The 72,089-nt window shown below is 38.8% G+C and overlaps 2 pseudogenes; both read left to right on the forward strand.

Moving 5' to 3' along the window:
- The first annotated feature begins 19,709 nt into the window (after positions 1-19,709).
- On the forward strand, positions 19,710-20,051 carry LOC143671345 (RING-box protein 2 pseudogene; annotated as a pseudogene).
- Positions 20,052-25,741: 5,690 nt separating this feature from the next.
- LOC143671944 (ATM interactor pseudogene) lies at positions 25,742-31,256 on the forward strand (annotated as a pseudogene).
- Positions 31,257-72,089: the final 40,833 nt, after the last annotated feature.

The raw sequence follows: 72,089 nt of genomic DNA on the forward strand, positions 1-72,089 counted from the left end.
ACCACACCCCAAGCAGGGAGAGTCTTCCAAAGTAAAAAGTGCCACAACATCTTTTACTGGTGCAACCCGCAGGCAGACATGCCACACACTGGACAGGATAAGAAAAACAGAACCCAGAGACTTCACAGGAAAGTCCTTTAACCTGCTGGGTTTCACTCTCAGGGAAAACTGACGCAGGTGACTCCTTCCCCCTGATAGGAGGCCAGTTTAGTCCGGGAAAACCCAGCTGGAGTCTATAATACCTATGTAGACTCTCCTAAGGGTGGGGAGGGAAAAGGCACCATACAAGCAGGGCAAGAAACAAGAAAACAAGAACTTAAAAATAATCCTCTGTTAAACAAAACCTAAGCTAGAGGTCTGGAAAAAGCCGAACTGAAGGTCAAAAAACAGATAGACAACAAATTCATATAGCAAGAAAACCCTAGGTAAGAGAAATGAAAGCAATCTCCAGAATAAACTAATTAAGGTAATTAAATGGCTAGACGCCAGCAAAAAATAACAAATCACACCAGGAAAATTGTAGATATGGCCCAGACAAAGGAACAAACCAATAGTTCAAATGAGATACAAGAGCTGAAACAACTAATTCAGAATGTACGAACAGACATGGAAAACCTCATCAAAAACCAAATCAATGAATTGAGGGAGGATATGAAGAAGGCAAGGAATGAACAAAAAGAAGAAATGGAAGTCTGAAAAAACAAATCACAGAACTTATGGGGATGAAAGGTACAGTAGAAGAGATGAAAAAACAATGGAAACCTACAATGGTAGATTTCAAGAGACAGAGGTTAGGATTAGTGAACTGGAGGACAGAACATCTGAAATCCAACAAGATACAGAAACTATAGGGAAAAAATGGAAAAATATGAGCAAGGACTCAGGGAACAGAATGATAATATGAAGCATACAAATATACGTGTTGTGGGTGTCCTGGAAGGAAAAGAGAAAGGAAAAGGAGGAGAAAAACTAATGGAAGAAATTATCACTGAAAATTTCCCAACTCTTCTTGAAGACCTAAAATTACAGATCCAAGCAGTGCAGCATACTCCAAAGACAACAGATCCAAACAGACGTTCTCCAAGACACTTACTAGTCAGAATGTCAGAGGTCAAAGAGAAAGAGAGGATCTTGAAAGCAGCAAGAGAAAATCAATCCATCACATACAAGGGAAACCCAATAAGACTATGTGAAGACTTCTCAGCAGAAACCACAGAGGCAAGAAGATAGTGGGATGATATATATAAATAATTAAAAGAGAAAAACTGTCAACCAAGAATTCTATACCCAGAAAAATTGTCCTTCAAAAATGAGGGAGAAATTAAAACATTTTCAGACAAAAAAATCACTGAGAGAATTTGTGACCAAGAGACCAGCTCTGCAAGAAATACTAAAGGGAGCACTAGAGACAGATACGAAAAGACAGAAGACAGAGGTATGGAGAAGACTGTAGAAAGAAGGAAAATTAGGTATGATATATAAAATACAAAAGGCAAAATGGTAGAGGAGAGTACTACCCAAAGAGTAATAACATGAAATGTTAATGGATTGAGCTCCCCAATCAAAAGATATAGACTGGCAGAATGGATTCAAAAACAGGATCCTTCTATATCCTCTCTACAGGAAACACATCTTAGACCCAAAGATAAACATAGGTTGAAAGTGAAAGGTTGGGAAAAGATATTTCATGCAAATAACAACCAGAAAAGAGCAGGAGTAGCTATACTAATATCCAACAAATTAGACTTCAAATGTAAAACAGTTAAAAGAGACAAAGAAGGATACTATGTACTAAAAAAAGAAAAAATCCAAACTTAAGACATAATATTTATGCACCGAACCAGAATGCCCCAAAATACATGAGGCAAACACTGCAAACACTGAAAAGGGAAATAGACATATCTAACATAATAGTTGGAGACTTCAATTACCCACTCTCATCAATGGACGGAACATCTAGACAGAGGATCAATAAAGAAACAGAGAATTTGAATATTACAATAAATGAGCTAGATTTAACAGATATTTGTAGGACATTACACCCCACAACAGCAGGATACACATTTTTCTCAAGTGCTCATGGATCATTCTCAAAGATAGACCATATGCTGGGTCACAAAGCAAATCCCAAAAAATTTTTAGAAGATTGAAATCATGCAAAACACTTTCTCAGATCATAAGGGAATGAAGTTGGAAATCAATAATAGGCAAAGTACCAGAAAATTCACAAATATGTGCAGGCACAACAACACACTCTTAAACAACCAGTGGGTCAAGGAAGAAATTACAAGAGAAATCAGTAAATATCTTGAGGCAAATGAAAATGAAAACACAACATATCAAAACTTATGGGATGCAGCAAAGGCAGTGCTAAGAGGGAAATTTATTGCCCTAAATACCTATATCAAAAAAGAAGAAAGGGCAAAAATACAGGAATTAACTGGAGAAAGAACAGCAAACTAACCCCAAAGTAAGCAAAAGGAAAGAAATAACAAAGATTAGAGCAGAAATAAATGAAATTGAGAACATGAAAACAATTGAGAAAATCAATAAAACCAGAACTTGGTTCTATGAGAAAATCAATAAGATTGATGGGCCCTTAGCAAGATTGAAAAAAAGAAGAAGAGAGAGGATGCAAATAAATAAGATCAGAAATGGAAGAGGAGACATAACCACTGAACCCACAGAAATAAAGGAGGTAATAACAGGATACTATGAACAACTTTATGCCAGTAAATACAACAATGTAGATGAAATGGACAACTTCCTAAAAAGGCATGAACAACCAACTTTGACTCAAGATGAAATAGATGACCTCAACAAACCAATCACAAGAAAAAAAGTTGAATCAGTCATTAAAAAGCTTCCCAAAAAGAAAAGTCCAGGACCAGATGGCTTCACATGTGAATTCTACCAAACATTCCAGAAAGAGTTAGTACCAATCCTGCTCAAACTCTTCAAAAAATTGAAGTGGAGGGAAAACTACCTAATTCATTCTATGAAGCCAACATCACCCTCATACCAAAACCAGGCAAAGATATTACAAAAAAAGAAAACTACAGGCCAATCTCTCTAATGAATATATATCCAAAAATCCTCAACAAAATTCTAGCAAATCGAATCCAGCCACACATTAAAAGAATTATACATCATGACCAAGTAGGATTCATCCCAGATATGCAAGGATGGTTCAACATAAGAAACTCAATTAATGTAATACACCATATCAACAAATCAAAGCAGAAAATCACATGATCATCTCAATTGATGCAGAGAAGGCATTTGACAAAATTCAACATCCTTTCCTGTTGAAAACACTTCAAAGGATAGGAATACAAGGGAATTTCTTTAAAATGATAAAGGGAATATATGAAAAACCCACAGCTAATATCATCCTCAATGGGGAAAAACTGAAAACTTCCCAATAAGATCAGGAACAAGACAAGGATGTCCACTATCACCACTATTATTCAACATTGTGTTGGAGGTTCTAGCCAGAGCAATTAGACAAGAAAAAGAAATACAAGGCATCTAAATTGGAAAGGAAGAAGTAAAACTATCACTGTTTGCAGATGATATGATACTATATGTCGAAAACCCTGAAAAATCCACAGCAAAACTATTAGAGCTAATAAACGAGTACAGCAAAGTGGCAGGTTACAAGATCAACATTCAAAAATCTGTGGTGTTTCTACACTCTAGTAATGAACAATCTGAGGGGGAAATCAAGAAAAGAATTCCATTTACAATTGCAACTAAAAGAATAAAATACTTAGGAATAAATTTAACTAAAGAGACAAAAGACCTATACAAGGAAAACTACATGAAACTGTTAAAAGAAATCACAGAAGACCTAAATAGATGGAAGGGCATACCGTGTTCATGGATTGGAAGACTAAATATAGTTAAGATGTCAATCTTACCTAAATTGATTTACAGATTCAATGCAATAAAAATCAAAATCCCAACAACTTACTTTTCAGAAATAGAAACACCAATAAGCAAATTTTTCTGGAAGGACAGGGTGCCCCGATTTGCTAAAACCATCTTGAGGGAAAAAAACGAAGCTGGAGGTCTCATGCTGCCTGACCTTTAAGGCCTATTATGAAGCCACAGTGGTCAAAACAGCATGTTACTGGCATAAAGATAGATATATTGACCAACGGAATCGAATAGAGTGTTCATACATAGACCCTCTCATCTATGGACATTTGATCTTTGATAAGGCAGTCAAGTCAACTCACCTGGGACAGAACAGTCTCTTCAATAAATGGTGCCTAGAGAACTGGATATCCACATGCAAAAGAATGAAAGAGGACCCGTATCTCACACCCTATACAAAAGTTAACTCAAAATGGATCAAAGGTCTAAACATCAGGTCTAAGACCATAAAAGAGTTAGAGGAAAATGCATGGAAATATCTTATAAATTATATAATTGGAGGTGGTTTTATAGACTTCACACCTAAAGCAAGAGCATTGAAGAAAGAAAGAAAGAAATGGGAGCTCCTCAAAATTAAACACTTTTGTGCATAAAAGAACTTCATCAAGAAAGTAAAAAGAGAGCTTACACAATGGGAGACAGTATTTGGAAACGACATATCAGATAAAGGTCTAATATCCAGAATGTATAAAGGGATTGTTCAACTCAATAACAAAAAGACAGCCAATCCAATTACAAAATGGGAAAAAGACTTGAACAGACACTTCTCAGAAGAGGAAGTCCAAATGGCCAAAAGGCAAATGAAGAGATGCTCAATGTCCCTGGCCATTAGACAAATGCAAATCAAAACCACAATGAGATATCATCTCAAACCCACCAGAATGGCCATTATCAACAAAACAGAAAATGACAAGTGCTGGAGAGGATGTGGAGAAAGAGGCACACTTATTCCCTGTTGGTGGGAATGTCAAATGGTGCAACCACTGTGGAAGGCAATTTGGTGGTTCCTCAAAAAGTTGAATATAGAATTGCCATATGACCCAGCAATACCATTGCTAGGTATCTACTCAGAGGACATATGGGCAAAGACACAAATGGACATTTGCACACCAAAGTTTATAGCAGCATTATTTACAATTGCAAAGAGATGAAAACAGCCAAAATGTAGATCAACACATGAGTGGTTATACAAACTGTGGTATACACATACGACGGAATATTATGCAGCTTTAAGACAGAATAAACTTATGAAGTATGTAATAACATGGATGGACCTAGAGAACATTATGCTGAGTGAGTCTAGCCAAAAACTAAAAGACAAATACTGTATGGTTCCACTGATGTGAACCGACATTCGAGAATAAACTTGGAATATGTCATTGGTAACAGAGACCAGCAGGAGTTAGAAACAGGGTAATATAATGGGTAATTGGAGCTGAAGGGATACAGACTGTGCAACAGGACTAGATAAAAAAAACTAAAAAATGGACAGCACAATACTACCTAATTGTAATGTAATTATGTTAAAACACTGAATGAAGCTGCATCTGAGCTATAGTTTTTTTGTTTGTTTGTTTGTGTTTTTTGTTTTTTTTCTTTTTTATATATTTTTTATTTTTTATTTTTATTATTATTTTTATTTTTTCTCTATATTATCATTCTATATCTTTTTCTGTTGTTTTGCTAGTTCTTTTCCTAAATCGATGCAAATGTACTAAGATATGATGATCATACATCTATGTGATGATATTAAGAATTACTGATTGCATATGTTGAATGGAATGATTTCTAAATATGTTAATTTTTTAATTAATAAAAATAAATAAATAAATAAATAATAAGGAGAACACATGTAAATTTTAATTTAGATTGAAATAGTGATCAATGAAAGAGAGGGGTAAGGGGTACAGTATGCATGAATTTTTTTCTGTTGTCTTCTTATTTCTTTTTCTGAGTTGATGCAAGTGTTCTAAGAAATGATCCTGATGATGAATTTGCAACTATGTGATGATATTGTGAATTACTGATTACACAGGTAGAATGGAATGATCATAATTTTAAAATGTTTGCTTTTGTTTGTTATTGTATTTTTTAAAGAAATTAAAAAATTAATTTAAAAAACATGGCTTTACTAAGGTACATAAATTCTTTCAAACCAGCACACATGGGTTTTATCATTGGAGTCGAGAATGATTCAACATCAGAAAACTTATCACTGTAATTCACCATATTAATAAACTGAAGGAGATAAAAATCACATGTTTATTCCAAAACAGGCAGAAAATCCTTTTGGTAAAATTAAAAATATATTCATAATGAAATCTCTTTCCAAAGAAGGAGAAGGCAACTTCTATAACTTGCAAATCGTTCAAGAACAAAAACCTACAGTAACAATCATACTAGTAATGGAGAAACTTCAGATACATTCCCTATAATATCAGGAACTGGATAAGGATGTCCACTTTTTAAAACTTATTTATTGTATAATATATCTTATACCCAAAGGAAAGAAAAAAGCCTATAGTTTTCAAAACACTCTTCAACAAGTAATTACAGGAAAGATCCCAGAGCCCTGTCATATAATTCTCTCAGATTTTGAAGAGATGCTGTCTGTATTTCGATTGTTCAAATGAGCTATGCAGACATGTTGAATTATATTATTTGCTACAGAAAATTTAGATTCCAGACAAAATAAACTTTTCTTCCTTTGATCTCAAAGAGTAGGTGCAGTTTTAAAATATAGATGATGTCTTCCTTACCCCCGTTCTGAATTACTTTGATCCCAACCTGATCAGCTTCATTTTTATCTCTAAATATCAGTTTATAGATATATAAAACAGCCTCTTAAAATCTAGAAATAATAATTACCCCTTTGGACTAAATGTGTCTGCTATAAGGGCTTACAAACTAAGCTCCTGTTTCTTGTAAGCATTTTCTAAAGGAGACCAGACTATAATCATTCTTTCATTTCTGGCTCATTTTGCCTCAACAAATGTCCCACAGGTTCATTCATATCATTGCATGCCTCACAACTTTGTTCCTTTTTGTAGCAGCACAATATTCTATCATATGTATACACCATTGTTTGCTAATCTACTTCTCAGTCAGTGTATTCTTCACGCACCTGCATCCATTAGGCATCATGCATAATGCCCAGGTCAACAGTCCATCAACACTCTCAATTTTAGATAATTTCATTGTTCCCAAGAGAAAGATAACCAATAAACGCACCCTCACCAAATAGGAAATCTAAACCTCCATTTAAATCTTGTCCCTCCCTCCGTTATTTGCCTTTCCTGTTGCTGTGTTTCCCCCTGTACCCTAGACTAAAATACTCTTTGTACATTAATCAACCTTTGAAGTTGTTCTTCCAAAACTAATTTGTATTTCTAGTGCTAATCAGTGGGACACATAGACCTATGCAACCCCTTTTTATCTTGTTCACCTTCAAGATGGTAATATTAGCTATAGACCCACTAGAGAACTGCCTTCACTTCTATCTATTCCCTTACATTTGAGTATAACATAATTGGCTAACTGTTCATGTACCCCTAGCTTATATGTATCTCTAAGTCCCCTATATTCTGTATTATAAGCCCCTGATTTTACCTTTACCATGGTCATAAAAATGGAGTCATACAATATCTATCCTTTTGTGTCTGGCTTATTTCACTCATCATTATGCCCTCAAGTCTCATTCATTTTCTCATGTGCTTCAGGACATCATTTCATTTTACTTCTGTGTAATATTCCATCGTGTGCATATACCACATTTTGTTAATCCACTCATTTTTTAATGGCCATGTGGATTGTTTCCATCTTTTGGCAATTGTGCATAATGCTGCTATGAACATTGGTGTGCAAATGTCTGTGTTACTGCTTTCAGGTTTCTGGGTAAATACCAAGTAGTACTATGATTAAGTGATAGGGCAGCTCAATGATTAGTTTCCTAAGGAACCACCAAACTGTCCTCCATAGTGGCTGCACCATTATACATTCTGACCAGTAGTGCATAAATGTTCCAATTTCTCCACATCCTCTCCAACATTTGCAGTTTCCTGTTTGTTTAATAACAGCCATTCTTATAAGTGTGAGGTCATATATCATTGAAGTCTTGATCTGCATTTCCCTTATAGCTAATGAAAATGAGGATGTCTTCACGTGTTTTTAAACCATCTGTATTTGCTCTTCAGAAAAATGCCTATTCATATCTTTAGCTCATTTTATAATTGGGTTGTTTGTTCTTTTGTTATTGATTTGTATGATTTCTTTATGTGTACAGGATATCAAATCTTTGTCTGATGTGTGATTTACAAATATATTCTCCTATTGAGTTGGCTACCCTTCAGATTTTTCACAAAATCTTTTGAGGTGTAGAAGCATTTGGTTTTGAGAAGTTCCTATTTATCTTTTTTTCTTCTGTTGCTTGTGCTTTGGGTTTAAAGTTTAGGAAGCTACATCTTATTACTAGGTCTTGAAGAGGCTTCCTTACATTTTCTTCTAGAAGCATTTTGGTGATAGTTCTTACATTTAGGTGTTTGAAGAGATGCTCACTTTTAACTGTTACTATTTAATGCAAGGTTTCAAATTTTGGCTGACACTAGAGGGAAAGAAATAAGCACTATAGAAAAGGATTATAAGTAGAGTATAAATATGTCCATATTTTCAGATTATATGATCTACCTACATAAATCAATAGAATCAATAAAATATTAGAAATGGGAAGGGTTCCACAATGTTGCCAAATAGAAAACAAATTACACAAGTCAAAAGTATTTCTCTATCCTAGCAAAAATCAACTGGAAAATATAATCAGAAATAAGATGCCATAGACAATCTAGTATGATCTAACTGCATGCTGTTTATAAGAGATTCAAATTAAAAGATGTGAATAAGTTGAAAGTGAAAGGATGAAAAAGAATATTCCATGCAAATAGTAACTAGGAGAACTAGGTGATTATATGCATATCAGATAAAATAGTCCTTATGTCACACAGAGTTATAAGAACCAAAGAAAGACATAATATATTGATATAGGGTCAGTCATTGAAGAAAAATAACAAGTATAAACATATACAGACCTAACAACAAGGCATCAAGATATATGAAGTTGGGAACTTCTGAGAAGCTGTTGGTATGAAGAATGCTAGAACTCAGCATAAGGAGAAACTGTCCAAAGCAGCAGTTCTGGAGCTCAGGAGACCAGGGAAGGACCACTGTAAAATACATGGAAGAAATGGATGAAGAAACAGAGACACTAAGACTCAGAAATTGCAGAAAGAGAACTCAACCATGGCTCCTGAAGCCCATCCTCCACCCTGGGTCTGGAAACTGTGGGTCAGCCTGGTTCTCACCCAGCTGGCAAGACTTGGAACAGTCCTGATCCAACTGTTGGCCAGCGACGTTAACCCTTTTGGTCCTACAGCCTTAATTGTCTCCACAAAGGAGCCTTGGCCAGCTGTCACTCCATTATTTCCAGAGACTGCAGTGAGTGAATGATTTCCACTGTGGCTCCCAGCACCCTCTGACCCCACCACACCCTGAAGTCAGCAGCTTTGAGTTGGCCTGGTTCTCACCTGAATAACTGCTGCACTCTGGGAGAGACAAAGAGGCCCTCTCCTTGGAAAAGAATGGGACATAACACATTCGTGATCCAAATGTTGGCCAAAGAGGGTAATCCTCTGGGTCTTACAGATGAGACCCTTTCCATACAACAGCCCAAGATGCTTAAAATTCACTATTTCCACAAATACAGAAGCTGAATTAAGTGACTGAACTCCACCATGGTTCCTGGTGCCAATTGCCCACCCCTGAGGTTGGCAACTTAAGGTCAGCCTGGTTCTTTCCAGGCTATATGATGCACTGGGAGAGAAAGGGAGGCTCTCCACATGGGAAAAGGGAGGAAAATAGCACATTCCTGATCAAACTGACCTTCTGGATCCAACAGTCTTGATCCCTTCCATGCAGGAGCCCGGTGTGCCCACAGCATCATTTCCACACACAGAGAAACTGCAGTGAGGGAGTCAGCTCCTCTTAGGCTCCAGACACATTGACACCAGCAGTTCCTGGTTGGACATAACCCTGCCCAGTTGATTGTTTCAGATTGGGAGAGTTGGGTAAGCCCTTCTACCTTGGAGCAGAGTGGAAAGGAGCACAGTTATGATCCAGCTGTTGGTGGGCAAAATTGGACCCTGAGATCCCACAGACTTGGTCCTTTCTGACCAGGTGCCCACAGCACTGTGGCACCACTATTTTCACCCATCTCAGAAACAGAGGGCTCAGAGGACTAAAAAATAATTTACCTTTGTAAAGCTTGAAGAATACACTGGCAGAGACCCTAATATGCTTGGTAGGCTGTGAAAGTGCAGTCTTGGGAGCCTACTTTCTTGGCCCTCTCTCCTGAGCCTTTGGATCTGGTCTGTACCTCTCTCATGGGACCCTAACCTTGTTTTGGTTGGGAAATACTGACAAACCAAATGCCCAAAATACCTTGAACATGAACCCAAACAACAACAAAATTTTAAACAAGAGAGGGAAAGTAACTTTCAAAATCATCTTATCAAGATAATCAGATCTGCAGATACTACAAAAAATTAGAAGACATACTAAGAAACAAGAAGATATGGCCAGGCCAAACAATCACATTTAAAAAGCTGGAAATATGGAATTTGGAACAGCTAATCAAAGACGTTCAAACAAGTCTCCTAAATAATATCAACCAGAGGGCTAGAGAGATAAAGGGTATTAAGAAGACACTAGGGAGAGGAGAGCAGAGAACAGCTGCTGGAAGGTGGGAAGCAGCAATATTATGGATTGAGGGTCTTGCACCAAAGCTGGACCCAGAGGAAATGAAATGAATGATGCAAGAAGATGTGCTCTCCTCTATATAGGACTTCTTCATCTACATGGCCCTGCTGTGAGCCTCTTCTTTTATCTGGAAGAAATTGGACAGCCTTTCAGTTCATGAGATGAAGATCCCGGTTACCGCTTCTGCTCCCATTTGCAAGTGAATAAGCCCAGAAATATGTAAGAAACTTTTTGATTGAATAGACATAAAAATTCTACTTGTTAAGAGCAAATCTGATTCTGGTAACCAACCTTTGTGGCTAAAGTACAAAACCACTTGGGAAGTATAAAAAGACTTCTTGTCATCATAGTGTTCCCTTATGCCTGTGATATTAAGCCTTCATGAATGTTGGCATAATTGTAAATAATTTTAAACTCCATTTTCTAGCAAGTATTAAACGGGACATATATCAGAAATTGCACAATTTTGGCAGTCACATTTTTTTTACTTTTTTGCTTCTGCCAGGAGGGTATTGTGAAGAGTTCTTGACAGTTATGTTTTGTAGACATCAGCACAATTATATTCAAACACAGCAGCATTAGTCTATATATTGATAAATGTATCAATTAAGAAAAAAGAAGACACTAGGAGAGCATAGATTTCTATGAAAGAATACATAGAAAAATAGCAGATCTTACAGAAAATAAAGACATTGTAGATGAAATTTAAAATATACTAGAGACACATGACAGCAGACCTGAAGATGCAGAAGAAAAGGTCAGTGAACTAGAAGCCAGTGCAACTGAATTTGAACACTCAAAAGAACAAATGGAGGAAAAAATGGAAAATTGTGAGCTGGGTCTCAGGGAAATGATTGAAAACAAGAAGTGCAGAAATATATGCAATAGAATGAGAAGAGAAGGGGAATGGATCAGGAAGAATATTTGAGGAAATAAGAGCTGAAAATATCCCAGCCATTATACAAGACCTAACTACGCAAATCAAGGAATCCCAATGAATTTCAAATAGAAAAAATTAGAATAGACCCACTCCAAGACATACACTAATCTGATTGTCAAATGCAAAGAAAAAGAGAAAATCCTGAAGGCAGGAAGAGAAAATAAATCCACCACATACAAAGTAAGTCACATAAGGCTAAGTGCTGACTTCTCATCAGACACCATGGAGGTAAGAAAGCAGTTGTATGATATATTTAAGGTAATGAAAGAGAAAATTTCCAGCAAAGAATTCTTTTCCAACAAAGCTGTCCTTCAAAGTGAAGGGGAGTTTAAAATATTCACAGATAGATAAAAGCTGAGAGAACTTGTTAACAAGAAACATGCCCTAGTCTAGACTTGGAAAAATTAGTTATCATATTTGTATGGAAGGGAAAAAGACCTCAAATAGTTGCAGCTATCCTAAAAAAGAAGACCAAACTGAGAGGTCTATCACTTCCTGACTTTAAAGCTTACTGTAAAACCAAGTGGTCAAAACAGCATGGTACTGGCACGAAGATAGAAGGACTGACCAGTGGAATAGAATTAAGAGTGCAGAAATTGATCACCAAATTTATGGATATTTAATCTTCAATTAGGCCCCTTAAACCTACTTAATTGGGACAGAATAGGCTTTTCAATAAATGGGCGTGGGAGAACTTGATTTTGGTAGCCAAAAGAATGAAAGAGGACCTACCTTACACTCTATGCAAAAATTAATTCAACATGAATCAAACACCTAAATATAAGAGCCAGCACCATAAAAATTCTAGAATAAAAAAATGTAGGGAAATATCTTCAAGATCTACTAATAGGAGGTAGCTTATTAAACTTTACACCTAAAGATATGAAAGAAAAATAGGCACATGGGAACTCCTTAAGATCAAGAGCTTCTGTGTCTCAAAGGATTTTCTAAAAGGGTGAAGAAGCAGCCAACTCAATGGGTGAAATTACTTGGAAAACATCTATCAGATAAAGGCTTGATATCCTGCTTACATAAAGAAATCGTACAGCCTCAACAACAAAAGAACAAACCCAATTATAAGGTGGGCAGAGGAAATTAATAGGCACTTTTCTGAAGTGCAAATACAAATAGCTAAAAACCACATGAAGAGCTGCTCATTTTCATTGGCTATAAGGAAAATGTAAATTGAGATGACAATGAGATATCACCACACACCTGTGAGAATAGCTGTTATTAAAAAACAAGAAACGGGGCGGGCCGCGGTGGCTCAGCGGGCAAAGTGCTTGCCTGCTATGCCGGAGGACCTCGGTTCGATTCCCGGCCCCAGCCCATGTAGCAAAAAACGGAGAAACAGAATACAATAGAACAAGAGGGTGTTTGAAAATGTTTCCCTTTCTTCCTTCCTTCCTTCCTTCTATCCTTCCTTCCTTCTCTCTGTCTTTCCTTTAAAAAAAAAAAAAAAAAAAACAAGAAACTACAAATGTTGAGGAGGATGTGATGAAACTGGAAGACTTATTCACTGTTGGTGGGAATGTAAAATGGTTCAGCCACTGTGGATATCAGTTGGGCAATTCCTCAGAAAACTAAATATTGAGTTGTCCTATGACCCGGCAGTATCAATGCTCAGTATATACCCAGAAGAGTTGAGGGCCGTGACATAAACAGACATCTGCATACCAGTGTTCATAGCAGCACTATTTACAATTGCCAAGAGATGGAAACAATTCAGTGCCCATCAACAGATGAGTGGATAAACAAAATGTGGTATATATATATACACACACACACACGATGGAATATTATGCAGTATTTAGACAAAATGATGTTCCAAAACATATGACAACATGGATGAATCTTAAGGACATAATGCTGAATGAAATAAGTCAGGCATAAAAGGACAGATATTGCATGATTCTATTATTATGACTCTGATAAAGCCACCAGTGTTTTGAAGAAGCTAGAAGGAAAACTCTGAGTTGAGAACATGGCAACCCATGACAAACTTTGGGAACTGTTCTGTAGCTGCTTGTTGAAATGTGCTGTGAAAATTATTGCCTTTTTTCTTTCTTTTCCTTGTATTTATATTTATGTCATATTTTATAAATGAAAATTTGTTAAAAAAAAGCAGTTATAATAATATTAGATAAAATAAATTCCTGAAATCAAAGATTTGAAAATATTTAGTGACATAGCTCACTGCTTTAGCAAAATTGATATTTGTAATAACTTTTTACTTTATATTTTGATAATGCACACGTTTTGATAGTTAATCAGATGGTAATTAAGATACTGCTTAATAAATGTTAAAACAAATTTAGTTTGAAATGCTAGTGATCAATGAAAGGGAAGAGTAAGGGGTATGGTATGTATAATCTTTTTTTTCTCTTCTCGTTTTGTTTCTTTTTCTGTTGTCTTTTTATTTCTTTTTCTGAATTGATGCAAATGTTCTAAGAAATGATCATGATGATGAATATACAACTATGTGATGATATTGTGAATTACTGATTATATATGTAGAATGGAATGATCATATGTTAAGAGTGTTTTTGTTCATTTGTTGTTAATTTTAATTTAATAAATAAATAAAATTTTAAAAAGATACTGTTTAATATTTAGAATTCAAGTAACTCTGATATCTGCATTCATAGATGTTTTCCTTGCTTGTTTCAATTTTAAATTGGTTTATGAAGCATATTTTACAAGCAGGCTCTATGATAATTACTCAGATTTTTTGTAATATGCTTATGGATAAGCTGACATATATTCATTTGAAATGGTTATGACTTCCATATGTTAATTTTTAAAATATTTGCATCTTCATATTTTCCTGAAATCAGGAAATTATTTAGTAACATGTAATAGGTCATTACTATAGCAATGCAGATATTGGTAAGAACTTTCTACTTGATATTTTGAGAACATTCAGTTTTGACAGCTGATCAAATGGTATCTAAGTTAGTGTTTAATACTTAGAATTTAAGAACTTTGCTATTTGAATATGTAGATTTTTTCCTTATTGCCTCAATTTTAAACTGGTTCATGAAATTTTCTATGCAAACACAGGTTTTATAATGATTATATGGATACTTTATTTAAATATGCCTGTGGTTAAGCTAACTAAGATATCCATTGTTGATGGTTCTAAGTGTATCATTTGTTTACTTAAATAAAAACAATTAACAATGAAAAATAGAAACATGCCCTGCAAAAAACACTAAAGGGAGTTCTGGCATCTGAAAAAAAAAACAAGACAGAGAAGCTTGGAGGAGGGTATATAAATGAAGATTATCAGTAAAGGTAACTAAAAGGATAACAAAAGCAAAAAAAATAGATCTGGTAAATAAAATCAAAAGTATAAAATGGTTGAAGTATTGCTTCTACAGTAATAACAACGAATGTTAATGGATTAAATTCCCCAATCAAAAGACACAAAGTGGCAGAATGCATAAAAATATATGACCCATATATATGCTGTTTAAAATGGACTCATTTTAGACCCAAAGATACCAATAGGTTGAAAGTGAAATGATGGAAAAAGATATTCCATGTGGACAGTAACCAAAAAAATTAAAAAGCTGATGTAGCTATACTAACATCAGACAAAATAGATTTTATATGAAAAATGTTTTAAGATATGAAGAAGAACACTATATAATAACAAAAAGGGCAAGTCACCAAGAAGGAAAAATAATCATAAATATTTATTCACCTAATCAAGGTACCCCAAAGCACATGAGGGAACACTGGATGTGATGGTAGTACATTATTGTAAGTATAGTTAACAGTGCTAAATTGTGTGTCAGTGTGGTTGACAGGGGAAGTTTAGAGTCATATATGTCAATAGAAGGAAAGCCAGAGGTTAAAACATGCAAATCCATAACTCAGTAAATCCTGTGGTTGAGATGACTGTGATTGACAGTACAAATATTTTTAAAATTTCTTCCATGAACTAGAACAAATGTATGAAACTATTATAAGAAATTAATAATAGAGTACTATATGAGGAAAGCACACCTACTGCAAAATATGGACTATAGTTAATGGTGATATCTTAATATTCTTTCATCAACATAGCAAATGCACCATACAAATGCTAGGGATAAATTATAGGTGGGGATAAGGAATACAGAATGTTCTGGGTTTTCTTTTCTGTCTTTCTTGTTTTCATTTTTCTTTTGCTTCCTGGTGTAGTGAAAGTGTTTGAAAATTGATAGCAGGGATGGACGCACAACTATGTGATGATACTGTGAGATTTTGATTGCATATTTTGGATGGAATGTATGGTGCATGAATATATTTCAATAAAATGGCATTTAAAATATAAAACAGTGTGATGCCATCAACATGGCAATGTAAAATATCCCTTGGAAAAGCGTCCCCTCAAGATCAACAAATAAAGTAAAAGACAAGTACAACTTGATTATAACACTGGAGGATGATATAGACTGGAGAAGGACTCCACAAATGCTCAATCAAAGAAAAAGAATCTCCAAAATCATGACTGTCTGGTCCCTACCCTCTCACTCAGACCCCACACAGCTTGGGAGTTGCATAGAGGCAGCATGGCCTGGGTCCCTCCTGCTACAGTTGCAAACTATAGTCACTCACAATAATGAGTAAGAACTCCACACATATTGAGACAATTGGGACCCAAGTATGCAAACACAAGCCATGAAGGAATGTTGCATACAAATGGCCTCCAGGGATATAGGGGAAAGATGGCAGCTCAGTGAGATGTAGAATTTAGTTCATCCTCCAGAGCAGCTAGTAAAAAGCCAGGAACAATACAGAACAACTGCTGGGGTCACATCAGTGACCAGACACACATTGTACTCCAGTCTGGACAAGTTGGACTTGCTGAGAACCCACACAGAACATTAAAATCCCCAAAGCCACGGAGGCCAGGGGTCCTCCCTGACAGACACAGCAGCCTGGTTTCCCAAGGAGAAAGGAAATAGACTTTACTAATGGCAAGAGCTTAGCTCAGCCAAGCTCCAATTGTGGAACTAATTAACAAATTCTGATTACTGAAAATTGGCTCCCAGCTCAGATAAACCTGGAATAAGAGCTAAAGGTACAAGGAATTTTTGCCCCAGCAGAGAGGGGGTGAGGCTGAGGGAAAGAAAAATAAAACAGAGGCTTTTTGAGTCAGACAGCACAAAATATTGAAAAAGGGCTGGACCCTAAAGGGGGGGGCACATAGAGCCAGGAGGTACATAGAGCCATGCACCAACTTAAGTTCTTGATTGACATACCTGAGGATCAGAGGTCCTGCTCTGAAAAGAATATTTTTTACTTTGTTTCTACTACTTAACAGTTTACTACATAGAATTGCAAGGCTTTTCAGGCTTCACCACTGCCCCAGGGAAGGGCAGAATAAAGCTTGTCTGAGAGACAAAGTAACCAGTCAAGTGAAAGGAGTTAATTCCTTAAAGGCTGTACCTTCCCCAAGAGAAAGGTGGGGACTAGATCAAGTGGAATCTTTCCCTCAAGGAATTCAGGCCCCAGGGACTAGAAAACTGAAGCAATTAAAGCCGTCCTACAACTTCACCTCTGTCTCAACCACACCCCCAGCGGGGAGAGTCTGCTGAAGTTAAAGGAACCACAACTTTAAGCTGGTGGGAAGCTGCAGGCAGACAAGTGCCACATACTAGGTAGCATAGGGAAATCACAGAGTCTAGAAGCTTCATAGGAATGTCTGCCAACCTGCAGGGTCTCACCCTCAGAGAAAACAGAGGCAAATAACTCTTTCCTCTTGAGAGGAGGCCAGTCCAGTATGGGAAAATCTGACTGGGGTTTACAATATCTGAGGAGACCCTGCTAAAAAAAGGGGGGGCTCCATATAGGCAAGACAAGAAACAGAAAAACAAGAACTGAAAAATTATGATCAGTAAAAAAGAACCTATGCTAGAGGTCAAGATAAAGTTGAACTGCATGTCAAAGAACAGATAGAGAACAAAGCCATCCAGCAAGAGAATACTAGGTAAAAGAGTGAAAACAACCTTCAAAATAAACTAATTAAGGAAATCAAATGCCTATACAGCAGCAAAAAATGAGTCCTACTAGGAAAATCAAGTATATGGCCCAGTCAAAGGAACAAACCAACAATTCAAAAGAGACACAGGGGTTGAAATAACTAAGTCAGAATGTTCAAACAGATACAGAAAATCTTATAAAAATCAATAAGTTTAGGGAGGCTATAAAGAAAGCATTGAGTGAAAAACAGAAGAAATTGATAGTTTGTGAAAACAAATCACAGAACCTATGGGAATAAAAGTCACAGAAGAAGAGATTTAGAAAAGCAATTGAAACCTACAATGATAGATTTGAAGAGGCAGAAGAAAGAATTAGTGAGCTAGAGGACTGGACATCTGAAATCTGATGCACAAAAGAAAATATAGGAAAACAAATGGGAAAATATGAGCAGGTCCTCAGGAAATTGAATGACAACATGAAGCACATGAGTATACATCTTGTGGTTGTCCCAGAAGAAAAACAGAAGGGAAATGGAGGAAAAGACTAATGGAGGAAATATACACTGAAAATTTCTCATCTCTTATGAGAGGCATAAAATTTAAGATCCAAGAAGTGCAGCATATACCCAAACAGAATAGATTCAAAAACCATACTCCAAGACACTCACTAATCACATTGTCAGATGTCAAAGAGAAAGAGAGAATTTTGAATGAAACAAGAGAAACCAATCCATCACATGCAAAGGAAATCTAATAAGACTATGTGTGGATTAATCAGGAGAAATCATGTAGACAAGAAGGCAGTGGCATAATATATTTAAGATTCTAAAAGCAAAACCTGTCAACCAAGAACTCTATATCCAAGAAAATTGTCCTTCAAAAATGAGGAGATTAAAATGTTTTCAGATAAACAATCACTGTGACCAAGAGACCAGCTCTGCAAGAAATACTAAAGGGAGCACTACAGGCAGATAGGAAAAAGCAGGAGAGAGAGATGTGGAGAAGAGTGTAGAAATGAAGACTATCAGTAACAGTAAAAGGAGAAAAAAAATTATATATGGCATATAAAATCCAAAAGGCAAAATAGTAGAAGAAAGTATTGCCTTTACAGCAATAACACTAAATGTTAATGGAATAAACTTCTCAATCAAAAGATATAAACTGGGAGAATGGTGTAAAAATCAGGATCCACCTTTATAATGTCTACCAGTGTCTCATTTTAGACCCAAGGACAAAAATAGGTTGAAAGTGAAACATTGGGAAAAGATATTTCATGCAAACAGCAATCAGAAAAGAGTAGCTATAGTAATATCTGACAAATTAGACTTAAATGTAAAACAATTAAAAGAGACAAAGAAGGAACAATTAAAAGAGACAAAGAAGGACACTATGTATTAATAAAAGGAACAATTCAAAGAGAAAACATAAAAATCATAAATATTGATGCACTAAGACAGAGTGCTCCAAAGTATATGAAGCAAACACTGACAATACTGAAGGGAGAAATAGACACATCTACCATAATAATTGGAGATTCCAATTCCCCACTCTCATCAATGGATGGAACATCTAGACAGAGGATCAATAAAGAAACAGAAAAGTTGAATAACACAATAAATGAACTAGATGTAACAGACATGTGCAGAGCATTACACCCTACAACAGCAGGATTCACCTTTTTCTCAAGTGCTCGTGGATCATTCTCAAGGATAGACCATGTGCTGGGTCACAAAGCAAGTCTCAATAAATTTTAAAAGACGGAAATCATACAAAACACTTTCTTGGCTCATAAAGGAGTGAAGTTGGAAATTAATAACAAGCAGAGGCCCAGAAAATTCACAAATATAGGGAGTATAAACAACACATTCCTAAACAACCGGTGGGTCAAGGAAGAAATTTCAAGCGAAATCAGTAAATATCTTGAGGTAAATGAAAATAAAAATGCAACATATCAAAATTTATGGGATGCAGCAAAGGCAGAGCTAAGAAGGAAATACGTTGCCTTAAAAGACTATATCAAAAAAGAAGAAAGAGGGGCCACCACCATGGCCAAGATGGAGGACAGCAAGGAGTCCTGTGCCATGTCCACTCATTCTGGGAGTGTAGGCTCTTAGTCAGCGGGTGAGAAAGTGTTCTCCCTCAAGAAGTGGAGCATGGTAGCCATGTGGAGCTGGGACGTGGAGGGCAGTACGTGCACCATTTGCAGTGTTCAGGTGATGAATGCCTGTCTTAGATGTCAAGCTGAAAACAAACAAGAAGATTGTGTGGTGGTCTGGGGAGAATGTAATCATTCCTTCCACAATTGCTGCATGTCCCTGTGGGTAAAAGAGAATAATCGCTGCCCTCTCAGCCAGCAAAACTGGGTTGTCCAAGGGATTGGCAAATGAGAGTAGTGGAAAGGCTCTTTTAGTCCAGTTGTTCGGGGGCCTGGTGTATCTTGTTATCAGCAAGGACCCAACAAAGGCACTTGGATACTCCAGGTGATTCAATTCTTAAAGTAGAGGTGGATCCATGGTCCTTTGACATTCATCAAAGGCATGGTTTAGCATTTTGTCAGTTTTATTTTTGTAAATTTGCTATAATGAAGATAATTTTGTAAAGATGATCTTTCCTACCTCTGTGGCATGTGTCTCATGCATTCTTGGAAGTGCTGTAAAAGAAGAGAGAACAACAAATTGAATGACTTTCATAATTTACCTATTGATATACAAGGGGATGTGGGAGCAGTTCAATTCAGAAGGGAACTTTTTGCATGCTTGTCATTGATCAGTTGAAAAAGAAATAGAGAAAGTTATAGTTACAAATAGAGTACACTTTCAAGCCCAACTCTTAACCTTAATCTGTTTCTGATATTTATTTTTTGAGGAGAGGTGAAACATGACTCATGAAATTTTTATTTGATGTAATGAGAATTTTAAGTTTGGACATATACCATACCAGTGAACAGAGTACATAATATTTAACTTCAGGCATATGGGATTTTTATTGTGTCTCTGACTCACCAAGAAGACTTAGATCAGCGCTCACCTCATTGTTAAATAATTGAGTGATAAATGACATATAAGTACTGTGCTGGTTTGAAAGGATTTATGTACCCTAAAAAAGCCACATTTTAACCCTAATCAATCTTTTGAGAGCAATGTTTTCTTCTAATACCTGTTCAGCACTATAGGTTGGAAACTAGATTAGGTTATTTCCATGGAGTTATGACTCAATCAATTGTGGGTATTAAAGTTGATTAGATGGAGATGTGTCTCCACCTTTTCTACATGGGTCCTTATTAGTTTGCTGGAATCCTATAAAAGAGGAGATATTTCAGAGAGTGTATCTTTTTGAGAATGAGGAGAGAGCTGTGGAACCATGACAGGATGACAAGTGAACCACAGAGTCCACATACCAGCAACCTTTGGAGATGAAGAAGGGGAAGGCTGATGGGGCGCTCCATGAAGCAAGAGGTCTGGAGAGGTAGCTAGTAGATATCACCCTGCTCACCACATGCCCTTTCCATTGGAGAGAGAAAAACTGAACTTTATTAGCCTTCTTGAACCAAGGTATCTTTCCCTGGATGCCTTAGATCAGACATTTCCATAGATTTGCTTTTGGACATTTCTATGGCCTTAGAACTTTAAACTAGCAACTTATCAAATTCCTCTTTTTAAAAACCATTCCAGTCCTGGTACATCACATTATGACAGCTAGCAAACTATAAAAAGTATTCTCAAGTTCTGGTCAGATTGAATTATGTTGTGATTCAACTGCAACTGTGTTTTAGGTGGAATATTAATGAGGGGGAAATGTTTACTGCTGTATAATTGGATCAAAAAGTTTATCACATGATGTTTTGATAAATGGTTTATTCTGTTTACTTTTTAAAAAAAGAAGAAAGAGGAAAAATTAAGGAATTAACTGTTCACTGGGAAGAACTAGAGAGAGAACATAAAACTAACTCAAGGAAAACAAAAAGAAAGAAATAATGAAGATTACAGCAGAAATAAATGAAATTGAGAACACGAAAACAATTGAGAAAATTAACAAAACCAGAAGTTGGTTATTTGAAAAAATCAATAAGACTGATGGACCATTAGCTAGGCTGATAAAAAGAAAAAGAGAGGATGCAAATAAATAAATTCAGAAATAGAAGAAGAGACATAATCACTTACCCAGCAGAAATAAAGGAGGTAATGAGAATATACAATGAGCAACTATATGCTAATAAGCTAGGCAGCATAAATGAAATGGACAACTTCCTAGAGAGGCATGAGGAACCAACGTTGACTCAGGAAGAAATAGATGACCTCAACTAACCAATCACAAGTAAAAAGATTGAAATAGTCATCAAGAAGCTACAAGCAAAGAAAAGTCCAGGACCAGATAGCCTCACATGTGAATTCTACCAAGCATTCAATAAGAATTACTACCAATCGTGCTCAAACTCCTCAAAAATATTGAAGAGGGAGGAAGGCTATCTAACTCATTCTATGAAGCCAACATCACCTTCATATCAAAGCCAGACACAGATACTACAAGAAAGGAAAATTACAGACCAAACTCTATAAAGAATAGAGATGCAAAAATCCTCAATGAAATTCTGGCAAATCAAGTCAAGCAATACATTAAAAGAATTATATACCCTGACTGAGTGGGATTTATTCCAGGTATGTAAACGTCCCTTGACATAGAAAATCAATTAATGTAATAATCCATATCAACAAATCAAAGCAGAAAAACTGCATGGTCATTTCAATTGATGCAGAAAAGGCATGTGATGAAATTCAACATCCTTTCTTGATGAAAACACTTTAAAGGATAGGAATAGAAGGGAACTTCTTCAACAAAATAAAGGGAATATATGAAAAACTCATAGCTAACATCATCCTCAATAGCAAAAGACTGAAAGCTTTCCCCTTAAGATCAGGAACAAGACAAGGATGCCTACTGTCATCATTGTTATTCAAATTTGTGCTGGAAGTCTTAGCCAGATTAATTAGACAAAAAAATGAAATAAAAGGCATCAAAATTGGAAGGTAGAAGTAAAACACTCACTGTTTGCAGGTGATATGACATCATATGTTGAAAATCCCCAAAAAAATCCATAGCAAAGCTACTAGAGCTAATAAATGAGTACAGCAATGTGGTCGGGTACAAGATCAACACCCAAAAATCAGTACTGTTTCTATACACTAGTAATGAGCAATCTGAGGAGGAAATCAAGAAAAGAATTCAAATTACAATTGGGCAACCAAAAGAATAAAATATTTAGGATTAAATTTAGCCAAGGGCCCAAAAGACCTATACACAGAAAACTACAAGAAACTGCTAAAAGTAATTATTGAAGACCTAAATAAATGGTAGGACATACCATGTTCATGGACTGGAAGACTTAATATAGTTAGGATGCCAATTCTACCCGAATTGATTTACAGATCCAATGCAATACAAATTAAAATCCCAAAAGCTTACTTTGCAGAAATAGAAAAACCAATAGCCAAATTTATTTGGAAGGGAGGAGTACCCTGCATAGGTAAAAATAACCGAAGGAAAAAAATGAAGTGGGAGGTCTCACACTACATCAATTTAAAGCATATTATGAAACTACAGTGTCCAAAACAACATGGCACCAGTATAAAGATAGATATACTGACCAATGGAATCAAATAGTATATTCAGAACTAGACCCTCTCATCTCTGGACAATTGATCTTTTTTTGGAAGGAATAAAAGCATACTCAATGCCTTGCTTTATTTGTGGGAATATGTAGGCACTGGATTTTCTAATTAGATTTTTAATCATAAAGTGGCAAGAGCTTGTAAAAAATACTTTCAAACATTGCAAAAGCATATATAGTGAAAAGTGAAACTTTCCTCTCCTATGCCCCTTAATCACAAAAATTTTTGTTTTCAGAAGTCACTGCTATTAATAATTTCTTAAATGCCCAAATATATCTTTGCATGTGTATGAGTAAAAGAGAAAACACATGTGTTCCTCCTTTTTAGCAAATGAGATCATTCTGCAGCTTACTATTTCTTGCTGTATCTTGGATATATAGATCTAGTTCATTTGTTAGTTCGTTTACGTAACTACACAGTACTTCTTTTTTTCCCTCTAGTTTCTGAAATGGCTGACTGGGTTCACATTTGGTTAAATCCTCATGTGAGGCATGATTCTCTGGGCTCTAATTTCCTGGAAGCCCAGAATTTTCCAGAACATCAATTTTTGGTTCTCTGTACCCAAGAGTTCAGTTCTCAACTTATCTCTTTCCTGTCACATTTTGCTATAAGCTGCCAGGAGAAACCAGCTGAATTTTCCACATTTAATTTGGAAATCTCTTCTGCTAAATATCCAAGTTCATGGCTTTTAAAATGTGCTTTGCAACCAAAGCCACTGGTCAATTTTGCCAGATTACCTGCCATTTTAAAGCAAGGATCACCTTCCTTCCAGGTTGCAATAATATGTGCCTCATTTCTGTCTATGGCCTTATCAGGAGTATATTTAGAGTCCTCTTTTCTACCAACAGTCTCTTCAAAGCAATCTAGGACTTCTTTATCAAGGTACTCACAACTCCTCCAGAATCTTTCTCTTATCCATTAAAAAAAACCACTTCAACATGCTTGTATTTGCAAACTGCAGGACCCCATTTCTCTGGTACCAAAATCTGTTCTACTTTGATAGCTGCCAGAATGTGATATACCAGAAATGGAATGACTTTTCAAAGTGGGGAATTTATTAAGTTGCAAGTTGACAGTTCTAAGGCAATGGAAATGTCCAAATTAAAGCAAGTCTATAAAAATGTACAAATTAAGGCAGCAACAAGAAGTTACCTTCACTCAAGAAAGGCCAATGAAGTTCAGGGTTTCTTTCTCAACTGGAAGGGCACATGGTGAACATGTCGAAATCTGCTAGCTTTCTCTCCAGGCGTCTTGTTTCGTGAAGCTCCCCCAGGGGTGTTCTCCTTCCTCTCCAAAGGTCTCTGGCTGAGTGGGCTCTGTGGTTCTTGTGGTTCTCTTGGTTGCTCTCACAATATTGGATCAGGATTAAATCATGGCTTTTCTAGAGTACATAATCCTTTCAAACCAACGCAGTATGTATATATCATGTTTTGTTTATCCATTCATTGGTATATTGACTGTTGGGCTGATCCCATCTTTTGGTAATTGTAAATAATGCTGCTATGAACATCAGTGTGTGAATATTCTTTTCCTTTTTTCTTTAAATTTGAGAACAATCTCAAAAATCTGAGAACAATTTTTTTTTTGCATGGGCAGGCACTGGGAATCAAACCCAGGTCTCCAGCATGGTAGGTGAGAGCTCTGCCACTAAGTCACCGTGGCCCACCTGTGAATATCTTTTTGAATCCCTGCTTTTAATTATACAGTGTATATACCTAGGTGTGGGATTGTTGGATTATGTTGTAGTTCTGTTCTTGGCTTTCTGAGGAAAGTGGTAAAAGTTTTAGGATTATCCTTTTTTGTGCAATTGTTTCACCTCCAGTAGAATGTTTCCTTTCAGCTGTTCCTTCTCCAGAAACCTGGACCTGTTCTGTTTGTTTTTGTTAAAAGTTTTCTCTAAGCTTCTATGATTTGTTTAAATTACCTCCCTCACTCAGTGTCCCTTTTCTCCTTCAATTTTATGTTCTGAAACACAGCCTGTCTTATAGCAGCTCAGTCCCCCCACTTTATTCTGAGTTTTTTGTGCCTCTCTTTTCATACTCATTAGGGTATCTTGCCTTAGGAATAGGATCCATTCAGAAAGCTGGATCAATCCAGAATGGCCCACTTTGCATTTAGCTGGTCAAGGAGATGAATGAAAATGTGTGTATGGAGCTAAAGCATATTAAGAAAACAATGTGTGAGCATAAAGAACTCCCTAAGAGTTTAAAAAGAAACAACAGAAATGATGAAGATAAATGGCCCAACAATTGAGATTAAGAATACACTAGAAGCATGAAACAGCAGATTTGAACTGGCATAAGAAAGAATCAGTGAAGTAGAAAACAAGATAATCAAAATAACACAGTCAGAAGAACAGATAGAAAAAAGAATAGAAAATTGTGTAGTGTCTCAGGAATTTGAATAACAGCATGAAGTGCCAAAACACAAGTACCAATGGTGCCCAAAAAGAAGAAGAAAAGGGAAAAGTGGTAGAATGAATAATTGACAAAACAATGGCCAAATATTTCCCAACTCTTATGAAATATATAAATATAAGTGTCTAAGAAATGAAAACATACTCCAAACAGAATAAACCCTAATAGTCATACTCTGAGACACATACTAAACAGAATGTCAAATGCCAAAGATAAAGGGAGAATTCTTTAATAAGAGACCTAGTGATACACAGAAGCCAGAGATGGGTGAATGGTTAGCTAATGATGTTTAATGAAAATGTAAGGGAATAGATAGAAGTAAAGGTGGTCTTGTAGTAATATTACCATATTGAAGGTGAACATGATTGAAAGGGGTTGTATACACCCAGGTTTTCCACCAATTAACATTACAATTATAATTAAGTTGTTTCATGAAGTATTTCAAAGGTATGAATCTTGTGCAAAGAGTGTATAAGCTTGGGGTATGGGGGGAAACTGCTATGACTATGTTTAACAGGAAAACAAACAGTACCACAACAACAAGGTAAATAAGAGGGGGAGGGAAAAGAACTAAGGGGATTTTAGATTTTCTATTTGGTGAGGGTGGGTCTATAGGTTATCTTTCACTTGGGGACAATGAAATTATCTAAAATTGAGAATGTTTATGGACTGTTGACTTTGGACATTATACATGATGCCCAATGAACGGAGGTGGCTGGAAGACGCACTGACTGAGAAGTAAATTGGTGAATGATGGTGTATACATATGATAGAATATTGTGCTGCTACAAAAAGGAATGAAGTTGTGAGGATGCAACATTGTGAATTAACTTTTGGGACATTTGGTGAGGCAAAATAAGCCAGAAACAAAAGAGCAATTATTGTATGATCTTATTTAGAAAATACTTATAAGAAAACAGCGCCTAGATTGTAAGCTCTTATAGCAGTCACATTTAGACTGGAGTGGTAATTATTTTTTCTGCATTTTGAGAGGTTGTTTTATATATGTATAACCTGTTATTTCAAGATAAGAATGAAGCCAATCAGGTCAGTATTAAGGTAATTCAGAATACAGAGGTAAGGAAGACATTGTCTATATTTTAGAACCTCATCTACTCTTTGAGACTAAAGGAAGAAAGTTTTATTTTGTCCAGAACCTAAATTTTCTGTAGCGGATAATCTAACTCAACCTGTCTGGACAGATCATTTAAACAATCCAAACAGAGCGAGCCCAGAATATACTCTTGTATAGCTTAATGTAATGTCTGAATACATCTTAGAGTATATTAAACATATAATCAAAAGCTATTGGCACAGTTCCTTGAGGGATGGGGGGAAAATGTGGAACTGTTGAACTTTGCCACTGGGGAAGGCTTGGAAACTTTCAAACATTAGGGATGCCCAAATCGATGGGCCAAACCCTGATCTTGAGGCTTGCTCTTTTGAAGCCTATGTATGTAGTGGAGAGACTTAGACTACCTATGGGTATGCCTAACAGTTACTTCCAGAATATCTCTCTTGTTGCTCTCATGGGGCCTCTCTTTATACAACCAACTCTGCAAGTGAAATCATTGCCCTCCCTCCTAAGTGGAATATGACATCCAGGGGTAAAAGTCTCCCTGGTGGCATGGGAGATGACTCTCAGGAATGAGTCTAGCCCAAGAACTGTGAGATCAACAATGTCATCTTGACCAAAAGGGGAAAATAAGTGTAACAAATAAGGTATCAGTGGCTGAAGGAGTTCAAATAGAGTTGCAAGGCTACTCCAGAATAGCCTCTTAGGCAAGCTTCAGTTAGACATTGCTTTCTACTGTAGATTGCCAAACTCCAACCAAAAACATTTTTGCCAATCCTAAAAAACACATAGGTTATTATATAAGATTCTATGAAGGTTCCATGCACTAGAATAACTTTCCAGAGACCTGCAATCTCCAAATGGGTCCCTGGACCAAATAAGTCCTGAAATGCAGAGGAGCCACTCTCTCCAGAACATCAAGTATTTTCATCCCTCTAAACATATTATTGACAGCCTCTTCCAACATGGAAAATTTAGAATGGGCATAGTTCACATATCCCTCAAGAGTTAGAGAAAGATCAAACATGAATTGTAGTTTTTAACAAATGAGTATGATTGCTGAATCATTATATTGATATATCTTTTGGTCTCTAGTACCTTAGATCAGCTAGAAATTAAAACCTAAACTTGTGGAATTGTAACCCATACCAAACTGTGAAATCTGTTATAAAACTAGTTGTTTTGATGTGCTTGAAATTCATGGCTTGTTCATATATATGTTATTTTTTACAAAAAAAATAAAAAATTCTTCTAGCCTCCAGTGTTTTGGAGCAGCTGAAAGAAAAATTCCAAAATAATGGAATCGCAGTCCTTAACAAACTGAAATCTGCTCTGTAACTACTTCCTGAGGTGTACTTTGAAAATCATTGTTTTTTCTTTCTTTTCTTTGTATATATGTTATATTTAACAATAAAAATGTTTAGAAAGTGAGTCAGGACCTGGGTTTGATTCCCGGTGCCTGCCCATGCAAAAAAAAAAAGTGAATCAGAAAAGTCAGAGTAGAAGATGTGACTATAGAAGCAGAGGTTGGAGTGATGTGATTGTTGGCTTTGAAGATGGAAGAGGGCCACAAGCCAAGGAATACAGGAACACTCCAGAAGCTAGAGAAGGCATGGAATGGATTCTTTTTAAAGCCTATAGAAGGAATATACCTCTGTTGACAGTTTAGTTTTAGTCTCATGAGATTCATTTTGGACTTTTGATTTTCAGCACTAAAAAATAATAAATCTGTGCTGTTAGAAAAAAGAGAGAAGGCATTTCATAAACTGTAAAAGAAGAGCAATTCATCATTTTAAAGGGATCCACAATAAGACTACATGCCAATTTCTGTTCAGAAACCATGTAGGCAAGAAAGCACTGGTATGATATATTCAAGGCACTTGAAAGAGAAAAACTGCCAGCCCAAAATTCTTTATCCAGGAACCATCCTTCAAAAATTAGTTAGAGGGAGCCAAGGTAGCCTCTGAGGGAGTGGGCCTGGACCTAAGGGGAGCCACTGGGACCTTGGGTCCATGGGGTCCCCTGGGATGGCTGAGGGGCAACAGGTGGTGGCATTCAGTGGCAAGGAAGCAGCTGGCAGCTCTGGCACTGCCTGCCTGGGAGCTTATCCAGCTGTTGGTGAGTGAGCTGTCTTAGGCTGTGCTCACCAATGTCCTGTTAACTATGCATGGCTGCAGCAGCATTCTGCCCAATACTCCAGTGTTCAATGTGCACCTAGTCAAGAGCCACCATCTGCAGGACTTCACAGTAAATCTAACCATAAGGAAAGATTTGAAAACTACTGAAATTCTACTGTTGTCCAATTGAAGGATGTCCTAGAGGCCCTGACAGGCCATTTTCTCAATTCTCTATTGTAAAACAGCACTTTTAAAAAAAAGTGTGCTGGAAAGAAGCATAAATGTAGTAAATGCAGCAACTCTTCTGGTATTGAATGGGACTTAAATGACACACAGAGGATTGTGGCAAGACCTCCCAGTGCACATGTGGCTGTCTTTATGCCAGCAGAACTGCCTTACAGTCACATTTACTGAATTGGCAATGAGATCCCTGCTGAAGCATAGGGATCTACCTTGTAAGAAAAGGAAAATGTAGATTGTTCCATGAACAATCAGAAGTTGTCAGAAAAGACTATTGAATCATTTCTCAATAAACCAAACTCTAGACCAGATACACAAGGACTAGAAACTTCAGAAATAAAACCAGTAGCTTCCTTTGAAGATTCTTGTGTCTCTAATGCCAGAAAACGGACTCTTACAACACCTCCAAGATATACTCAGAGATAACTTTTACCAAAGCACAAAGCAGCTTTAGTTAAACTGCCAGTTATGCAGTTTTCTCCTATGCCTATCTTTGTGCCTACTACATCTGACTCCTCAGCCCAACCTGTGGTAGTAGGTGCAGATCATCAGGGATCTGCCATGGGCACCATTCACTTACTTCCCTTGTCCATAAGAACTCTGATCCTTGGCCTAGATTCAGAGGCTTTCTCTCTTAGGGAGAGCCTACCTCTCTCAAAAATTCTGAATCCTGTTGCTGTTGAGCCAATTAGTACAGGTGTTCAAGTGGACTTGGGTAAAAGACCACCAATACTTTACAACAACTAGGGAACACATGTCAGCATTTCTTCCACCAATGTGCAGGCAGATCTAATGCCTCACCAAGCTTCCTGCTTTCTGCACAGTGGGCTTCCCCAGATTCCTCTGCATCATTTTGTTTTCAAGCTCATTTGATGTTTTGTTCTTAAGTTTCATTTCCCATTAGTGTTCATGCTCAAACATTGTGGCCCAGTTCTAAACTAATTTCCCCTATAGCCACTCAGACTGATACTTTTTAAATTGCTTGTTTCCAATTAGGTGGGATCTCCAGAGAAACTTGAATCAGTGGATTACAAAGTTCCACAGCTGACCAGGTACATACGGACTAAGCAGTAATGTGTGGACACATTTTTGAGAATTCCATTCATCATACAGGGTTTCTTTCTTTTTTTTTTTAGGTACATTGTGCAAGAATTGAACCCAGGTCTCCTGCATGGAAGGTGAGCATTCTAGCACTGAACCACACATGCACCCCATCATACAGGGTTTCTACAGACAATATTATAAGCAACAGTTTGGTAGCAGAGACTATAACTCATGGTTTGTTACCTCAGGTTGACCCTAAGACTTTAAATCAAGGTATAGAGAAATCTGCACCAATCATAAATTCAGTGAGCATAACAGTATGCTTCCTTTACAAAACATGACATATAATCAGACCCAAACCATAGATTCATTAATCAATTTAGAAAACATCTTGTCAAGTAACCTGCTGGGTCAGATATTGGATGGTGACAGTCTTTTGTCTGACACAAACACTGGACATGACACACAGCTCCCACTTTGCCAAACCCAGAAATCCTGGAATAGATTTTGACGTGGAAGAGTTCTTTTCAGCCTCAAATATCAAAACTTAAATAGAAGAGAGTGAACTCACCAATATGAACATTGAACCAGTCTTGGAATCCCTGGTCATAGAGACCCAAACCAACTTTTTACTTGCAGACACCTCTGCTCAGTCCTACAGTTATAGGGCAAATGCTAACTTCCTGGGCCTTCAAATATTTGATACACAGACTTAAACTTATTTTACAACAGTAGCCCTCGTCTGCTTCTGGGAAGTATTCTGAAACACTCCAGCATTTCCATGAGCAGTGATCCATCTGACACAGAAACCCAAACAGAAGATATTTCCACTAAACACCTACCTGTTCTAGAAAGCAAAGTTCAGTTGAATAGTACAGAAACAGTTGATGAATTTTATTTTGAAACACTAAGGCATTTCTTTTCCACTAGCAATGAAACTCAAATACTTATGGATGACTTTCTTCTGGCCGATTTGACTTGGAACATGATGGAGTCTCAAGGCAGTTCTGTGGAAACCCAGACACGTACATAGCCACACAGTTTCCAAATTCTAAGAGTGAAGTCCACATGCAGAATGGCATTTACAGTTTTATTCTGGATTTAGAAAATGGGGAACAGGGATTACAGTATTAATTATTATTTTTTAATATTTTCATTGAGAAAGGCACATGGTGAACAAGGTCAGGGTTCCTCTCTCATCTGGAAGGGCACATGGTGAACATGGCATCATCTGCTAGTTTCTTCTCCTGGCTTCCTGTTTCATGAAGCTCCCCAGGAGATGTTTTCCTTCTTCATCTCCAAAGGTCACTGGCTGGTGGACTCGGCTTCTTATGGCTATGTAGTTCTGCTCTGCTCTCTTTGAATCTCTTTATTTCTCCAAAATATTTCCTCTTTTATAGAACTTCAGAAACTAGTCAAGACCCACCCAAATTAGTGGAGACATGTCATCACCTAATCCAGTTTAACAACCTTGATTAAATCGCATCTCCAGGGAGATGATCTAATTACAGTTTCAAACATACAATACTGAATAGAGATTAGAAGAAACAGCTGCTTTTACAAAATGGGATTAGGATTAAAATATGGCTTTTCTAGGGTACATATATCATTTCAAACCAGCACACATACCATGCATCTTACCCCTCATTCTCATTGTCCACTAGTATTTCCATCTCCCTAATTTATTTTACCTTTTATCCTTCAGTCAGTTTCCAGTTTAAGGAGTGGTCCCTCTGGCCTTGTAATAATTGAAAGAAAGCATGAGGAGCCACTGGCAGAGTGATCATCCTTTATTGGTTCCCTCCACTCTGATGCTTTTACAGAACAGTATTCCCTTATATGCTAAACTACACAAAAGTGACATTTTACCAACAGGTGACATCATTCATGGGATATATGATTGGATACCTGTATGTTAAACCATTGGTTACATAACAGGTGCTGAATCATGATCACATAAGCTATGCTTTATCATCCTCCCCCAGAACTTCAGAGCTGGATGCACTTATGGTGGTGATCTTAGCAGGCTGTTTATAATGAGGAAGTTTTCTAGGCCTCACTCTCCACCTCTTAAATGGCCTGCATTCTAGGGAACACCTTATCCCACGGGGCTGTTCCTTGGGCCCATAGGCCGCAACAACAATAAAGTGAGCAACAAAATATTACTAGAAATCTAGACAATGCTAAGGTGAGTATTACCCAATGCCAAGCCAAGTTCCTGTCATGGGATTCCACCAGGGCTGTAAAGGAGCCTGTGAGAAGGAGTGAATGGCCTGTACTTCCTTAGCCATTTCACACAAGGCACCTTCAACAGAATCCTGATTGTCAGGAATATACACACAACATTCTACATACAACATTGCACAAGTTCCCCCTTGAGCAGCTGTCAAGAGGTCTAAAGCCATTCTGTTTTGCAAAACAACCCTTCTCATCTGGATAGTTTCAGCCACCATTAAAGTTAAAGCCTGCTTTGTTTGATTAAGAGGACAGGATGGTGTGTTCAGCTAAACCTTCAATTTCTAATTCTATTTTAATGGCTTGAGCGCCTGGAAGAACTATGGCCAGAGGATAAAGACATCAGGCACCTCATTTTTCATGGTGCCACCCATGATATACCATATTCCAATTGTGGGGTGTTTCTGGGAGGGAGGTGAGAATTCACCCTTTTATTTATGGTCATCCTTATGTGCCCTACTCTATCCAGTTAGCAGGTAAGGGGGCCCCCATATCATCCACAAACCCATATATATCCCTTAGGGAGCCAATCAGTTGACTTGGTCTCTACATATGGGCCACCATCCCAGCGCCTTTTGGGAACTGTAGATATTATGGTCTTATTACAAAAAGACCCTGCTACCCACTGAGGGTCTCCCTGATGTCCAATGCATCATGGTACTTTTTCTCTTAAATCCACATTGTGGTAGTTAGATTCAGTTGTCAACTTGGTCAGGTGAAGGCACCTAGTTTTGTTGCTGTGGACATGAGCCAATGGTACGTGAACCTCATCTGTTGTTAATTACATCTGCAGTCAGCTAGGAGGTATGCCTGCCTCAATGAATGATGTTTGATTTAATTGGCTGGTGCTTAAATGAGAGAGCTCGACATAGCACAGCCCAAGCAACTCAGCATACCTCATCTCAGCACTTGCAGCTCAGCCCAGGCCTTTGGAGATGCAGAAAGAAGTCACCCCTGGGAAAGTTGTCAGAACCCAGAGGCCTGGAGAGAAGGTCAGCAGAAACCATCCTATGCCTTCCCACGTAAGAACAAATCTCAGTGGAAAGTTAGCTGCCTTTCCTCTGAAGAACTAACAAAATAAATCCCCTTTTATTAAAAGCCAATCCACCTCTTGTGTGTTGCATTCCAGCTGCTAACAAACTGGAACAGATTTGGTACTGGAGAGTGGGGTGCTGCTGCGGTTTGCAAATACCAGATATGTTGGAACAGTTTTTTGAATGGCTAAGGGGAAGATTTTGGAGGAACTGTGAAGACAATGATGGAGAAGTCCTGGAGTGCTTGAAAAGACTGTTGCTGTAAATGGAACCACTGCCAATCTTGATAAAGGAGGACACAAAAGGGAAAAAAATTGGAGTTTGCAGAATGAGAGCCATGGAAACTTGGGTCTGAAGCCAAGAAATCTTGGCCAGGAAGGTGGACACACACCCCCCCGTGTACATGGAGAGGGTGAGTTTACCCTGAAGGGCAAGGATGAGTTTCCCACCTCATTGCAGTGGAAGATTTGTACAGCCTCAGGCCTTGGAGAAGGTACAGCATTCTCCTTGGAGGACTGGGGAGAGCCTGGCTGCCACCACATGGAGGGGTTGAGGGTGTGCCCCAGAAATGGCAGAGAGCCCAGGGTGTCCCTGATGCCTGGAGAGAGTGGAGCCAAGAAAAAGGTGGTCTCCTCGATGTTCCCTGAGGTTAATTTGGAAAGAGGTGGGCCACTGCACAGGCCCTTGGAAAGGGTGGGACTGCTACTTTCTAAAGGTGAAAGATAAATGACTTTCAGACTTTGAAATCCAATGGAGTTTGCCCTGCAGGTTTTCCTTGTTTTGAGATTCACAGGTCCACAGCCAGAAGATCACCTTAATATCATTTAAGTTGATGTATGTAGTTGCCAAGTTGACAAGGGGTGGACATGTAGTAGTCAGATTTAGTTGTCAACTTGGCCAGGTAAGAGCACCTAGTTTTGTTGCTATGGACATGAGCCAATGGTACGTGAACCTCATCTGTTACTAATTACATCTGCAGTCAGCTAGGAGGTATGCCTGCTGCAATGAATGACATTTGATTTAATTGGCTGGTGCTTAAATGAGAGAGCTCAATGTAGCACAGCCCAAGCAGCTCAGCCCAGGCCTTTGGAGATGCAGAAAGGAATCACCCTGGGGAAAGTTGTTGGAACCCAGAGGCCTGGAGAGAAGGCCAGCAGAGACTATCCTGTGCCTTCCCACATAAGAAACAACCTCAGTGGAAAGTTAGTTGCCTTTCCTCTGAAGAACTAACAAAATAAATCCCCTTTTACTAAAAGTCAATTCATCTCTGGTGGGTTGCATTCCAGCAGCTTGCAAACTAGAACACTAGAAGACACATGTTCAGCCATAAGCCACCCCCAACCATTCTTTATGGCATACCTAAAAAGGTAGGTGGGGGGGGGTTGTCCATGTCCCAGATGAGCAAAGTGTCAACTGCTCACCACATTTCTTCCCAAGCCGAGGAACTGTGATTATCTCATTCTAGCCAAGTCCAGTTCTGTCCAGTGGCTCATGCTACCTGCCATGGGAGCCCTCCAGCTACATCTGGTAGAAGCTCAGTACACACTCTGCAACGAGAGACATTCAGGACCTTTGCATGTGCGCCCATTCCACCAGGCTGTTAGTGGAAATTAGCCTGCTTGGAGAGATAATAAAGCTTTAGAAACCATTAGAGGCAAATCCCTTTCCTCAGGGAGAATGCAAGCCACTTGCTCATCTTGCCAGAGAATAGTGGTGGCCAGGGGTTTCTACCCTGGGTGAAAATACCAAACTAGGTCTCCTCACACTATACTGGCACAATCAGGATGAAGTTCCACAAACATAAGAGATATGGGCCAACAATGTAGGACATACATTCCTCACAGCAGAGAGCCTTTTCCATCATTGGGTAAAGATACACATACAGGAGCTGGCCACCACAGTATCCAAGTTTGTACCTGCAAACCTCAGGTGACATCATCTCCCCAGGGAAAAAGACATACTCCCTAGGAAGAGGTTTTGGTCAATATTTTCCATGGCCATGTCCATTCATCTAAGTTTCCTGGTTGTAAAACATGGGGGGCAGGTAATGATAACCCTTCTTCCTGCACATGGGGTTTGTCTAACATGTCACTGCCTTCCGTTTGAACATGCAAAGGCATTGCACATCCTTTAATCAGTAAGTCCAAAGGGTAATATCCAGTACATCTAGGCTGTTCATTCAACAAGTGAACAACAGTAGCTAGTCAGGTGGCCCATCACTTCAATGTTGGTTCTGTCAGGGATAAAACTCATAGTTTTTCCTTTAAGAAGTCATTGTATCTCTCAATCATATCCACAGCTTATGACCAGTAAGGGACATGCAAAACCCATTCTATGTCTAGACCTTTGGCCCAGTCCTAGACCATGAACCCAGTAAAGTGGGAACCTCTGTCACTTGCAATCTCTAGGGGCCTTCTATACCAAGTACTCACTATTTCCAAAGCTTGGATAGTATCTCTCTGGGTAGCTGCCTGAGAAAGGTATGCAAAAAACAGTGCAGTGATAGTATCCACAGCAATCAGAGCATATTTATACCCTCGAGAAGAAGGCAAGGGCCATATATAATCTATTTGCCAATGCTGTAGGAGTTGATCACCCCACTTCACAGACTCCATATGCTTCCCCACTTTCTATCAGTAGGGGGCAGCAAGGGCACACTTAGGACAGGTTTTGCTGGTTTCTATAGCTTCTGTATCAGAAATGTCTATACCATATCGCCAGGCTATTTGTAACAAAGTTCAGGGGCCTACATGGTTGCTTTGTAGGTGTAGCCACATAATTTTTTGAGTACCAGGGATATGTGGTAGTTGTACTATGCCTAAAGCATCTGCAGCATCTTTACGGGGGCAATTCTTCAGGCAGTGCCATGGCATATTATAGACAGTAACTCTTTTAGTGGTACCTTGGTTCCACAAGACTTACCACATGGGATGCCCCATATAGGGCATTTACCTAGTGTCCATTCCTGAACTACCCACTGTGGAAGCCAGACAGTTAACCCTCAGTACACTGCCCAGTTGTCAGTACAAAGGCTTAGGGGTCCTTGTTCATGCATGATTATAATCCAGGCTGCCCATTGTTCAGCCCACTGGCCACTCTGCCCAGTGCACATTTCAAACCAGATTTCCTCAGTATTTAACTGTATTCCAACCACCATCCATTGGGATGGATTACCTTTACTGGACCCATCAGCATACCAGGCATTAGCTGGTATAGGAGGCTGTCCTTCCAGATAGGAGCTAGGCTGCTCTGGTACTGGAGCATTTGCAGGCCCTGGCAATTCCTGAAAAGTTACTGGTCCTAAAAGGTATGTAATTCCTGAGCAAGGGGACTGGTATTAAGTGTAGTCTTCTGTTCTAGGTAGGCTCCCCATTTAGCTAAAGTAGGGGTTTGCACCACACCCATGTGGGAGGCAGTAAGCCACAATCACACCCTACTTGCTATTGGAAGTGAGGTATGCACCACCACTTTTTGTGGACCAGTGATGAGTTCACTTGCTTGCAAGGCAGCATAAATGGCAGCTAGTTGCCACTCAATGGGTGAGTACCTCACTTCTGCTCCTTTCCATAATTGGGACTAAAACCCTATAGGAACTTTGCATTTACCTTGGTACTGCCACAGCCCCCAGCCAAAGGCTGCCTTATGAGTTATCACCTCCAAGTAGAACAGGATCACTTTGTCCACCACCTGTAATGCTTGGGCATAGGCTACAGCCCTTTCTGCTGTGGTAAATACTTGCTCTTGATCTCTTCCCCAAACCCATGGGGCACCTTTTTAATTAAGGCATATGAAGGATGCAAGACCTGAGCCAACTGGGAGATAAAAATCTACCAGTTTCCCAGAAGGCCTACAAAAGCCTGCAGTTGTTTCACTGTGATTGGTCTTGGGCAGGCTTGGACTTTGTCTATCATGGCCTCTGGAATTACTTTGGTCTTACCCAACCAGATAACTCCCAAGAACTTGACAGACAATTCAGGCCTTTGAACATAGGCCTCCTTGATTGCCCATCCCCAGGTGTTCTAGTTTGCTAGCTGCCGGAATGCAACACACCAGAGACGGATTGGCTTTTAATAAAAGGGGATTTATTTTGTTGGTTCTTCAGAGGAAAGGCAGCTAACTTTCCACTGAGGTTCTTTCTTACGTGAAAGGCACAGGATGGTCTCTGCTGGTCTTCTCTCCAGGCCCCTGGGTTCCAACAACTTTCCCGGGGTGATTTCTTTCTCCATCTCCAAGGGCCTGGGCTGAGCTGCAAGTGCTGAGATGAGGAATGCCAAGCTGCTAGGCTGTGCTACCTTGCGATCTCTCATTTAAGCACCAGCCAATTAAGTCAAACACCACTCATTGCAGCAGACACGCCTCCTAGCTGACTGCAGATGTAATTGGCAACAGATGAGGTTCACGTACGGTTGGCTTATGTCCGCAGCAACAAGACTAGGTATGCTCACCTGGCCAAGTTGACAACTGAATCTAACTAACACACCAGGTATCTAGTGCATGGCATCAGGCTGTCCAAGGCTTCTCTTAAATCTATAAGAGAATCAGAGGGTAACACATCATCCATATAATGATATAAAGACACTGTATCCTTATATTGCCAGGTGACCAAGTCTTGTGCCACCAACTCATGGCACACAGTAGGACTATGTATATAGCCCCGTGTCAGCACCACAAATGTCCATTGCCACCCTTCCCAGTGAATGCAAAGTGGTCATGGCTCTCTGGAGCCAGGTCAATGGAGAAAGTGCATTTGCCAAGTCCACCACATAGTGGTACTGTCCCAAGGAAACAGTCAATTGGTTCATTATATCAGTCATGAATGGTACTGCAGCATGCATGGGAAGAGTGACTTTACTGAATTCATGATAATCAACAATCATTCTCCATGTGCCATGCAGCTTTTGGACAGGTCAGAATGGAGAGTTGCAAGGACTATGGGCTGCCCTCATGATCCCAGCCTTTTCCAATTGTAGGATCATCTGCCTGATTTCTTCGTGTTCTCCCAGAAATTGATATTGCCTCACCTTAACAATTCTTTGGGGCTCAGGCAGCACACTTGGGAATGGTGAGGATGACCTCTAAGCACAGGTTTTATAACTTGCACCTGTAACTGAAATTCTCCTTGGGTGGTTGTTAAAGTCCATCCTTGCAAAGTATCCATGCCCAATATATATTTAGGAACAGCAGAGACATATACTGTGTCGGCTCAGGGCAGTAAGTGACCAATGCCAAACACTACCAAAGCTTATTTCACATGGCTGGGCACCCTCTATATCTATCAGTGTGAGTCAAAGGGCCATAAAACTGGTCTGGGTTTCCAAACAACAAAGTGCCTTAAGCCACTGTATCCACTAGAGCAAAGACATGCTCTACATTGTGGGGGGACCAGTGTATTGAAAGTTCTATGCGAGACCTTCAGTCGCTAGTTCCCCTGTCACCTGGGCCCCATATACAGCATGTCAGTCAATCAAGTCCTCGTTATACCCTCTGCTCAAATGTAAAATGTCATGTAAGTGCAAGGGGTGGGGTTCAGCCTGCTTTTTCCCATTTAGCTTAGTCAATCACTGTTTCCAGGGCAACTCTTTCACAAAGCCAGTGACACTTCATTGGACTGTTGATCAATTTTCTTAGGATCTACTCCTGCAGATATTAAGTCAATCCACACCTGCAATCAGGATACTTTGGTGAAGCCTCAGGTTTTACCAATCCCTTTCTGGTTGTGGGGCAGCTTCCATTCAGATGGCAGCTCCATCCCTTGCTTTACTGGGTGCACTTCCCTCTCCTATTTGTGCCCTTCTACGTCTCCTAACTGTGCCATAGCAGTAGTTACCTCGTGCACACTGCAGTCCACCTAGGGGGCCAAGATTGCAGCCAAGGTGCCAAAGGTACCAGGTGGTACCATGGCTAAAATCATATCTTTCATATGGGTGGTGAATGGCTCATCATTGGGAGTTCTATATTGGGCTTGGAACATCATTTGTCACATCCCCATTTCCAGAATGATTCGGACTAAGTGCGTATATGTAGTCCATTTACTCATGATTTCTCGGAGTTCTCCTGGGTTCCATCAGACCTGTCAGGCCAGGCTTATTGACCAATTGATCAGTAAAGCATTTCCTTGTACAACTCATCAGCTGTTTTCTACCCACTGCTGCAGGGATGGGTGAGTAATCATGAAGCCCAATTATACCATCTCAGTCTCTGAGCGCTCCAAACTATCCGTCCTCTCATCCCACAGATGCAACAACCATGCTGGGAGTGTTTCCCTAGGCTTCTGCTGTACCTGGTCGACAAGATCATGGGGCCCTTCTGGTGCGTAGACCATATATGTCATCTGATGATGAACTTGTGGGGACCCATTGGCCCACCCCCCGGAGCCAAGGGCTGGTCATGCTTGACCTGTCACTTCACTATGGGATATGAACTAACCAAGGAAGGGGTAATTGCCCAGGGTGGTGCTGATATGCCTCTGGCCCCTTCTGGCCCAGATGACTTCAGCACTGCTGCTTCCTCTTCCAGGGCTCAGATCTGGGTTTCCAGTTCATCTTGCTTCTGCTGCACTCTCCCAACCAGTGCTTGTACTGCTAAGGCCTCCTTATGCTGTTCCCACAACATACTCAAAAGAAAAAAAAAATAAATCTTCCCTACTATACTTCTCTGGGGAACCAGAATGTTGGCTTCAATATGTTTCAAAGTCTTAGCAATTACCTGTGGGGTGAGATCCACATGATCCCAAGCCTCTGGAGTGGACCACTGCAGCAAAATAGCCACTACAAGATACCACAAGCCTGTGTAGGACCACATCCCATCTGGCCTGGTGTCCTCTGGGGTGGAGGGACCACTCACCATATCCTACCAACTATACCAAATATCAGGTTCCAGCTTACGATGTGGTTGCTTTGGTCCAGTAGGAAATTGAAAGAACATAAGGAGCTGCTGGCAGAGTGGTCATCCTTTATTGGTACCCTCTGCTCTGATGCTTACAGAGCAATCGTCCCTTATATACTAAACTACACAAAAATGACATTTTACCAACGGGTGACATCATTCATGGGATATATGATTGGATACATGTATGTTACATCCTGGTTACATAACATGTGCTGAATCATGGTTACATAAGCTATGCTTTATCATGGTCTCCTGGAACTTCAGACCCAGATGTACTTATGGTGGCAATCTTAGCAGGCTGTTTATAATGAACAAATTTGGGGGCCCCACACCCCCTTATTAATTATTTTTTTACTCATCTGACTATACCCTGGATAAAAGAAACATCCCACACAAGGTTTTCACAATCACACAGTCACATTGTGAAAGTTCTATCTATATACAATCGTTTTCAAAAGTCAAGGCTACTGGAACACAGCTTAACAGTTTCAGGTACTTCCCAGAGCCACTCCAATACACTAAACTAAACTAAAAAGGGATATCTATATAATGCATACAAATAACCTCCAGGATAATCTCTCAACTCTGTTTGAAATATCTCAGCCACTGAAATTTTATTTTGACTCAATTCTCTCTCCCCCCTTTTGGTGAAGAAAGCTTTCTCAACCCCTTGATTCCAGGTCCTGGCTCATCCTGAGATTTCTGTGCAATGTTATTAGGGAAATTTACACCCCAGGAGTCATGTCCCACATAAGAGGGAGGGGAGTGAGTTCACCTGGAAAGTTGGCTTAGAAAGAGTAGCCACATCTAAGCAACAAAAGAAGTTATCTGGGGGTGACTCTTAGGGCCCTTTTTTTATTAATCCATTCTGCCAGTAAATGTCTTTTGATTGGGGAGCTTAGTCCATTAACATTTAATTTTATTACTATAAAAGCAGTACTTTCCTCTACCATTTTGTCTTTTTTATTTTATATGTTGTTCTAGTTTGCAAGCTGCCAGAAAGTGATATGCCATAAACAGAACGACTTTTTAAAAAATGGAATTTATTAAGTTGCATGTTTACAGTTCTAAGGCTGTGAAAATATCCCAATTAACACAAATATGGAAATGTCCAAGGCATCCAGAGGAAGATACCTTGGTTCAAAAAGGCTGATGATATTCTGGGTTTCTCTCTTAGCTGAAAAGGCACATGGTGATGTCCACTAGCTTCTCTCCATGAATCGACAGCCTCCTTGAGACTCTATGCATTCTGTTGGCTCTGTCAGTTCTGGTGGCTCCAGTGGCTCTAAAGCTATTTTCAAAATGGTTCCCTCTTAAAGTGCTCCAGTAAGCAAACCCACTTTGAATGGTTGGAGACATATCTCCATGGAAACCATCTAATCAACATTTACCACCCACAAGTTCATGGGTCACATCTCCATGGAAACAAGCAGAAAGGTCCCACCCAGCAATACTGAATGAGGATTAAAGGACATGGCCCTTTTCCAGTATTTTGTTCTGTCTGACTCTAAAAGTAGTCAGAGATCCCCTATGGCCAGATGTTTATAGCTCTCTATCAAGACAAAACCTGAGAAGGACTTGTCTCTTGTGTTGCGCCCATGTCTCAATCTCCATTAGAGGAGATCTTCTTGATGATCCTCTTTTAAGCCATTAGAAACTATGTAATCAACTGTTTGATAGATGGTATGAGAAAATGGACCACCAAGACAGTTAACTCTAAGCTAAAGGAAATCACTCAGAAGGAAGAAAAACACCTGACCCTGTTCCAGGAGAGGTTAATGGAAGACCTAAAGAATTATAATAATGTAAGTCTGGGTTCCTGGGAAGGTCAGCTTTTGATGGGCACTTATTTCATTAACCATTCTGCTCCTGATATTTTGAGAAAGCTGCAAAAACTTTCCATTTTTTTCCATGAGACTAGCCCCCTCTCTTCTGGGCCCCAAACTCCTAGATCCTTTAGTGCTTATTCCATATTTTTCTGTGCTGGGGCCTATTTTCAGTAGTCATAATTTGTTAATTAATTCTGCAATTGGAGTTTGCTTGAGCTAAGCTCTTTCTGCTAGTAAAGTCTGTTTTCTTTCCCCTCAGGGAACCAGTCTACCTTGCCCATAGGGGAGGGCCTCTGGCTTCCATGCTTTGGGAGATTGACAGTTTTGTGTAGGGTCTCAGTTGTTCCACCTGGTCCAGACTGTTGTACACTGTGTCCAGCCACTGATGTGGTTGTCCTGTACCATTTCTGGCTATTTCCAGCTGCTCTGGAGGGTGAGCTGAATTCTATGCCTCACTAAGCTGCCATCTTTCCCTGCCCCCAGTTTTTTTAAACTAGTGAATGTAGTTATCTATGCAGTTGCTTAGATTATTTGTGGTTCCTTGCCTTTTGTGTTGTAAACATGAAATTCACATACAAATGTGAGTGTATTAACAAGTGTATGATTTTAAAAAATGACTTAGAGTTCTGCCCCTGAGACCTGGCTGGGATTTTCTGCCCATCTTGAGCGGGAATCCAGTGGAAGTGAAATCAAGTCCTCCACATCTCTCTGTCTTTCTTCTTGGCTCTCTGAGACTTCTCCACACTCTCTTCTTTCTTCCCTTCTGGAGACCCAGGCCTTACCTCCTGCTGAATCTGTTCTTATTTTCACCTCTTCAACAGAGCTCCTTTTCCCTGCCTCCATGAGAATCTCCTTCTTTCTCCTCTGTCTAGTTTTCAATGCCTTCTGACACATTTCATCTTTGTAACACTGGATTCTGGGCTAAGAGTTCTTGTACCAAAACACGGTGCTTTCTTTGACATTCTAGAAAATCAACTATTGTTTATGCCCATGGTAATTGGATACTTTCCAATCAGAGTGTCTCTCCTCCAGGCTTGATCATTTAGTCCCTATTGAGACTCATTGCAGCTTAATAAAAAGTGTCCTTTCTTCTACAGCATACTCGCTTTTTAGCCCTCAGGAAACTAGAGGACAAAGGTATTCCCAGGAGCATTGTCTTAGACTTCTTTCAGGTGGGGGGTCCTCACCTCAGGAGCATAAGTCTAGATATCTCACTGGAAGGAATGTCTGTGGTTTTCCCAGTGACATGCCCCTGGTATGCCAAGCAACTTTACTCCCTGAATTCCTAAGATATTGGGCCAGAAAAGAAGTAGGACACTTCAAGGGTACTGCCTTGGAATTCTTCTGGGCAAGGCCTAGGAAATCCCAGAAGCAGAGGTCCAAACATCTCCCAGGAAAGATGTTCCAGGGACACCTAATATCTTTACTTCCTGTGTTCCCTAGACATTGATCTGGCAGAGAGGCTGTAATCTCCTATATTTGCTTTTCCAGAGAAAGTGGGAAATGACATCAGTCAATAGTAGCTAAAAGTTGGGGAAGCATAGGCCTCCAATGAGATTCTCAAATACAATACCATCCTCCAGTCTGTAAAAGACAGGAAAGTAGTCAGAGATCCCCTATGGCCAGATGTTTATAGCTCTCTATCAAGACAAGGACCTGAGAAGGACTTGTCTCGTGTTGTGCCCATGTCTCAATCTCCATTAGAGGAGAAGGTCTTCTTGATGATCTTCTTTTAAGCCAATAGGGACTATGTAATCACCTGTCTGATATAAGGTATGAGAAAATGGACCACCAAGACAGTTAACTCTAAGGGAATTCACTCAGAAGGAAGAAAAACACCTGACCTTGTTCCAGGAGAGGTTAGTGGAAGACCTAAAGAATTATAATAATGTAAGTCTGGGTTCCTGGGAAGGTCAGCTTTTGATGGGCACTTATTTCATTAACCATTCTGCTCCTGATATTTTGAGAAAGCTGCAAAAACTTTCCATTGACCCACAAACTCCCACTTGTGACCTATTAGGAACTGCCTTTTCTGTCATTAACAATCAGAGCAAGACTGGGGAGGAGAAAGAAAAGAGATGTAAACAAAAGACCAGAGAACAGGCAGAGTTTATTTCAATTGCTGTTAAAAGTGCCCTATTCCTTCAAGGTCTCCTGAGCCATGGTTGAAGTCTCAAAGGCTGTAATTCAACTGTGGGCCAGAAAACTACTGACAGAGAAGGTGCCAGAAACCTTGAGACAACTCTCAACCTCAGAAATCAAAAGGCCCTTTCCCCAGGTGCCACCAGCCTTGACAGTAGGCCAGGAACTGCAGTGTCTCCTGAAGGAGGGGCAGGACAGCCCTAGATCCCTGTTCACAACAAAAAAAGAGGACTAAAGGTACCCACAATTGCATATGGCTCTGCTGACTTCACATCTAATCCTAAATCTAGAGATGCCTTGGGTGACATTTGGCATGGCAGGTAAGATCATTGATTTCTGAATTAGTGCTCGAGCCACTTACTCTGTCCTGAACTACCATTCTGGACCTACCTCCACTCGGACTTGCCTAGTGATGGGATCTTATGTGAAAGCCAAAACTAGAACCATCACTACATCTTCTCCTTTCTAAGCTTAAGGAAATTCTAGTATCCCATCAGTTTCTTATTGTCCCTGAATGCCCCACCCCTTCTAGGGAGAGATCTTTTTCATTCACTGGGGGTCACTTTAAGACTAGTAAACCCTCCTAGTGTTTACCCCCTTCTTTACTTACCCCAAGGGTCCTGCTAGATTGAGGCCTCTTGGCATACCAAAGGAGGTCTTTGAGCAAATAAACCTCTGTTTATGGTAAGTAGGCATCCCAGGGCAAGCTTGTTAAGTAGTCCATGTCTGCATTCACATTCTCGGTCCTTAAAATCTTAAAAAACATCTTTTATTCCTCTTCACCCTGACTCTCAATACCTATTTGCCTTTCAATGGCAGAGACTTAAGGATAAGATTACCATGCTGCGCACTTAGACAGTGCTGCACCAAGGGTGTCAAAATGGTCCCCATATCTCTAAGAATGCCTTGACACCAGACCTCATTGACTTCCAACTGCCTCAAGAGCATAGTCTTGCAATATGTTAATTTTGTGAACTAACATACTCCTAGTATGAAAGTGAATTTTGTTTTTAGTCATTGCTGACTACATGTCCTGGATGAATGTAGAAGTAGTGCAGAGTTGTGAAAGTAGTTTTTTTCTGTAGTCACTGTTGAATACAAGCCCTGTATCAATATAAAAAGTTATAGTTTCTGAAAATAAATTCTGTTACAGTCAATTATGTTCTCTTATCTATCTGAGTATTCTGTCTAAATGTTTATGCTGACCTTACCCTTTATTTCAAGAGACTAGTCTTCTAACTCTTAAAGGAAAACTGTTACAAAGAATTTGTTCTCTCACCTTTGTAAAAATGAGGTGCTAAAATAGTTTACATATTACATAAGAAGTGTTTAGGAAAAATGCAATAATTAAAAGAGATATACTACACTTACATGAAGCCAAATTTGTATAAGTGAAATGTTATTCATATCTTTAGAGATTATATAAAATTTCCAAAATCTTTACAATGTTCTCACTGACCATGTTATATCATGATACTGATCTGTATGATGTTAGACAAAAGTACAGTGTTGTTAGTAATGGTTGTAGTTTTTCTTAGAAAAAAGTTACAGATCATAAAAACAAAATTTACTTGTCAATTACACTACTTTGCTCTAAGACTTCTCTGAAAGTACATGTGGTCAGCTATTGGTCAGAACTTCATCTTCAGCAAAAAGGCCTTAAAAAGAGAAGCAAGACAATCATATACTATAAATTAACATAACCTTAGTAAATGTGTATAAGTGAAACAAAACAACACGTACTATAGTTTATAGTTGATTACCCCAACATAAGACAACTGTCAAGTGTTTTTATTCCTGAAAGTAGCTTCATTGACCAAAAGACAAGGAAAGCAGGATATGTGGTATCAGCCAGATTAAAATGAATCCAAAGTCCTGCCCTTAGGGACTTCAGCTCAAAAAGCAGAACTATGTGCCCTCACCTGAGCCCTACAACTAGGACAAGGGAAAAGGTTAAATCTCCACATGATTCCAAATGTGCTTTTCTAATCCAGCATGCTCAAATAGCAGTGTGGAAAGAGTGAGACTTTCTCATAAACAGTGGAACCCCAATTAAACACTGCCAATAGATACTCAATCTCTTAAATGTTGTGCTCCTGCCAATAGAAATAACTATAATTTATTGCACAGGCCATCAAAGAGATAATACTAACATCTCCCAAAGAAACTAGGCTGACATGGCAACCAAAGTCACAGCCTGATCAATTAGACTCCTTCTAAACCTCATTCTTACAATCCTTAACTTGCCACATGTAAAGGACTGATGTACCCTAGAAAATCCATTCCATTTCTGGTATATTGCATTTTGACAGCTAACAAACCAGAACAGTTTTGGTACCAGAGAAATGGAGTGCTGCTGCAGTTTGCAAATACCAATAAAGTTGGAGTGGCTTTTTAAATGGATAAGGGGAAGATTTTGAAGGACTTGTGAGGAGCCTGGTAGAGAAGGCCTGGAATTCTTTGAAGAAACTGTTGGTAGAAATGTGGACTCTAAAGATACCCCTGATGAGGCTCTAGACAGAAACGAAGTTATTGCAAACTGGAAGGAAAGTGATCCTTGTTTTAAAATGGCAGATAATCTGGTAAAATTGACTAGTTGTTGTGACTGGAAAGCAGAGTTTAAAAGCTATGAACTTGGATATTTAGCAGAAGAAATTTCCAAATTAAATGTGGAAAGTGCAGCCTGGTTTTTCCCTGCAGCTTACAGTGAAATGTGATAGGAAAGAGATAAGCTGAGAACTGAACTCTTCAGTACAAAGAAACCAGAAATTGATGTTCTGGAAAATTCTCAGCTTCCAGGAAAGGAGAGCTAAGAGAATAGTGCCTCACATGAGGATTTAATCAAATGCAGAACCAGTCAACCATTTCAGAAAAAGCAAGGATTGGTGATGGAGTTATCCAGGAAGGATTTGTGAAACTCCCGCTGTACGATGGGTATGATCCTTGCTTGCTACATATAAAACCAACAAGAGTGCTGTGGGACCTGTAGAAAAGGAACCAGTGCCATTCTCAATTGGGGGGCTCAGAAAAGGGAAAAATGTGAAGGTAACATAACTTCAGAGACAGAACTACGAAAGCTAAAGTCTAAAGTTAAGAAACCTGGGGCTGGGATAGTGGACCCACCCAAGTACTGGAAGAGGTTGAGTTTGCCCCAAAGCTAAAGGACAGGCCTTCCATCTCATTGCAGTGGAAAAGTCATGCTGCCTCAGCCTTTGGAGGGGATAGGGTACATTCTTTGGGCATTGGGGAGAGCTTGACTGCCACCACAAAGAGAGGTTGGCTGTGTGCCCCAGAGATGACAGAGAACCTGGGTGCAGCCTTGATGCTTGGAGAGGGTGTAGCTGAGAAAAAGGTGGTCTCCCCAATGTCACCCAAGGTTGCACTCTGAGAGAGGTGAGCCACTGTGTAGGCCTTTTGGAAAGGGTGGGACTTCCGCTTTCTAAAGCCCCAAAGATAATTGATTCTCAGACTTTGAAATTTAATGGTGTTAGCCTTGCAGGTTTTTGAAACTGCTTGGGTCCTTTGACACCTGTATTTCTTCCAATTTCTCCCTATGGAAATGGGAATATGTATTCTATGACTGTCCTTTCTTTGTATGTTGGCAGAAAATAATGTTTTATGAGTTTTACTGGTCCAAAGCCAGAGGAGGGTTTTGCCTTAAAACAGCCCATGCCTGTAATAGACAATAAGACTTTGTACTGGTTTTAACCTTGTATTGTATTTTTATTGTCACTGAAATGGTTTAAGCATTTCTGATATTGTGATGGAATGAATGTATTTTGTATATGGGAAAAGCATGTCTTTTTTAGGGTCGAGAGGGTGGAATGTGCTGGTTTGAAAGGATTTGTGTACCACAGAAAAGCCATTGCATTTCTGGTGTATTGAATTCCAGCAGCTAGAAGACTAGAACACCCTCTTATTCCCCAGTTAAGTAGGAATGAGCTTCCCAGCTAGGATTCACACTTAAGGTCATTCCTTCACCTCTTCCCCAGTCTCTTTTGGATAATGTCTCTCATAAACCCGCTCACTTATAACCTCCCTTCACTATTAATCAGCCTCTGTAATTTTAAGCTTTTCCCCAAGTTAATTTCTTTCAGACCAGAAGGTTTTCACACCAAACTAATGCTTATTTGAGGATTTTCAGTCATAGCAACTGCCCCTCTGGACCCCTCCCCTCTCAACCTAAATCAAATTGTCAGAAAGTTATATATCCTATCAGATATGGCCTATATCCCCTAACAAGCAGAAGGCAGTAACAAGACAAACCTCTCTCCCTCAACAACCCATAAGATTAAAGGACTAAAACTCTCTAAGGGAGGCATTGCAGCAGGCTAGAACAGGGTCCTGAGAGGGGAGAGAAAATATCATGAAGCCCTTTCAGCAGGGATGGTTTATCAAGGTCAAGAGGACCTGCCCTTCACAGACACTTTGCTGGGGGCTCCCTACCTTCATAAAACACCTGCAAGCAGGTGACTAACCCAAACGCACTATCCACCACCAGGCACCATCCTGTAGAGAAAGGACGGTAGGAAAAAGAGCCCTGAGCAATAAGAGGGGAGGGGAAGTAGATAAAGCAATAAAAGCAGGTTGCCTCACAGTGCTAGGCCTCTCACTTCTCTTTTCTTGTGAGAGCACCTGCACATCCTTCTCACATGTGTACTGAATAAGCTTTCTGCCTGATTACCCAAAAAAGTGAGTGAGAGTTAAAATATTCACAGATAAACAGAAAATGAGAGAGTGCACCAGCAAAAGGCCTGTCTCACAATAATTACTAAAGGGTGTTCAGCAAGTTGAGAGGAAAAGATGAAAAAGAATGTTCGGAGTAGGATGAATAAATGAAGACCTTCAGTAAATGTAACTAAATATGTAAATGAAAAACCCAGTAGTATTGTATCCTCAATATACAACTGTACACTTTAATTTCTGTAAGAGAATACATTTGAGGGTGAGTGTGCTCAGTCACGATTCCAGCCTACCACTGCAGTTGGCTTAGAAGATCTTCTCTCACAGCTCCACAGTTGGGAGGAAGCAGACTTGCTGTTTCTTTGCACAGAGACCATTTGGCCAGGATATGGTGACTGCTACCTAATCTTGAGACAGGCTGCTGTGGGTGCCTGGCCTTCTAGGGTGGAAACTGGGGTGCCATCCCCCAGGGTGAAGGGGACACATAGTGGTGCCAGTCAAACAGCCTGTCATAAGAGAAGAATTTTTTTGGATCAGGATATCTCTCCCCTTTTCTCACAGAGACCTGGAGACCTCAGGCATGCATGGACAGAGAGGCGAGAGCAAGGAAGCCAGCTGAATTGAATGCCGTGAACAGCTGCCAGACTTTTCTGGATTGGCTATTGGCAGGGGATGCTAAAATAACCAGTCTCTCTGTTAAAGGTCATTCCAAGTGCGAATCTGGAGCCACGAGATCTATTTGGCCTACAAGTGGCATCTATGCTGAGATGCACACCACCCATATGCCAGTCCCTGGGTTGGCAGCTTTCGGTGAGCAACGAGATGAGTGACCATGGCTGGAAGTAAATCAAGTCTTCATTCAGCTCAGCTGGCATCTGTAGTCAGGGAAAAGTGGTCCTAAGGAGAAGTGGTGGCTCAAGAGGGCCATTTGTTAGAAGCAGAAAGTGCAGTCTAGCAAGTTACCTATCTGATTAGCTTTTAATAGACCCTCAGGTAGAATTGCAATACCCCCATGAGATGTGGGACTTGGTTTTGTAGAAAATGACCCACAAACCAAATCCCAAAGGGGATTTTCAACACAAACCCAAGTAGATACAGTACTTTAGACCAGAGAAGGAAATCAATTGGCAAAATAACCTGATTAAGGCAATCACATGCCATATGTCATTTGCAACCAATCCCAAAGCATGTGAAGATTCAGGCAGGTATGGCCTAACAAAATGACCAAATTAAATCACTGGAGGGTACACAGAGTTTGGAACAACTAATCAAAGATGTTAATATCAACATAAAGGTATTCAGAAGACACTGCAAGAGCACAAAGAAGAATTTGAGAGAACAAATAGAAAATAGCAGATCTCACAGACATAAAAGATACTGTAGATCAAACTAAAAGTATATTAGAGACAAACAAGAGCATATTTGAAGAGGCAGAAGAAAGAACAAGCCAATTAGAAGACAAGACAATTGAACTTGAATGAGAAGACTACATCCTGGCACCACTATTATTGAACAATGTACTGGAAGTTTTTTCCAGAGCAATTAGGCAAGAAAAAGAAATAAAATCCATTGAAATTGAAAAGGAAGAAGTAAAACTTTCACTTTTTGCAGAAGACACAATCCCATATAGAGATAGTCATGAAAAATCTACAACAAAGCTAGTAGAACTAAGAAAAAATTCAGCAAAGGAATGGGGTACAAGGTCAATGCCAAAATATCAGTAGTGTTTCTATACATTAGTTATGAGTAATATGAATAAGAAATTAAGAAAACAAATTTCACTTACAATAGTAACTAAAATAATCAATTATGTATGAATAAATTTGACCAAAGATGTAAAAGACTTATACACAGAAAACTACAAATCCTTGCCAAAAGAAATTGAAGAAGATCTAAATAAATGGGAGGATATACATGCTCATGGTTTGGAAAATCTAATATTTTTAAGATGTCAATTCTGTGCAAAATTATTTGCCGAATCAATGCAACCTCAATCAAAATTCTGACATCTTTCTTTGCAGAAATAGATGTCAATTATTAAATTTACATTGAAATGTGAGGGGCCCTGAATAGTCAAAACCATCTTGATAAAGAACAAAGTTGGAAGATTCACACTTTCTGCCCTTTAAGCTTATTAAGAAACTACTGTAAGCAAAAAGGCAAGGTACTGGTATACGATCAGACTTATACACCAAGAGAGTTGAATTGAGAGTTCAGAAATAGACCCTTATATCGATGGCCCATTGATTTCTGACAACGTTACCAAGTCGACTCAATTGGGACAGAATAGTCTCTTCAACAAAAGCTACTGGGAGAACCTGATATACATATTTAAAAGAATGAAGGAGGTCCCCTATCTCACACCATAAACAAAAATGAACACAAACTATATAAAATACCTTAATATAAGGACTAGGAATATAAAACTACTGGAAAAAAATTTAGGGAACCATCCTCAGGGTCTTGTGTTAGGCAATGGTTTCTTAGACTCTACACCCAAAGCATGGGCAAAATAGAAATAGATAAATGGACCTCATCAAAATGAAAAACTTCTGTACATCAAAGTGTTCATCACAAAAGTGAAAAGATAACCTACTCAATGGAAGGAAATATTTGGAAAACATATCCAATATGGGTTTAATATTCAGAATATATAAAGAAATCCTACAATTAAACAAGAAAAAACTTAATTTTAAATTGAGCAAAAGACTTGAATAAACGTGTCCAAAGTGGATATAAAAATGGCTAAAAAAAAAGGGCATGAAAAGATGCTCAATATCATTAGCTATTGTGGAAATGTAAACTGAAACCAAACTATACCATTTCATACCCATTAAAATGTCTGCTATTAAAAATGGAAAATAACAAGTTTTAGAGAGAATGTGAAGAAATAAGAACACTCATCCATTGCTGATGGGAATGTAAAATAGTTCAGCCACTGTGAATGGCAGTTTGGCAGTTCCTTAGAAACCTAAGTATTGAATTTCCAGATGACCTGTCAATCCCTCTACTAGGTATATACCCAACAGAATTGAAAGAAGGGACTTGAATAGATATTTGTCCACTGATATCAATAGCAGCATTTTTCACAATTGCCAAAGCTATCAATCAATGAATGAATATATAAAATGTGGTATATATACACAACGGAATGCTGTCCAGCATTAATAAGGAATGAAGTTTTGATTCATGTAACATCATGATTGAACTTGAACATTGAGTGAAATAAGCCAGACAATAATGGACAATATTGTATGACCATAATATATGCAATAATTCAAATAAGCAAACTCATAGAGTTAAAATCTAGAATCTATATTTCCATGAGTTTGTTTGTGGATAGAAAATAGGGAGTTAATGCTTAATTTGTATAAAATGTCTATATGGGTTCATTTTAAAGTTTTGGAAATGGATGGTGGTGAAAGTAACACAACATTTATTGAGTGTAATAAACAACACTGAATTATATGTGTGAACTTGGTTAAAAGGGGAAATTTTAGTTCATGGATATGTTACTAGAATAAAAAATAAAACATAAGGCATAGGACTTAACAATACTACGAACCCTATTGTAAATTATGGGCTATAGTTAATTGTATAAGTATAAAAAAGATCTTTCATGAATTATAACAAATATACCATACTAATACAAGGTGTCATAATAGGGTTGTACATTGTGAAAAAAATACATTGTAATGTAAACTATGGAACATAATTAATAGTACACTTATAATATTCTTTCATAAATTGTAGCAAAGTTACTACAGTAATGCAAAGTTTTAGTAATAGGGGCATACAGTGTATGAGAACACTGCATTTTTACATGATGTTTCTGTAATCCTATCACTTCTCTAATTTAAAAAATTGATTAAAAACCACAAATATTTGAAACAAACATTGACAGAATTGTAGGGAGAAATAGATAGCTCTACAATAATAGATAAAGGCTCCAATACACCGCATTTGGTAATGGATAGACTACCTACACAAAAGGCCAGTAACAAGTAGATGACCTGAACAATACTGCAAGCCAACTGTGCCTGACAGGCTTCTACAGAACGTTGCACCCCATGACAGCAGAGTACACATTCTTCTCAAGTGCACATGGACAATTTGCCAAGGTAGACCATATCCTAGGGTCCAAAATATGTTTCAGTAAATTTAAAAAGATTGAAATCATACCACTGTTTTAGTTTATTAAATCTGCTGGAATGCAATCTACCATAAACGGAACAGCTTTTTAAAAGGGAATTTATTAAGTTGCAAGTTTACAGTTCCAAGGCTATGAGAATGTCCAAACTAAAACATCCAGGGAAAGACATCTTGACTCAAGAAAGGGGTGATGATGTTCAGGTTACTCTTTCAGCTCGGAAGGTATGTGGTGATGTCTGCTAGCTTTCCCTCCAGGTTTCTTAAAGTGGCTTCCCCAGGGATATGCTTCTTCAAAGGTTTCTGGCTGTGTGGGCTCTGAAGCTTTTTCCAAAATGGTTCCCTCTTAAAGGTCGCCAGTAAATGACCCACCTTAAATGGGTGAAGACACATCTCAGAAACCTCTTGATCAAAATTGGGTGGGTCACATCTCCAAGAAAACATTGGGTGAGTCATATCTCCATGGAAACAAAGTAATTTGAAAGATCCCAACTAACAATATTGAATGAGGATTAAAGAACATGACTTTTCTGGGGTACACAACAGTTTCAAATTGGCATGTTCCACCCTCTGGACTTTAAGAAAAAAACATGTTTTTTTTCCATATACAAAATACATTCTTTCCATTACAATATCATAAATGTTTTATACAATTTCAGTAACAATTCAAATGCAATACAAAGTCAAAAACAGTACACAATCTCATCAAAGTTACTTACAGGCATGTCTGTTTTAAGGCAAAAAATTCTCTGGTTCTGGATGTGTAAAACTCGGAAAATGTTTTCTGCTGCCAATATACACATGGGGGACAGTCATAAGATACATATTCCCATTTCCACTGGGTAATATTGGAAAGAAGGGGTTAGAGGTCCCAAAGAAGGGGTCAGAGGGACCAAATAGTTCCAAAAACCACCAGGGAAAACACTACTAGATTTTGAAGTCTGAGAATCATTTATCCTCAGGACTTTAGAAAGTGGCAGTCCCACCCTTTCCAAGGATCTATGCAGTGGCTCTATTCTCTTCAATTGCTATGGTGAGAGTTACAAAACTGGGCTTATTGGGTGGAACACCTCTTTCTCAGGTTCACCTTCTTAAAACATTAGGGCAGTGCCTGGGGTCTCTGCCATCTCCAGGGCACATGCTCAACCCCTTCAGGACAATATGGCAGCACTAAGCCTCCCCCCAATCCTGAAGGAATGTGATCCACACTCTCTGAGGCCTGAGGCACAAAAAATTTTCCTGAACATCGAGGCTCACCTTTTGCCACCTTCTCAAAGTGCATGGATGGGTCTGTTCTCCTGGTCTGAGGTTTCTTGGCCTCAGACCTTAGTTTCCAGCTTCTGACTTTAAGGTTATTTTCCCTCAATGTGTCCCTTTTAGTTCAGACTGACAGTGGTAACATTTATACAGATCCCACAACATTCTTGTGGGCTTTCTATATAGTAGGCAGGGATCATAACCATCAGACAATAGGATTCCCCACACATCCTTCCTGTGTAACTCCATTTCCAATCCTGGCTTTTTCTGAAATTGATGCCTGATTCCACGTTTGATTGAATCCTCCTTTGGGTCACCATTCTCTGGGGTCTCCCTGTATGGAAGCCCAGAATTTTCCAAACCATCAATTTCTGTTTTTTTGTTTGTTTGCTTTTGTAGCCAAGACTTCAGTTCTCAGCTTATCTCTTTCCTGTCACATTTCATTATAAGCTGCAAGGAGAAGCCAGGCTGCATTCTCTACATTTAGTATGGAAATCTCTTCAGCTAAGTACCAGGATCACCACTTTAAAATTCTAGCTTCCATGAAAAATCAGGACACAATTTGACTAAATTCTCTGCCATTTTAAAATAAGGATCACCTTCCTTCCAGTTTGCATTAACACATACAATATTTCTGTCTATGGCCTTACCAGAACTATCCTTAGAGTTCACATTTCCAACAAGTGTCTCTTCAAAGCATTCCAGGCCTCCTCTATAAAACTCCTCACAACTCTTCCAGAATCTTCCCCTTATCCATTTAAGAAGTAGTTCCAATATGTTTGTTATTTGCAAACCACAGCACCACTCGTCTCTGGTACCAAAATCCATTTAAGTTTTGTTAAAGCTGCTGGAATGCAACATACCAGAAATGGAACAGCTTTTTTTAAGGGGATTTATTAAGCTGCATGTTTACATATCTAAGTCTATTGAAATGGCCAAACTAAGGCATCCAGAGAAAATTACCTTGGCACATATCTATGATCAATTGATTTTTGCAAATGCTTTCAAGTCTACTCAACAGGGACAGAACAGCCTTTTCAATGAAAGGTATTGGAAGAACTGGATATTCATATCCAAAAGAATAAAGGAGGACCCCTATTCACTCCTTATACAAAAATTAATTAAAAATGTATCAAAGACCTAAATATAAGGCTAGTACTATAAAATTCTAAATGAAGATTTAAGGAAGCGTCTTCAAGATCTAGTGATAGGTGGTAGTTTCTTTGACCTTACAGCCAAAGCACAAGCAACACAGAAAAAATAGATAAATGGAACCTCCATGAAATTGAATTCTGTGCTTCAAAGGACTTTGTTGAAAGGATGAAAAGGCAGCTGGCTCAAAGGGAGAAGATATCTGGAAACTACATCTCTTATAAGTGTTGATATTCAGAATACATACAGAAATCTTACAACTCAACAATAAAAAGACAAATGACCTCATTTAAGAATGGGCAAAAGACATGAATAAACCTTTTTCCTAAAGAGAAAATACAGATGGCTAAAAAGCATGTGAAAAGATGCTAATCTTCACTAGCTATTAGGGAAATTCAAATAAAAACCACAACCAGATATCATTTCATACCTACTAGAATGGCCACTGTTAAACAAACGGGAAAGTACAAACGTTGGAGAGGATGTGGAGAAATAGGAACAATTATTCACTGATTGTTGAAATGTAAAATGATACAGCTACTGTGGAAGAAGACTTGACAGTTCCTCAGAGAGCTAGGTATAGAGTTGCCTATGATCCAGCAATTCTTCTATTTAGTATATATACCCAGAACAACTGAAAGCAGGGACATGTACAGCCATTTGCACACTGATATTCATAGTGGTATTACTCACAATTGCCAAAATATGGAAGCAGCACAAGTGTCCATCAACTGATGAATGGATAGACAAAATGAGGTATATATATACATATATGGTGGAATAATATTCCAAGTAAGAAGGAATGAAGTCCTGAAGCACATACAAACATGGATGAACATTTAGGACATTATGTTGAATGAAATAATGTCACTATAAACATCAGTGAATATGCCACTATAAACATCAGTACTCAATTTTAGTGGTATTTAGGCTAAACACATTCTAACTTTTTCATGTTGGAAAGGGCTTTCAATAATATTGGATAGGGGGATGAACCTGGTTGATGTTATGGAGAAGCTGGCCCTCTGGGTTTCAAGACTCATCTGACCTAGGAAACCATTTGGAGGTTGTAGGTTTCCAAAAATTAATCACAGTACATGGAGCTTTTGTAGGATCTCAGATAAAGCCCGAGGTGTTCTAGGGTTAGCAGGAAAGGTTTTGGTTGCAGTTTGGCAAACCATGATAAGTAGCAATATTTAGCTAAAGCTTGAATAAGAGTAGCTTTCAGAGTTGTCACTCAACTCTATTTGAACTCTGTCAGGCACTGATACCTTGTTTATTACAATTCGTACCCCCTTTATGGTCAGGAAGGCATTATCAATCCTGACAGGGAGAGTCTCATTCCTGGGAGTCATATCCCACATTGCCAGGAGGACTTTCAGTCCTGGATATCATGTCCCACATAGGGGGGAGGGTATCATATGCAAAGTTGGACTTTGAGAGAGATAGGCCACATCTGAGCATAAAAGAGGTCCTCTGAAAGTAACTCTTAGGCATAACTATAGGTAGGCTAAGCTTCTCCAATACTTAAATAAGTTTCAAAGAACAAGCCTTGAGAGCAAGGGTTTGCCCTATTGACTTGGGAGTCTCTAATATTTGACAGAGAATAAGGGGTTTCCCCTGTGGTATAGTTTAATATTTTCATATTTTCTTCCTTTCCTCAAGGGACTTTGTCAATACTTTTCAATTGTTTGTTCAACATACTGTGGGATGTATCCAGGCATTACATGAAGCTATACAGAATTACAAGCCCTCATTCCCATTCTTGACTTTCTGTCTTTGGGTTGCTTAAATGATCTATCCAGACAGGTTGAGTTAGATTATGTGCTACAGAAAACTTAGGTTCTGGACAAAATAAACCTCTCTTCTATGGTCTCATAGAATAGGCAAAGTTCTAAAATACAGACAATATGCTCCAGACCCCTGTATTCTGATTTATCTTAGTTCCAATCTGATTGGTTTCATTCTTCTCTCTGATTGAAGCCTGCTCACTTTTTCAATTTCATTAAAAATTGTTGTATATAGTAATGCTGACCTTCAAAACTACAGAACTCCTACTCTGAGTCTTAGGTGTCACACAGTACCCAAAATTCCACTGAAATATCGCGTTGTACATATATATAGCACCCTCTCAAAATCTAGAAATAGCAATTACTACTCCAGACTAAATGTGACTGCTATAAGAACTTACGATCGAGGTTCGAATTTTCTTACAAAAATTTTCTAAATGAGGCTATATAATATTTGCTCTTTTGTTTCTGGCTTTTTTGCATCACATAATGTCTCACAGATTCATTCACAATGTTGCATGTCTCATGATTTTGTTCCTTTCTGTAACAGCACAATATTGTATCATATGTATACATTGCAGTTCACCATTCAACTTCTCAGTGTATCTTTTAGTGACCTCTATCTATTGGGCATCATATATGATGTCCAAAGTCAACAGCCCATCAACACTCTTGATTTTAGATAATTTTCATTGCTCCTAAGAGAAAAATAACTGACAAACACACTGTCACAAAATAGGAAATTCATTCATCCCCCTAGCTCTTGTCTCTCCCTCTTCCTACTATTTACTCCTGGTATTGGTGTGGAACTGTTGGTGTAATTCTGTTAAACATAGCCTATAGCATGCAATAGTTTCCCCCCTATACCCTCATAGTATAGACTCTTTGTACAAGATTAATACCTTTGAAGTAGTTCATGCAAGAAATTATTTATATTTGTAGTGTTAATTATTGGGTTAACATGTGTCTATACAACCCCTTTCAATCATGTTCACCTTCAATATGGCAATTTTACTGATAGAACAACTAATGAACTGCCTTCACTTCTATCTACTCCCTTACATTGAAGTTCAACCTCATTAGCTAACCATTCATGCATCTATGTATCTCTTGGTCCCCTATATTCTGTATTATAAGCCTCTGAGTTTATATTTACCATATGTTTATCATGGTCATAAAAGTGAAGTGATACAGTATCTATCCTTTTGTGTCTGTCTTATTTCACTCAGCATTTTGTCCTCAAGCTTCATCAATCTTTTCATGTGCTTCAGGACATCATTTCATCTTAGTGTCACATAATATACCATTGTATGTATATACAACATTTTTTATTCACTCATCTGTTGATGGGCATTTGCATTGTTTCCATCTTTTGGTGACTGTGAATAATGCTGCTATGAACATCCGCATGCAAATGGCTGTGTATTGTTTTCAGCTGTTCTATGTACATACCGAGTAGTAGTAATGCTGCGTCCTAAGGTAACTTGATATTTAGTTATCTGAGGAACTACCAGACTGTCTTCTATAGTGGCTTTATCATTGTATATTCAAACCAGTACTGCATACGTGTCCTAATTTCTCCACATCCTCTTCAACAGTAGTAATTTCTTTTTTGTTTAATAGCAGCGATTCATATAGGTTTGAAGTGGTATCTCATTGTAGTATTCATCCACAATTCCCTCACAGCTGATGAAAATGAGCATCTCTGTGCTTTTTAGTCATCTTTATTTGCTCTTCAGAGAAATGTCTAATCATATCTGTATTAGTTAGGGTTCTCTAGAGAAACAGAATCAACAGGGAACACTCGCAAGCATAAAATTTATAAAAGTGTCTCACGTGACCATGGGAATGCAGAGTCCAAAATCCACAGGGCAGGCTGTGAAGCTGATGATTCCAATGGAGGGTCTGGACAAACTCCACAGGAGAAGCTTGCTGGCCAAAGCAAGAAGAGAGCCTGTCTCCTCTGAATCCTCCTTAAAAGACCTCCGGTGATCAGCTTGAGCATCACTCATTGCAGAAGATACTCCCCTTGGTTGATTACAAATGGAATCAGCTGTAGATGCAGCTGACATGATCATGATTTAATTCTATGAAATGTCCTCATAGCAAAAGACAGGCCAGCACTTGCCCAACCAGACAAACAGGTACCAGCACTTGGCCAAGTTGACACATGAAGCTGACCATGACAATATATTTTTTGGGGGGTGGGGTGGGGAGCATGGTCCGGGAATCAAACCCGGATCTCCCTCATGAAAGGCGAGCATTCTACCACTGAAGCACCTGTGCACCCATCTATTCCATATCTTTAGAACATTTTATAATTGGGTTGTTTGTTCCTTTATTTTTGAGCTGAATGATTTATTTCTGTATACAGGATATCAAACATTTATCTGATATGTGATCTCCAAATATTTTCTCCCATTGAGTTGGTTGCTTCTTCACATTTTTAACAAAGACTTTTGAGGCACAAAAGAATTTGATTTTGAGGAGTTCCCATTTATCTATTTTTTCTTTTGTTGCTTGTGCTTTGGGTGTAAAGTTTAGGAACCTATCTCCTATTACCAGGACTTAAAGATGTTTCCCTACATTTTATTCTAGGAGTTTTATGTTACTGGTTCTTATATTTACATATTTGATTCACTTTGATTTAATTTTTGTTTAAAGTGAAAGTAAGGGTCCTTTCTTTCTTTTGGATATTGATATCCAGTTCTCACATGCTCATTTATTGAAAAGTATATTTTGTCCAAGTTCAGTGGATTTGGGGGCCTTGTTGAAGGTCATAGATGTGGTGGTATATTTTACACTATTGCATTCCATTGGTCAATATGTCTATGTTTGTGCCAGTACCATGCTGTTTTGACAACTGTGGCTTTACAATAAGCTTTAAAATCAGGAAGTGTTAATCCTCCCACATGTTATTCATTTTTACCATATTTTTAGCAATTCGAGATTTCTTTCCCTTCAAAATGAATTTGGTAACTACCTCTTCAAATTCTCCAAAGTAGGCTGTTGGAATTTTGATTGGTATTGTGTGGAATCTGTAGATCAATTGGGGGAGAATTGACATCTTAATTGTATTTAACCTTCCTATTCATGAACAGGGAACATCTTCCCACTTATTTGGATCTTTGAATTTTTAGCAATGTTATGTAATTTTCATTCTATAGGTCCTTTAGATATCTAGCTAAGTTTATTCCTAAATATTTGATTCTTTTAGTTGCTATTTTGAATGGAATATTTTCCTTAATTGACTTAAGTTAATGTGCTATATTACGTCAATTGATTTTCTTGTGTTAAACCACAATTACATTCCTGGAATAAACTCCACTTGGCCATGATGTATAATTCTTTTAATGTGTCAATGAATTCAATTTGCTAGTATTTTATTGAGAATTTCTGCATCTATGTTCATTATGGAGATTGGCCTTTAGGTTTTCATTCTTATAGCATCTTTGCCCAGTTTTGATATTAGAGTGATGTTAGCTTCATAAAATGAGTTAGGTAGGGCTCTTTTTCCCTCAGTTTTTTTGAGAAGTTGTATCAGAATTTGCGTTAGTTCTTTTTTGAATGTTTGATAAAATTTCCCTGTGAAGCCATCCGGCCCTGGGCTTTTCTTTGTAGGAAGATTTTTGATGACTAATTGAGTCTCTTTACTTTGCCATGAACCCTAAGTTCTGAATTCGTCTCTGGATAGTTACCAATTTCTCTGACAATTTATACCTTGGCCGACTGGTTGTTTAAGTGTGTGTTATTTAATTTCCATCTATCTGTAAAAGTTTTTATTCTTTGGGGGTTGTTGATTTCCAGCTTTAATCGATTGTGGTCAGAGAATGTGCTTTGAATAAGTACAATATTTTTTAATTTATAAAGACCTGTTTTGTGCCCAGCATATGAGGTATCCTGAAGAATGTTCCATGAGCACTAGAGAAGGATCTGTAACCTAATGTTTTGAGGTGTAATGATCTGTATATGTCTGTAAGGTCTAATTCATTCATCAAATTTTAAAATTCTCTATTTCCTTGTTGATCTTCAGTCTGGTTTTTCTATATATAGAGGAGAGTGGGGTATTGAAGTCTCTTAATATTATTGTTTACATGTCTATCTCTACCTTCACTTTTGCCTATGTTTGCTTCATGTAATTTGGAGCTCCTTGATTAGAAGCATAAATATTTATGATTGTTATTTCTTCTTGGTGAATTATCCTTTTCCTTACTATATAGTGTCATTCTTTGTCTCCTATGATGTCTTTACATTTAAGATCTATTTTGTCTGATATTAGCATAGCTATTCCTGCTTTCCTTTGGTTATAGCTTTCATGGAACATCTTTTTCCATCCTTTCACTTTCAATCTATTTGTATCCTTGTGTCTAAGATGAATCTCTTTTAAACATCACATTGCTGGATTATATTTCTTAATCCATTCTGTCAATTTGCATCTTTTAATTAGTAAGCTTAGCCTGTTAACATTCAAAGTTATTTCTGTAAAGGCCTTTCTTGAACCCACCATATTATCCTTTGAATTTTATTTGTCAGATATATTCATACTTTTCCCTCTTTCTCTTTTTATCCTTTAAGTTACCTTTACTGGTACTCTTCAATTCTGCACCCTCCTCCAGACCTCCCTGTCCTCTTTTTTTTAGCGAGCAGAACTCCTTTTAGTACTCCTTGTAGGACCAGTCTCTTGTTGACAAATTCTTTGTGCATCTGTGAAAATTTTAATCTCTCTCTCAGTTATTGTTTATGCTGTATGGTGGGGGTCACATTTCATTCACTCTCTATGTGAGTATCCTATTATTTCTGCACCACTTGTTGAATTTTTGTTTGTGTGTTTTTCTTTGTTTGTTTGTTTGCTTGTTTTGAGAAGTGCATGGTCTCCCTCAGTTTTGAAGGACAATTTGGCTGGGTGCAGAATTCTTGGCTGAAAGTCTTTCTCTTTCAGGATCTTAAATATATCATACCACTACCTTCTCACCTCCATAGTGCCAGGTGAGTAGTCTGAATTCAGTCTTTTGTGGTTACCCTTGTATGTAGTAGATTGTTTTTCTCTTGCCACTTTCAGGATTTTCTGCTTCTCTTCAATATTTGACAGACTGATTAGTATGTGTCTTGGGGAAGGCCTATTTGGAGATCGTTGAGCTTCTTTGACTTGCATATTTATATCCTTTATAAAGAACTAATCTTTCTAGACCTTTACTCTTCTCCTCTCCTTCTGGGACACCAATGATTCTTTTATTTGTGAACTTTGTTTTGTCCATCATTTCCCTGAGATCCAATTCAAATTTTCCATCTTTTTTGCCATTTGCTGTTTTGAATATTTGAAATCAGTTGTTCTGTCCTCTAGTTTGCTTATTCTTTCTTCTGCCTCTTCACATCTGCTGTTGTGTGCCTCTCATATGTTTTTATTTGTTCTACAGCATCTTTAATCACTGTGATATCTGCTATTTTTCTATTTATTCTTTCAAAATCCTCTTTATGCTCATTTAGTGTCTTCTTGATCTTCTTTATGTTAGTAGTCATCCCACTGATTTTACTCAGTAGAGTTATGTGAATATCTTTGTTTAGTTGTTCCAATGTTTGTATCTCCTCCAGTGTTTTATTTGGTTATTAGGCTGGGCTATATCTGTCTGCATCTTGATACAATTAGTGATCTTCTGCTGCCTTCAAGGTATGTAAATATCTTGATAAGGTTATTTTGGAGGTTGATTTCTTTCAGTAGTCTAAAACCTTGTATTTGCAGGATGGATGTGGAGCAAGATACAGGGCATGGGGCAGTGCACAAAAGTGTGGTGATGGGTTGCAGTGCAGGTATAGGCACAGGTTGGGGATGTTATGTTGGTGCCTGTGAGCCTGGAGTGTGGAGCACAGGGTTGTGGAGGGGCAGTGCATGGCTGTGGGGGCTGGCTGCAGCTCAGACAGGCCTTGGAGCACAGGAGTATGGTGCAGCATAAGGGACACAGAGGTAGGGTGTGGCTGGAGGCAAATGGGGGTGCTGTGCAGATGCATGGCTGCTGATTTGCAGGCAGGATGTGGGTGGCCACGTAGAGAGTGGGACTTGTGGGTATAAGGGTGTAGAGTAGGTAGCACAGGTAGGTCAGTGTGTGGGCATGTCCTTGCACAAGGGGAGTGGCCCAGGGAGCCCAGGATGCAGATGAAGTGGGTAGGCATGGGCCATAGGTCATGTGAGTTGCAGGACATGAGTCAGGAGTGGGCGATGTCGGGCTGATGGGGCCCTGGCACAGGTGCACACGTCCAAGTGGATTTGAGCAGAGGTGCACACATGTGTAGGGTGGGGGATATTTAGCACAGATGTGCATGTGAACACCTGTCATTTACAGGAGCAGGGAACTTGTGCTGAGGGCTGGGGCAAGGGCGCATGCGTGTGGGTCAGAGGTTTGGGATGTAGGGTTCAGGAAGTCCTGTGTATGAATGTGTGGGCACTTGGCAACAGGAAGAATGTGGCTGTGTGTGTGCATGTCTGGAGAGTGGGCTCAGGTGTGGGCTGGTCTAGGGGGTGGGGCCCTGGTGTGCATATGTGCAGAGCTCACAGGCAGCAACCAGGGTTGCATCTATTTGCGCAGGCGGTGAGTATGGCTCAGATGCACAGAGCAGTGCTTGGCCAGAGGTGGGGGTAGTGATAGCGGTGCACACGTGTGCATGCGTGGATCTGGGAGGGTGTTAAACTGATATACACATGAGCAGAGCTCAAGGGGTGCCTGACAAGTTTGCACAACTCTGGATTTGGGGCAGCTGCAGCCCAATTATGAAGGTAAGTGCCTGCAATGTTGATATACTAGCGACTGCCTACAGGGGACAGGGTGGGGGATGTGAGGGTCAAGGGTCTATGCATGGGTGGGTGGGTCTCAGGACAGGCATGGCAAGATTGCACTTGTGCATGAGAGGTAGGTTGGGCTGGGGCAGGGTGCATTGTGGGTGGGGTCTATGGCAGGAATATGTGGAGGTTCCAGAGGACTATACTTTCACTTCAGGCTGGTATTCAGGTCCACTCTAATGCTGGCTGAGCACTGAAAGAGTATAAGCATAGAGCCAATTTGCAAAGACTGGGAAAAGTATTTTCCTCCTTCCTTCTGTACTGTTTTTCTTAACTTTTCTTTTGTATTCTTTTCTCTTTCTTTCTCTTTTTTTTAATTCTTGGAATTTAAGGAATCCTCTGTCATAATACCACTTGACCACAAGCTTAAGAAACAAAGTTCAGTAACTACATAATCAAAGTATATAGTCTTTGCATAAATAGTTTGGGAAAAAAATCACTCAACAAATGCATCACTATAGTTTTCAATAATAATAATAAGAAAATACCAACGTATTGTCTATCCTAAAGAACGATCCATGTGTGCTTTGGAAGAACATGTATTTTGATGTTGCTGGGTGAAGTGTTCTATATGTGTCTGTTAGGTCTAATTGGTTTAGAGTATTGTTCAAGTCCTCAAATTCCTTGTTGATCTTCTATCTATATGTTCTATCCAGTATTGAAAGTGGTGTATTGAAGTCTTCTATTATTAATGTAGAGTTGCCTACATCTGCAGAGTTTAGGAGTCCATGACACAATATGTTAGGTCACAAAACAAGTTTCAATAAATTCAGAAACTTTCAAATAATTCAGTGAATCTTATTTGACCACAGTGAAATGAAACTAGGAATCAATTCAATAACAGAAAGACTACTGGAACATTCACAGTATGAAAATTAAACAATACAGCCTTACCTTTTTGTTTTGATTTGCATTTATATGATTACTAATGAGTTTCCACTTTTATGATATGTTTATAAACTGGCATGTAAGATTCACAAAGGTGAGATCCTTGTCTGTTTTAATCAGTACCTGACATAGAGCAGGTACTAACAAAATATTTCCCTTTTGCTGGAAACTTATGTCGAAGAAAAGTGCAAAATGTATGCATTGAATCTATCTTAATTATGAATATAAATCTATAAAATTGGATATTGTCTTGAGGAATTCCTCCTTGGAACTTATTCAGATAAGATGTCCCATCCTTTGTTATTCTGCATTTGAATTTGACCTGAGGTAAAGAAAGTTTTCAAAATGGGAAATTTTTAACAGTTAACAAATATACCACACCAATATTATGGGTCCGTGGGGGTGGGAAAATAAGGGGTATGGGAGGATTTGAGTTTTATTTTTTATTTTTGTTTCCTTTCTGGAGTAATGAAAAAGTTCCAAAATTGATCATGGGGATGTATGCACAAGTACGTGATGGTGTTGCGAGCCAGTGATTGTATACTTCAGATGGTTTGTACCGTGTGTGAGTGTATTTCAATAAAACTGTATTTGAAAATTAAAAAATAAAAATGAAATGGGAAATTTTGTGTTATTTATATGCTACCACAGTAAAATTGTTTTTAAAAAGTCGAATACACTAAGCATTACATTGTAGTGGTCAATCCAGAAGTTGGGTGACAAATCCCATAGGATAATATGAAAGCAAACCCAAATTGGTAACTATTAAACAGCCAGAAGATTTAGTTATTTTTGGCAGGTGACTGGAGAGTGGGCTATTAGTGAGCTATGAGTTGTTGGCCTTGAGATGTTGTACATCACAATTGATTAGAAGTAGCAGCAGAAATAGACTAAAATACACCTATTTCTTAAGTTCCCATGCCCTAGGTTGTATAGGTAGATATTTCTACTTAGAAAACTATTGCAATATGAGTCAAGAGATGATGAAAGCCTGAACTTGGACAATGTGAAAGAGAAAGTAAGAGTCAGATTCAAGACATATTTAGTAACTCATTGAACAAATGTTCATTGAACTACTACTAGATGCCAACCAATGTTCTAGGCACTAGTGTGAATTTAGATGGTTGACATTGGAGAACAATTGAATATGAAGGCTGAATGAGGAGAAGGAATAAAAGATGAAAGGATTTATAATACAAACTCCTTGGCTTAACACTCAAGGCCCTCTGAATTCTACCTTTGATCCCAATAGTTCTCAAAGTGTAGCTTCCATTTGGGTCAGGCTGGTCTTCTTACTGCCATGCCCCCTAAACCTTGTTCACACACACTTGTGGCCTTATATTTTCTTATAGTACACTTACCACTTAAAATGCCTATCTATTCCTCTGCTCCACGTATCCAAAACTATTTTGTCTTTAAGATACACCTTCAATCTCCCTTCCCTTATAAAGCCTATCCTAACTATATTACCAATGCAGGATGGTACAGTGGTTAAGATCATTTGCTTTAGAATTAGATAGATCTTTGAATCCTGGATCCTCCACTTGTTTCTTGTATAATATCTTCTGAACTTTTTATTATTCACCTCTAAGAAGGGATAAAATCTTCTTTGTAGAACTGTTGTAATGATGTAAATGAGAGATAACAGTCTGGACTACAATTTCCCTATCTATGAAGTTGGACCAGAAATTAGGAATTGCTCAAGGTTTTAGTTTTGATGATTCATTGATCCAATCCTACATTTTTTTTAACCTCCTCAACCTTCTATTGCACCTTTTCTGTCTGCTCTGTTCCATAGGAAAAGCTCTACTTTCATGTCTCAACCCATCTATGTGAATGAAGTAAGTCTTGGACCTCTCATTCAGAGCCATTTTCCTCATTGTGAAGGCCATGACCCTTGGGGAAGGAAGTTCGGACTTTAGTCAACTTAAGGGAAAGATCAGAATACATTACTGATGGTTCCTGAAAGCATATTAGTTGGTAGACCATCTACTTTGCTTCTTTATAAGGTTCATCCTACTGTGAGGAGGAAGAACATAGAATTCCAAAGACATTTGAAAGCACAGAACAGCCACAGGCTGTGGCCAGAAATTTCAGACTATTAAAATGAAGTGAGCTCATTTCTTCTGATTCTGGTGTTATTTCAGAGAAACTTACAATTCAGGAAGTTTACAAAACTCCTTCTTATATCCCTCACTATGTTCACCTGATACACCACCAGATAGAAAGAGAACTGATGTCTACTGATTTGCAGTTGGAGGGAGAGCACCTGGAAGCAGAGTCATAGAAAGTGGTGTTGTAGTTTTCATACTTCTGGAATGTGATATACTTGAAATGGAACAGCTTTTAGAAAGGGGAATTTATTAGGTTGCAAGTTTACAGTTTTAAGGCTGTGAAAACATTCAAATTAAGGCAAGGCTATGAAAATGTCCAGATTAAGGCATCCAGAGAAAGATACCTTGATTCAAGAAGGCCAATGATGTCCAGGGTTTTTCTCTCAGCTGGAAAGGCACATGGGGACATCTGCTAGCTTTCTCTTTTCATTTCATAAAGCTTCCCTGGGGGCATTTTCCTTCTGCCTCAAAGGTCTCTGGCTCTGTGAGCTCTGTTGGTTCCGGTGGCTCTCAAGCTTTTTCAAAAATGGTTCCCTCTTAAAGGGCCCCAGTAAACAACCACACCTTGAATGGGTGGAGACACATCTCCATGGAAAACATATAATCAAAGTTACCACTCACAATTGGGCGGGTTATATCTCTATGGAAACAATAAAAAGATTCAGCCCAGCCATATTGAATGAGGATTAAAGGACATTGATTTTCTGGGTACATTATAGCTTCAAGCCAGCACAAGTGGTGAGAGATATTTCCTCCCTGCAAGTGTTAATGTGTAGCTACTAAGATGAAAACAGATTTGGCTTTCAGTGGGCCAGAGGGTCAGATGGAGGGAAATGACACTTGTTTCCTAGCCGGTACCTCAAGCGTCAGTCTAAGTGACATCGTCACTGGAAATGACAGAGAATAGATGTACTAAAGAAGACTGACTACAAAAAGATGCACACCGAGATATGCCCACTCCAGAGTTAAGCAGGAGTCAATAACACAGAAGTCAACTTCTTGAAGTATATCTTGTTAGAGTTGAAGGAAAGAAAGAGTCATCAGTGGAGCCAGATGGGTGTCAAACTGAAATGCTGAGAAAGGCAGAGCACCATGTTGGAAGAACCAAGAACAAAAGAGAGGCCAAAATCCAAATCCAGGTAATGTTTCACTAAGCAGGGAAGAGGAAGACAGTAATAGGTAGCTTGTTGGTCTCAATAATTGGTCTCAACACACTTTGCTTCTTTAAGTTATAAGTGTCTGAAAACAGCCTGAGAAATAGGGAGAAGAAAGCAGGGATATATGGCAAAGGTACTAGTACCAAAGATACTAGTTCTTGAGGCACCAAGAAACCAGGAAGATGGCCAGTAATGGGTTGATAGACCACACATACTCTCAGAAAAATGAAGAATGAGTCAGAAAGTTAGCTACTAGCTAACATACTACATAACAGCTCATACACAAATTATGCACCAGCGGATCCATTGCTCCATACCCCAGCTTTAAAGACCTCAGAAATAAAATGGAAAGGGAATAAACAGTAGTGACTCATGGTATTTGACTCCCTTTACCACCAGAGATTTTCCCAAGTGACAAAGCTAATAATCCAAATGTGAAGGGTGGATAAGGCTAGATTTACAAACCTCCTCCTATCACTTTTCACTTTGAAAATCCTGAGATGAGAGACAGGTGCCTAGTGGTCATCTTTTCTAATCAGCTATTGTAGTGTGGAAACAGTAAAACTGAATCTATTAGAACACTCAAATATATTCCATAAGTGGGCAAATGGATGAGTAAATAGGTCTGTGCTTGGCACTCTGACTCCCTAGCCTCATCTTTCTGCTATCAGACAATTCGTGGTTTCCCAAGTGCAGCATGTCCTTCCACCTTTTCATAACTTTTCATATTGTACCTTGTTACTGGAATGCTCTAGTGCCCTGCCTAGATGAAGAGACCAAATGTTACCACTTCTGTGAAGTTGTCCATATTTTCATGACCTGCCCCTACCCAACAAACTCCTAGGATTTGTATTATTTATTTACATGTCTGTCTACCCACAGACTATGGGCTTTAATCCATTTTGAGAACCAAATAAACACTATAGCTTTTCCACCAAAATGAAGACATATGTCCACATATCAAATATTTTTCAGATCTGTGGACTTCCTGAATTTCATCCGTTAAGTGTCATTGAGAACCCATTTTACACTGTGAGCTCCATGAGGTTGGGGACCATGTCTTATTAATCTTTGTATGCCAAGTAACTAACATAGAGCCTAACAAAATAAATCAATAAAATAATAAATGAGCTAGTGAACTCTGGTTACTGGGGAGGGGGGAGTCAAGCAAAGTGTAAGTCATAGTTGCTATCATCAAAAAAATTTGATTGAAGGACCAGTTGTACCTCTATATGGCAATTAACAGTAAGAGACAATATGTGATGAAGTGCTAGAAACACATGTTAGGAACTCATAAAAACCCTTCTATTGTTCCTCCCTACCACCACCACTTTTCTGAAATTCAGGAATTAATCCAGGGTATTTCCAATTTTTCTAATTCTACATACTTTCCTCTTTTCTAGCCTTCTAAATTCAGTTTAGATTTGAAACTAACTTGGTTCTGGTAAATTGCTGCACACCCCCTTGTTGGATGGCCCATTTTGCACATATTCTTCTGGTTTTAGTGCAGTGCATTGGATCTGGACATGATTTTTGAGGTTTTCACTATCAGTACACACTCTGAAACTGGGGTTAACTACCAGCCACCCCTCACCTGCCCTGTTCCAATCTTGTCAGAAAACCTACTCCATACTAGAACCTCAGAATAGGCCAAGCTCTACTTTCCCTTTTCCTTACCTAAACCATGGCCTCCTTGTCAGAATAGGGGGTATTTCATACTTTTATGATTAAATAATAGAGTTTGAAGTCATACCTCATTTTAAACCATGGCCCTGCTGCTTGTTATCTCTGTGACCTTGGGGAAGTTACTAATCTTCCTAAGCTTCAGTTTCTCATTTTTAAATATAAATAATAATAGGAACTCTTTCAGAAAGTTATGGCTGTTACATGAAATAATGTGAGCAAAGAGAAATTTACACAGAAGGGCATCATCATCATACCAATGAAAATATAAATTCATTGAAATTTAGGACACCAACAAATTTGGATTTTTGATTTCTGATTGTTATGATTCAAAGACTTGAGTTGGAGGATCAGAAACTAGGCAATTACTTGATGGAGGATTTGCGGAAATTCTTGCTGTTCTAGTTTGCTGTCTTCTGGAATGCAATATACCAGAAACAAAATGGCTTTTAAAAAGGGGAATTTAATGAGTTGCTAGTTTACAGTTTTAAGGCTGAGAAAATGTCCCAATTAAAACAAGTCTATAGAAATGTCCAATTTAAGGCATCTGGGGAGAAATACCTTGGTTCAAGAAGACCGATGAAGTTCAGGGTTTCTCTCTCAGCTGGAAGGGCACATGGCGAACATGGCAACATCTGCTGGTTTTCTCATGGCTCTATCAAGAAGGAATCTCTCCAAAATGCTTCCTCTTTTAAAGGATTCCAGTAGGCAACTCTACCTTCAATGGGTGGAGACCCACCTCCATGGAAATCATCTAATCAAAAGTTACCACCCACAATTGGGTGGGTCACATCTCCATGGGAGCAATCAAAATGCTCCCACCCAGCAATATTGAATGAGGATTAAAGGACATGGCTTTTCTGGGGTTCACCACAGATTCAAACTGGCACACTTGCAAAATCTTGGAAGTTTCCTATAGCAAAGAGGATTTGAAGAAGGTTACCATTGAGAAAGAGATCTCTCAGTGGGCAAAAGGTAACACAAAAGAATTCAGTAAAAAAAGAGGGAGGGTTTTCTGAAGTTAATAGTGGAATCTCCTGCCCTGAACACTGCACATCTTCTGCCCCAATATTCTTGGACTGAATGAAAGCCAAAGTTGCCTGAAGGTGGTGGAACAGTCTAGTCCAGATAAGCTGTTTTAAAACTTGAGCATGCATCTTTCATCTGGAATGTTTCTTAAAACACAGATTGCTGGACACCAACTCCAGAGTTTCTGATTCATAGGGTCTGGGGTGGGGTCTGAAAATGTGTATTTCTGACATGTTCCCAGGTGATGCTGATGCTGTTCGTTTGGGGACCATGTTTTGACTAGCTAGGATCTAGATTCTCAGGTGACTTATACGCACATTGAAGTTTGAGAAACACTTTCTGGATGACCCCTTCAGGTTCTCTCACTTGGAGGCTCTTCAGCTACATTCTAAATTAATGGAAAGCTTACATAGTCAAGTTTGCATGCATCATTTCACCTATATGCAAAACAGTCTTAGAGGAAAACAGATATAACTCAGGATTTAAAATTTCTCTCATCTCCCCCTGCAAAATCAAGTTGACTTTGGTGTAAAATTAATGGAACCACAATGAGGGTAGGAATATGAGTGTAAATCAGAGACATTGGCAAACTATTGCTTGAACAACATTGTGCCCATCTAATTGTCCTGTCTGAGCCCATGAGGAACATTCCAGAGTACACCTAGTCAAATTAAAGTGCCTGATACTTTTAGAAGTGAATGGAGAGGAGAGGAGGACAGATACTTTACAATCTCAATATAGACATTAATGTTTATCCACAAGGCTAGCCACAATGCCTCTCAGAATTCCTGCAGCACCCACCCTCAAGTTGCAGATCAGATTAGTAGTATTCAAATATTTGTGAAAAAAATCACTGGTGGCACTTGTGTAAAGTGAATATTTCTTAATGAGACCCCAGATAGCTGCAATCAAAGTATTGGGGATGAAGTAAAATCATTTGCATTTGTCAAAGGCAGCCCAGGTTATTTGACATTCACAAAGTTTGAATAGGATTGACAAGGTTAGAA

The sequence above is a fragment of the Tamandua tetradactyla genome, chromosome X, assembly GCF_023851605.1.
Source record: "Tamandua tetradactyla isolate mTamTet1 chromosome X, mTamTet1.pri, whole genome shotgun sequence".
Taxonomy (NCBI): domain Eukaryota; kingdom Metazoa; phylum Chordata; class Mammalia; order Pilosa; family Myrmecophagidae; genus Tamandua; species Tamandua tetradactyla.